This window comes from Misgurnus anguillicaudatus, unplaced genomic scaffold, assembly GCF_027580225.2.
Source record: "Misgurnus anguillicaudatus unplaced genomic scaffold, ASM2758022v2 HiC_scaffold_29, whole genome shotgun sequence".
In the NCBI taxonomy this organism is placed as follows: Eukaryota; Metazoa; Chordata; class Actinopteri; order Cypriniformes; family Cobitidae; genus Misgurnus; species Misgurnus anguillicaudatus.
In genome coordinates, this window is record NW_027395279.1 from 6,728,912 (window position 1) to 6,801,000 (window position 72,089).

The window sequence follows — 72,089 nt, forward strand, 5'->3', positions numbered from 1 at the left end:
TCTAGTTTGATAGAAGTACTGGGTACCCAATTATAGCACTTAAACAAGTCCGATTTTCACGATATGTCCACTTTAAGTTAAACATATGTCATGTAGGCCTGTTTATTTTATTATTATTATATTATTTTCACCATACAGAAGTGCTACATGTGACATATGAGTCATCCTATATTTTTTAAAGAGATTTATTTATAAAAAAGTGAATAACGCAAATCAAATTTATTTAGCTATATGAGACAGTCTACATTTTGGTAGGCTGATTTTGCAAGCTGCAGCTGTGATGAATGTTTCTTGGTAAGGTATAATATTTTACAGCTCTGTCAAGGGTTGCGTGCTGAACATGCTGTCATAGCTTGAAATGCAAATGTAGTCAGGGCTCAGAGAAAACATTAGTTTTGCTACTGCTCTTCTTTAGAGAGCAAAACAAAGTATGCAAAAATATTACCAGAAGCACCACAAAGACAAATCAGAAATCTTGACAGTAAAGGTCAGACTATTGTTAGTTTTAAGGTTTTCTTCTTTAAACTTAAAATTTAAAAGCATATGAAAATACTTGATAACAGCACATTATAGAATTAAATACACAAGAAAATCATCCAGTATATATAAGAACAAACCACTTTGCCTTTCAAAAACATCTGTAGTCGTCACATAATAAACAAAACAAACTATATTCTAAAGCAAGTGCAAAAAGTATTAAATATAAGCGCAAATAAATACAATAAATGGTCATTATTATATACTGTTATTATTGTATTGACCTTGTTACTGTATTCTTTATCCGCTTCTCTGTTGATGGTGAAAAGGTCTGTAATAGTCATGCAAAGATGCAGCAACATTTACATGAGTTGTCCCAGATAGCAACATTTCTGTGGCACAGATCCGGCTTACATCTGACACTTTCATCTGGCCCACTTTTGGCATGGAGTGATGGTACTTGAGCGGTCCACCGATGTTTGTCTTAATATGTAGGTGACTGGGATATTAAGGCTGAGCAATCTGTGCTTTTGGTCATTGTCTGTTCCTGTTAGAAGATGATCTCCAGTAAATTTGTAAAAAGTTTTGATGTGTTTATAAAGAGTGTTTAGCAGGTAAAGTATTCATATGTTTTTTTTTTTTAGTTTGGCAAGTCAGTAAATACAATCTTTTATTATAGTATCTTAATTAACAATTGGAACATTTGGTACAAATATTTACATATTGTCACGGTAGGAAAATCCATTGTTTTCCTCCGTGTCATGTTTGTGTGTGTGTGTTGCTCACTTACCCTGCCATGTGCTCGTTAGAGCAATCCCTTTCACCTGTGTGTTGATTGTCTCGCTCCAGCTGTCCATCATTACATCATCTCCATATATACTCATCTGACTTTCTGTTCCCTGCCAGATTCTATTGTTTGCTCAGTCTCCGTGTTGCTTGGTTGTTCCCTGTGCTTTGGATTACGTGTTTCAGTTTGGATGTGTATTGTCGTCGTCGTCTTCGTGTGGATGTTCCGTGTCAGTCTGGATTTCACCACTGCTCACCACTCCACCAACGTCGCACTCAAAGCACCAACTTCCACCGTAGTCATCGTCACCATTGCCATCAACAACACCGGACTGGATTACTTCCGCATTGACATTGAATTCTCTCTCTTTGTTTATATTTAATAAACATTGTTCTATTTTACACCTGCGCTTGCTTCCGTCTCTTACAAGTCATTACAGAAGAATCTGGCCAACATGGAAGCAGCAGGTGATCAGCCGATCTCTGCGTTGGAGGAGTTTCTCCAGCGATCTCTGGCTCGTATGGATCATCAGGATCAAACCATCAAAGGTATGCGGAAGGCCGTCCAGGTAATGGTGGCGAAGGTTTCCGAGCTCTCTCAGCGATCTCCGGACATCACGCCTCCCACTGCGCCACCCATGCCGCCCGCACCATCTTCACCTCCAGGGGGTAGTTTCATCCAGGAACCGAGACTGCCTATCCCGGAGAAATACGCCGGTGAGCCAAACTATTGCCGTACTTTTCTCTCTCATTGCTCTTTACACTTCGCCCAACAGCCCCGGTCCTTCTTCCTCGAGGAGACGAAGGTGGCGTTTACGCTCTCGCTCCTCAAAGGCAAGGCTGCCCTCTGGGGGACGGCGGTATGGGAAAACAAGGACAGCTGTTGTTCCTCGTTCGCCTCGCTCGCAGAGGAGATAAAGAGGGTTTTCGACCGCTCCGTCGCCGGGAGGGAGGCCGCCCGTCTCCTCACGGATCTCCAGCAGGGGGGAGCGGTCGGTCTCGGACTATGCCATCGAGTTCCGTACCCTGGCGGCGGAGTGCAGGTGGAACGAGGAAGCGCAGTGGGATCATTTCCTGCATGGGTTGGCGGATCGGATCCATCGAGAGATCATCACGGCGGAATTACCGAAGTCGCTCAACGGGTTGGTGGATTTGGCGATCCGGGTTGACGCACGCCTTTCCACCGCTGCCAAAAGGAAGACTCAAGGTCCGTCCCTACGTCAAGCGGAGTTCACGGACCCGTCCAACGAAGTTTCCGCCGGTGGTCTCTCAGATCCGGAACCCATGCAGGTGGGTCGAGCTCGGTTACCCCGGGAGGAGAGGAAGCGGCGGAGATCCCGGGGTCTTTGCATGTACTGTGGCGAGTCGGGTCACCAATGCCAGAGGTGCCCGGTAAAAGACCAAGCCCGATAGTAAAACAGAGGCTACTATCGGGCAGGATCTCCGCACAGAAGTCCTCTACTACATCCACTCTCCTTCCGGTGAGACTACGGTGGTCCACTATGTCGCACTCAGGGCACGCACTTCTGGATTCGGGGGCGGAGGGCAACTTCATCGACAGCTCACTAGCACGTAAGCTCAAGTTACCTTTCACTTCACTCACCCACCAGATTGCGCCCTTCGCCCTCAATGGACATCAGTTACCCACTATCAAGTACACCACGGCACCTATCACACTCATCACTTCCGGAAACCACACAGAGACTATTTCATTTTTTATTACTGACACTGCTCTCTCCCCCATAGTTCTTGGACATCCTTGGCTTCATCTCCATAATCCCAGGATCGACTGGAAATTGGGTTCCGTTATCAGCTGGAGCGAGGAGTGTCATAAGTCCTGTCTTGTCTCTGCTTGTGTTTCTGTGTCTGAGTCTGTGTTTCAGGGGAAAGCAGTGGATTTGTCTACCGTGCCCGCGGAGTACCACGACCTGAAGGAGGTGTTCAGTAAGTCGCGGGCTGATTCTCTTCCTCCTCATCGTCCCTATGACTGTGCGATAGACTTATTGCCAGGTACGTTTCCGCCTAAGGGCAAGTTATACTCTCTGTCCGTTCCGGAGATGGAGGCCATGGAGAAATATATTTCTGATTCTCTGGCAACGGGGTTCATTCGCCCTTCCTCATCTCCAGCGGGGGCGGGGTTCTTTTTTGTGGGGAAGAAGGACGGATCTTTGCGACCTTGTATTGACTACCGAGGGTTAAACAACATCACGGTAAAGAATACTTATCCTTTGCCGTTGATGTCTTCAGCCTTCGAGAGGTTGCAGGGAGCGTCCGTTTTCACTAAATTGGACTTACGTAATGCATATCATTTGGTTCGCATCAGGAAGGGGGATGAATGGAAGACTGCGTTTAACACCCCTCGTGGCCATTTTGAGTACTGCGTGATGCCTTTCGGTCTCACGAACTCGCCGGCAGTCTTCCAAGCACTCGTTAATGACGTGTTGCGAGACATGGTAGACCAGTTCATATATTCATATATCAACTAGCCGCACCTCTGACCGCTTTGACCTCCCCTGGTTTGACGTTCAGGTGGTCAGACGCAGCTGAGGCTGCGTTTGCCAAACTGAAAAGCTGCTTTGTTTCAGCTCCCATTCTCATTACCCCTGATCGTTCACGTCAATTCATAGTGGAGGTCGACGCGTCAGAGGTGGGGGTAGGAGCAGTGTTGTCCCAGCGCGCATCCTCAGACGGAAAGGTTCATCCTTGCGCGTATTATTCCCATCGTTTATCTCCTGCGGAAGTTAACTATGACATTGGCAATCGAGAGTTGTTGGCGGTCAAGCTAGCACTGGAAGAATGGCGTCACTGGCTTGAGGGGTCGGGTGTACCTTTCATTGTATGGACGGACCATAAGAATCTCGAATACATTAGAACTGCCAAAAGACTTAACTCCAGGCAGGCTCGGTGGGCATTGTTTTTCGGACGTTTCGATTTTACACTTTCTTACCGGCCGGGTTCCAAAAACATCAAACCCGATGCTTTATCCCGTCTTTTTGAGCGTTCCGATCGTACTGCTACTCCCGAGCCCATTTTACCGGAGAAAATCATTATCTCCGCGCTCAGATGGGAGGTCGAATCGAAGGTTTTGACAGCCTTAGAAGGGGTAACGCCTCCGGCTCGCTGCCCACCGAACCGTTTATTTGTGCCGGAAGGGTTACGGTCAGACGTCCTCCAGTGGGGTCATGGTTCCAGTGTTGCTTGTCACCCAGGGGTTAGTAGAACTAGGTTTCTAGTCAAGCAACGATTTTGGTGGCCTGGTATGGCTCGTGACGTCCACGACTTCGTCTTGGCTTGTTCGGTTTGTGCCGTTGGTAAGACTTCCAATCGTCCTCCAGATGGGTTACTTTTACCGCTGTCTGTCCCTTCGAGACCCTGGTCCCACATTTCGCTAGATTTTATTACCGCCCTCCCACCCTCTAAGGGTAATACGGTGATTTTGACCGTAGTGGACCGGTTCTCGAAGGCGACCCATTTCATTCCCTTGCCCAAATTACCATCAGCCAAGGAAACAGCGGTAGCTGTCATTGACCACGTCTTCCGAATACATGGCCTCCCGACAGACGTGGTCTCTGACAGGGGTCCCCAGTTTGTGTCCAAATTTTGGAGGGAGTTCTGCAAATTGCTAGGGGCGACTGTTAGTCTTTCATCCGGGTTTCATCCCCAGAGCAACGGTCAAACCGAGCGAGCCAATCAGGACGTCGAAAGGGTGTTGCGATGTCTGGTTTCCAAGAATCCTTCATCCTGGTGTCAGCAACTCTCAATTGTGGAGTACGCACACAATTCTCTGCCGGTGTCATCTACGGGCATGTCTCCATTTAAGTGTAGTTTAGGGTACCAACCACCTAATTTTGTCAGTACTGAATCCGAGGTGTCGGTTCCCTCCGCAAACGCACTAGTCCAGAGGTGCCACCGCACCTGGACCAGAGCTCGCAGAGCTCTGCTCTAGGCAAGGTCACGCACCAAGGCCAAGGCCGATCGCCACCGGTCGAAGCCTCCCCGATACGTCGTCGGTCAAAGAGTGTGGCTTTCAACCCAGAATATTCCGATGCGTTCCGTCTCGAATAAGCTTGCTCCCAAATTTATTGGCCCGTTTTCTGTTACCAAAATCATTAATCCGGTAACAGTGCGTCTTAGCCTTCCTCCTGCGTACAGGAGGGTTCACCCCGTCTTTCACGTTTCCAAAATTAAACCGGTGATTTTTTCCCGTCTTAATCCGCCTGCCCCGGTTCCCCCTCCGCCTCGTATCGTTAATGGGGAGACCACATATTCGGTTAACCGTATTCTGGACTCCAGACGGAGGGGACGCGGATTTCAGTACTTGGTGGATTGGGAAGGTTACGGTCCGGAGGAGAGAAGGTGGGTTCCTGCTCGGGACATACTGGATCACCGCCTTATTGATGAATTCAATCAGCAGGTAAAGCAGGCTGGGAACGCCGAGGGGCGTTCCTAGGGGAGGGGGTACTGTCACGGTAGGAAAATCCATTGTTTTCCTCCGTGTCATGTTTGTGTGTGTGTGTTGCTCACTTACCCTGCCATGTGCTCGTTAGAGCAATCCCTTTCACCTGTGTGTTGATTGTCTCGCTCCAGCTGTCCATCATTACATCATCTCCATATATACTCATCTGACTTTCTGTTCCCTGCCAGATTCTATTGTTTGCTCAGTCTCCGTGTTGCTTGGTTGTTCCCTGTGCTTTGGATTACGTGTTTCAGTTTGGATGTGTATTGTCGTCGTCGTCTTCGTGTGGATGTTCCGTGTCAGTCTGGATTTCACCACTGCTCACCACTCCACCAACGTCGCACTCAAAGCACCAACTTCCACCGTAGTCATCGTCACCATTGCCATCAACAACACCGGACTGGATTACTTCCGCATTGACATTGAATTCTCTCTCTTTGTTTATATTTAATAAACATTGTTCTACCATAAAGACTCAGAAGGCAAGTGAACGTTTGAATGACATTTATTCCATGTTGACTTAAAAGACAGAAATTCAAATCAATCTCAAAATTAAATAGATGCTTAAGTCTCGTATAGATTCTTTTGGCATATGCCCCGCCTTTCGTCCGGTTCTAGCTGTAGTCCGGCAGATCCTGCCTGATGTTGAAGGCAGGGGCGGAGCCTACCCCCGGACAAAAGAACAGGGAACAACCTGGTGGTGGTGGGGAGGATGGAGGCGAACTTCAGCTACGACACCTACGGGCAGCAGGAGAGAGTGTTAGTTCAGCGTTTAAATAGTCGGCATTGAGCTGTGATTGGTAAGCCGATTTTATGAATGAATGACGTGGTATTAGAGTCTTCCTGGTAGAACTTACGCTGACGCTTTCATTTCTACCATAAAGACTCAGAAGGCAAGTGAACGTTTGAATGACATTTATTCCATGTTGACTTAAAAGACAGAAATTCAAATCAATCTCAAAATTAAATAGATGCTTAAGTCTCGTATAGATTCTTTTGGCATATGCCCCGCCTTTCGTCCGGTTCTAGCTGTAGTCCGGCAGATCCTGCCTGATGTTGAAGGCAGGGGCGGAGCCTACCCCCAAAAGTGAAGTAGATCGACTGGCTTGATTGCTAGGGAATCAAAGAGATGTCAAACCTGAAACAAGAAAAATGTTAAGAAGGAATCAGACTTCTTAAGCTATAAACGCTATTTATTGGAACCCCCCCAAAAATAAAGCCACGATAGGCATAGGCATTCCATTTAATGTCTGATTTACACGAAGGGAAAAGGATAAGAATTACAATATGCTTCGTCGTAAAATGCCACGGTAGGCTATACGTGGATAGGTAGCCCCGACAGGCGATATGTAAAGCCACGATAGGCCACAGCGATCGATAGCCCCGATAGGCGATATGAAAAGCCACGATAGGCTACGTCGATCAATAGCCCCGATAGGCGATATGTAAAGCCACGATAGGCTACGTCGATCAATAGCCCCGATAGGCGATATGTAAAGCCACGATAGGCTACGTCGATCAATAGCCCCGATAGGCGATATGTAAAGCCCCGATAGGCTACGTCGATCAATAGCCCCGATAGGCGATATGTAAAGCCACGATAGGCTACGTCGATCAATAGCCCCGATAGGCGATATGTAAAGCCACGATAGGCTACGTCGATCAATAGCCCCGATGAGCGATATGTAAAGCCACGATAGGCTACGTCGATCAATAGCCCCGATAGGCGATATGTAAAGCCACGGTAGGCTACGTCGATCAATAGCCCCGATAGGCGATATGTAAAGCCACGATAGGCTACATCGAAGCTGCAGAGATACGTAAAAAGCATGTAAGAATTTAGACGAGTAACCACCTTCAGTTTGCCCTGAAGAAAGACCAGACTTCTAGAGTAAGAACGCTATTTATTAGACCCCCTAGGCTAAATAAACCTTGTTAAGCAAAGGAATAAATCATGAAGGTAACATTATTTGAGAGCCACGATAGGCAGGATAAAACCACAATTGAAATGTAGTCATAAGAAGGAAGCATAATTATCATAAAGCTGTGTTGCAGTCATAGTTCAATAATAGACTTATGATATGAAAGCCACTATAGGCTGCATTGATTGAAAGCCCCGATAGGCATATGTGAAACCACTAGGCTGCGTTGAAGGGGCTACGTTAAAAGAGAGGGCATAAAATGTAAGAAACTCGTAAGACAGGTTAAACCACCGCTAATTTTAAATCATGATTAAATTAACCATTACAGTTGAAAGATAAAAAGGCGTGAGCAATGATAGTCAAAATTAGCCACGATAGGCAACTATACTTGATGACGGATTTCTTTTATTAAGAAAATAATAAGAGCCGTCACTATGGCTGAGTTTAAATTTAGAGAGGTCGATGTGAAATTTTAGACGTATAACACCACCACCAGTATCTGCCGTAATAGACATACCTTGTATGCGCGTGAGAGGGTCTGCTGAGCAGTCAGTAATACTGAGTCGGACCTGATATAGGTCTCATAAGCCGTTGAGTTCCACCTGCTGAGCGTTTTGATGGTCGAGTCTGGAATGCCGCATTCAGCTGCTGTAGTAGCAGCTCCAATTCGAAATGAGTGCCCGGTATATAATTTAGGGGAGAGATCGCACAATGCCAAAACTGAAGCTAGATGAGATGAAAACCAATGCTTTGTCATAGGAAGACCATTAGGAAGGATGAATAGGGGGAAGTTATGAGGGGTGCGTGGTCGGGCTTTGAGATATTGAATCATAGATGTAAAGGGACAATAAGGGTTATCAATTTTTGAAATGTAAATTGACACACCTGATCCTGATGTATCTGTTTTTGAGTGTTTAATAAATAAAGCAAAAAAGGTGGGTGAAAAACATAAATCTGAAAATGACAAACCCTTAGCTGGATTAAAACGTTGTGTGTGGCAGGCGAGTTCGCCTAAACGCATAAAACCATAGAAAGCTGTTAAAAACACAGTTTCTAAAAGGGTATTGGTATAAGCAGAGAATGGACCGTTACGTACGGAAGAAACTAATCTGTGTAACAAGTCGAGTGTGATGGGGAGGCGTTTGTCGGGAATCTTAGGAATACTTTTCTCTATGCCTTTTAATAGAAGCCGGATCGAGGGCGTAGAAAAAAGACTTGGAAAGTCAGGATTAAAATATCGTGCGTGGAATTGGATGCCAGCCAGCAATTTACGTATAGTTGCGATTTTAAGATCGCGTGACTCATGGCAACTGACTATGAACGTGCATACAGTTGAAATTAAAATGGGGAATAATGGGATATGAAACGAGAAACAAAAGGTCGTAAACCAAGACCACGCGGAACTGTATGCTTTGCGAGTAGATGGCGCTACTCCTTGTGTAATATAAAATCTGGCAGAATTAAGCAGATGGTTATAGTGGGAACCTAATCCAGGATGATTTCGTGCAGTGTCGGGCATGGTGTTGGAATCTCGTTTGCTGCTGGGCAAAGCCGCCTGAAAGCCTGTAAACGAAAGCGAGAGAGAGCATCAGCAATGGCATTTGATTTTCCTGGGATATGTTCGGCTTTAATTGTGAAATTATTGATGACGAATTGCCATGTTACACGTCTAAGAATAGACATTATAGCCTGGCAATGTGATCGACCTTTGTTAATGATTTCGACAGTGGCTACATTATCGCAGTACATTGTAATGCGTTTACGTGACCAGGCTGGACCCCAGAGGACGCTGGCTACGGCGATAGGATATAACTCGTAACACGCAATCGACGGAGCTGTAACAGTTAAGTGAGAGAATGCAGCAGGCCATTTCTCTGAAAACCATTCCCCCTGAAAGTATCCCCCAAAACCAATAGAAGGGGCTGCATCGGTGTAAAGCTCTAGTTCGGCGGATGATTCGGAATTGTCATTATAGAAGAAGGAAACACCATTCCAGTTCTTAAGCAAATGTGACCAAAACCTGAGGTCTGAAGCACACCCTTCGTCTAAAGTTATTGTGTCCGTCAAATTAACTACTGAGTGAGCCAAGGTCAGCAATCGAGAAATAAAGGAGCGACCTTGAGGGATAATTCTCATTGCGAAATTTAGATGTCCCAGGAGAGACAGCATGTCGTGTTTAGAAACGGTTCGACGCTCGAGAAAAGATTCGATGAACGACCTAATTCTGACGAGTTTCTCGATAGGGAGTGAAGCTTGCATCTTTATCGAATCGAGAATGATGCCGAGGAATTCAATCGAGGTAGACGGACCCATTGTTTTCTCATTTGACAGGGGAATGCCTAATTCACAAAATAAGTGCTTTAAGATATCGAGCACAGAGCGACGTGAAGAAGGGAAGTCTATTAGCAGAAAGTCGTCTAGAAGGTGTAGCACGAAGGGGAGATTGCAAACGTTCAACAGAATCCAACACAGAGCTTCCGACAGGCAATTAAAAATGTGCGGGCTACTCCTACAGCCGAAAGTGAGTCTCACTGCGAAATAGAATTTTGATTCCCATTTAATGCCGAAAAGAGGCCAATCAGAAGGGTGAATAGGCATTATTTTGAAAGCATCTGTAATGTCTGCTTTTGCTAGGCATGCACCAAGTCCCGCTATTTTAATGAGATGAATGGCGTTATCGACTGAGGCGTAGTAAAGCGAGAAAGGTTCTAAGGGAATGCATTCGTTGACACTTGCGAAAGTGTTAGAATGCGGTGACGACATGTCGAAAATCAGGCGTTTTTTCCCGGAATATTTACGTGTAGCTATGCCGATAGAGTTAACACGGAAGGGTGAAAAAGGAGGAGAGCTGAAAGGGCCGATAAGGTAACCTTTATTCAGTTCTTTGGCCACGAGACACGAAACTACATCAGGTTCAGTTAAGGCAGACTGCAAATTATTAGCTACATAAGAAGTGGACATCGGGTACAGGACACCAACCCTGAAACCTTGAGAAAGCCCAGTAATTAAATAGTCTACGAACGAAGGATCAGGGTGAGATGAGAGGTAACTTGAGAGTGTTGTAATGTTAATTGGAGTAGAAAGGTGATCGTTCAGAATCTTTTGTGAGACGGCGCTTGTCCTCTTGTCGCAGGCCTGAAGCGTCGTGGGCAGACAGATTTTGGATGCGGGTCCTTGCAAGAGCTGCAAACATGGGAAAATTTACATTTTGAATAAGTACATACAGATTCATTAAAATTATTACAGACAGGAATGCCATTAAATTCAATAATGGGACGGCCCTTTACGTCTATTGGTACGTGTGCAGAGTCAGCACCATGGACAGCGGGCGCAGCTCGTGCAGTCAGTGTCTTAGGGCAGAAAGGTGCAGAGTGACCGTGCGAGCTGCACACTGCGCAAGCCAGAGTTTTCTGACCGCCGAAATGGCGAACCAAAAGTTCAGAGTCAGTAATGGACCAGTCCAGTTTGGTGTTGAAGAGTGTAACGAACGAAGCGGCTTTGGCTGAAAATGATTTATGATATTCATAAAACAAAGTGCCCCCATATCTTAAGTTAAGATCTGCCAGCATTGCCAGGTAAATGTCTAATTCTTCTCTGCGTTCTGGAAAAACCTGACACATGATATCTCTATAAGTGCCGAAAGCCGTGACGAATTCACAGAACGAGAGGTTGCGATGCAGTCTGGGATCTGAAGTTTTGAGATAGACTGCCACGTCGCCACAGTCAACCATTTGCCGATCTACTGCTGGTGACGGGAGCAGCAAGGCAGCCAGATTGATGTTCTTACCGTTAATTATGTCAGATCTCATTTTTTGAGACACTGTAACGGCGGCGGGTGGAACAAAAGGCCTTCCGAAACTTTGAGCGGCAACCGCCGTAGAGAGTGTAAAATGAGGCGTGACGGATGGCAAGGGGACAGACTGAAATGGAATTTGAGTCGTAGATGGAGGGAATGCCGGAGTTACTGAGGACGTGGAGGGTCCCGTGGGAAGATCAGGAAAACTAGGCGGAGCAGAGAGAGCCCGAGACCCGGTGGACGTTGAAGGTAAGGATGTTCCGGGCTGCGTGGCGAGAACTGCCTCGAACGCTCCCATTCTGTTTTGTAGGTTTTTTACATTTTCAGTAAGACCTTGAATAGCTTTTAAAAGCTGTGAGTTAGAGCCTCTTGAGTCATGGCTGGGCGATAGCGTTGATGTGGAGGATTTAGATTTTTTGGCTGGAGGAGAAGAAGATTTAGCAGTGCGTTTCTTAGCTGCTGGTTTGGGATGAGCTTGAGTAGTATTAGCCGCTGGAGAAGAATCCGTTGGTTCGGCAGGGGGGTTGCCTATAGTGTTGGAAGCCAGGAGAACGAGGTCTGTGCGTGAAAGGTCGCTTCTTGCATGAATACCGAAATCCTCTAGAGTGTGAATAATTTTGTCCGAGGGCCAATGGTTCCAAGGACATACTCGTGCTTGGATACGAGAGCTCCGGCGTGGTGATGCCGAAGGGGATGGCGGAACTGTATTGTCGTCCGAATCAGATATCTCGAAATCAACGAGCGTTTTTTGAGACATATTTGAGCTACACGAAAGCGATAGATGAAGGCGAACTTCAGCTACGACACCTACGGGCAGCAGGAGAGAGTGTTAGTTCAGCGTTTAAATAGTCGGCATTGAGCTGTGATTGGTAAGCCGATTTTATGAATGAATGACGTGGTATTAGAGTCTTCCTGGTAGAACTTACGCTGACGCTTTCATTTCTATTTTACACCTGCGCTTGCTTCCGTCTCTTACAAGTCATTACACATATGAAGTGTACTTTGTGAAAGGGCACTGCCCAAGGAAGAGCTTTTGTACATTTTCCCTACATTTTACTATGATCTACTTTTTTTTTTGGTAAGACTTTTTTACCTTTAAAAAATGTTGTGAAAATTTGAAATCTAGTATATTTCAATAATGTATTTCCTATCACAAATTAAATTCAGTAGATGTTATCAAAATATTGAAGCAAAAAAACAGTCATTATTAGGGCTCAACAAAATAATTTAGTAGATAAAAAAGATTTTATAAGATATCAAATTAATTAAACTGCACATTTTAAAGTGGCTTTTATTTTGGCCAGCCTAAGGCATACCTGTGCAATAATGATGCTGTCTAGTTAACATCTTGATATGCCACAAAAATGTTGTGTTTATATTTTTGCTCAGTGTGTGTATTATACGTGTTATTTTTTAATCTTACGTATTTAAAAAAAAAAAATTCTAAAAACTGGAATATATTGATTTAAAATGTCAAGCAATATTAAGGATATCTACTGTATTAGAAATAATCTGTTAGTTAAATACTTATTTTTGATGTAGGATACATTTTACACAAAATAGCTGTTCAATTTAATGATTTATTTTGGTTTGTCCAACTAAGAAAATCACTTAGGTGACATTAAGAGTTTTAATTAAGTTACTTTAATCTTTTATTTTGGTGATAATTACATAATTTCATTCATATATTTTTTTTACATTGTAATGTGATACTAATTCACATCACTAGCTCTGTTTCTTATTCCACGGGCTGGTGCTTTAGTCTGACTGGTTTAGAAATTAGTTATTTAAAAAAATGATTGTCCTGTCATCAATTATTTTTCATATCTGTTCTCATATAAGCAACTTATTATTTAAAGGTGTTTTATCATTTGAGGCCTAATATGTTGTTAAATAGAAATAAAGGAAAGGAAAGTTCAAAAAATGTCATTTAAGGTAATGGACACCTGACAAAATTTTATTTTGAGAAAAAGAAATGTGAACATGACATAAATATCCACACTTTGCAACACAAACCGTTTTATAAAAGTTGCTGAGTAAAAGCATCTAAAATTGATAATAATAACGTTTGGCTTTATTTAGTCATGAAACTTTATCACTGAGCTTGTTTTCCTTTTTTCATTTATTTTTTTTAAGTTAGCATACATTTGCATACATTACTGACTAACAAATGTAAAGCTGGTCTTCAAATATAATGTGTGTTTTAGGAGAGTGTTGACTGACTCGCCCATCACAGAAGAGATGAAGATTGTCGTGTTTGCTCTTCTCCTGTCAGCTCAATGTGAGCTCACAACAGCTCTGAAAAGACAACACTTTCATTTTAGTAATGCCACAACATGGACAAAAGCGCAAAGTCACTGCAAAGACAACTATGATTACCTGTCCAGTCTTGATCGCGAGGAGGAAATTACAGCGTTAAGCACAAGAGCAGAAAGTTGGGTTGGCCTGCAACAGATCTCTACAAACAACTGGGAGTGGAGTGATGGAGGCAACAGCAGTTTTATCATCTGGGCAGATGGAGAACCAAATAATTTAGACCTCTGTGCTACAGTGAAAAATGGCCAAATGAATGACAAGAAATGTACGGATTTACACGCTTACTTCTGCTATAAGTGGGACAGTGAACTGATTGTGGTTAAAGAGAATAAGAGCTGGGAGGACGCGTTACAATACTGCAGGACTCATCACACTGATCTGGCCAGTCTGCCAACAGATTTACATCTCATCCAAGCACAACAAGCCACTGCTGAGACATCAAGTGTGTGGACAGGTCTACGGTTCATGGCAGGCTCATGGTTCTGGTTAAGTGGGGTGAATCTGGGATACGTTAGTGCCCATCTGCCAGCCTGTCCTGCTAAATACACTTACTGTGGATCTTTAAACCTAAAAACTCAGCGCTGGGAGAACAGAAACTGTATGGAGAAACTTAACTTTGTCTGCTATTAAAGAGGACGGTGAGTATCAAAGATTATAGATTGATGCTATATGTTATGTTATGATCTTATACTCTGTGTGGATATTCAGTGTTTGCTATACAGTGATTGACTGTTTAATGATTGCATGATGTTATTCAATACTGATATTCTTGTCAAATATGTTAATCTTCTACTAGTTTATAATAATAACATTTTAAAGTTTTTTTCTCTTTTTTTCCAAAGGATTTAAGAATATCAAGAGAAATCTGACAACTTAAGGAATTATGTTTTATGTCTAGGTAGCCACTAACTCTATTCAAAATAAAAATACATAAATTATATAATATCAACATATATTTTTATTTCACTTGCCACACCAAGAAAAAGGCATTTGAAAAAAAATGTTGTTTGCATTTCTTATCTCCTTATGTCACCAGTAACCTCACTCAATGTATATTTTTTCAACACATCCCATCATTTTTTTAAATATCGGCCTCTACCAAAAGGTTGATATGTCACTTAAAGAAAAATTCACATACTATGGAAATCAGAAAATATGAACTATAATACTAGTTTTTTTAAACATAAATCAAAATAAAATAGTATATATAATAAAATAGTTTTGTAAATTAAATCTTCTTTATTTATTGAAGTATAAAATATTAAAATATTTTAGGTTTTCATTTTAATACATGAAATAAAATATATATATATATATTTAATCTTACTTATTTTTTAAGATAATGTTACACACATGAAATATTAATTTGAAATGAGCATTTCTACAAACTTGAATATATTGATTAAAATGTCAAGCAATACTAAGGATATCTAATGTATTAGAAAAAAAAGCTGTTACTTAAATACTTATTTATAATAAGCAGGCTAAAGCATGCACATCAATTTAAATTGGGTGCTCGACTAAAAAAACTTAGTAGTATAGTAATGCAAAGTCGGCAACACCAAAGCTCCAAAAGTATCAAAAATATTTATTGTTTAAAAACAGTGCATGGCATCAGGTTACGTTTCGAGCACGCAGGCTCTTCATCAGACAAAAATATATAATTAATATAATCTATTAATATAATCTATTAATTATATGAATATAATAAAATACTTTAAAAAATCTACTTGAAGAGTTTCGTTGCAAAACGAGATAACCACCGTTTTGTTAATTGTTCAGAAATCTTGTTTTTTGGTTGTGCATTCCTATTAATTTCAATGCAACTGCAGTTTTGATTTAAACCTTCACAACTTAACAAATACAGCTAAGTAGCACCATAAAACAAAATAATAACATGATAACATAATAATAAACATGTTTTGACAAAAATGTAAAAAAATGGATTTATCTCGTTTTGCAACGAAACTCTTAACTTTATTTATTGAAGTATAAAATATCAAAATATTTCAGGTTTTCATTTTAATACATGAAATAAATGAAATAAAATATCTAAAATATATTTTCTTGTTTTTTTAACAATAATTTTAAAGTGACTAAAAGTAACAAAAACCTAAAATAAAAGAAGGCAAAATATAGTAATACAATGGCATTTTACGCTTTTATGATTCATGAAACAAACTGTCAAGTATGGTAGTGCAACAGGATTTTTTTTCTTTCCTTTTTTTAGATGAATGAAAATTTCTGTGTAAACCAGCAATGCTGTGTAGAGTAAGCCGACATTAGAAACAATCCTTCAAACAATATATAACATCATTTAAGAAGTAATTTATAATTAATTTATAATGATTTCTATAAATTAATTATATGAATTCATTATATTTATTTCAAAAAATATCCAGAAGTGGCAAAAACATATAATTTTTATCTCAATTATCTCAATATATTCAACAAGAAATAACAATAGCTGTGTCATATTCATAGAATGATCAGAAATGTATATTTCTCAGCAAATAGTACATTCTGATTGCAGAAATGGATGATCTGAAAACATTACATTAGCTTTTCTACATTTACCATAAAGTGACAAATCAATCGTTTGGTTGAGCACGTTTTTGAAAAGTTATTTAAAAATTTTTTTTTTTAATTTTTTTCATGGCACCAAGTTACATAATTTTGATTACAGTGTAATATGTCAAAAATATATGCTTACCATGCAAAATTTCAACAAGAACAGTTCACATGGCAGGAGGGATTTCTTTCTCTCAGACATTCATCTAAGAAGTTGTGTTGTGACAAGTGCTGTTGATTGACACACTGACATCTAGTGGATTTTTTTGGCATAACATAGCTCAACCAAATAGTAAAGATGTCTCGATCAGCTTGAGTTAATTTAGGTACTCCTCTCAATAAAATATAAGGACTCAAAATGTGCCCGCAACCATTTGGTCGAGCAGGCAGTTAAAGGGGTAAGAAATTAAGTCAACTTGTTTTTCTTTTTAAGCTATGTTTTTTATGTTGTTTTCTTTTTAAGTTATTTTTACATTACAAGTCAAATGTTTAAAAATGAGTGTTGAAATAACTTGTATAATTAAGTTCATGATGCATTTTTTACTGTAGGCCAAATTAGCAAAACATCAATAAGTGTCAACTATTTACACAGTAGTAGTGCATGTGTGATGAATTGAACTGAATATAAATTTATTGTTAATGAATATAAAAAACATGATCAATTTGTTTTTATTATTGTGCTTTTATTTAGCAAGCTAGTTTGATTTATGCCTGTGTAAGGGGTGATGCATACAATACTGTATATATTGTGTGTGTTTACGGGGACTGGGGTATAATGACATGTTTATTAGGCTATAAACCTGGTTTATGGTTAAAAATGCTTGAAAAAAAATTAAAAAATTATAGAAAAGGCATATTTTACAGACAAAAGAAAGACAGAGAGTTAATAAAATTTAAAAGAGCAATGACATCTGAAGAGGATTTGACTGCAGCTATGAACTGTAACAGACTGATGATGACAGGAGCTCTGGAACAGATAATGCTTCTTAACCTGTGTCTCTCAATCATAGAAATATAGCTTATTACACCTTTATTTTAAAGTATTTTTACTGTAAGCCTTTCTTTTTAAACCAAAAAAAGCCTCTGTCACAATTATACTTTAAAAAAAAATAAACATTCCTAGATCACAGTTTAGATTGGTCGGGCCTGGTTGAGTAAAAAAAATTAAATGGCAGCCAAGAAAGCAGCTGAAGCTCAAATTTTCTGTAAATAAAGTAATATTATAAAACGGCCCGTTCTGGTTCTTCATTCTGATTGGTTGAAATGCGTTCTAAGCCATGATAAATTACCCCGGTAACCCCACGGTTCAGACCGCATTACAGAAGTATCACTGCGCCACTGTTGCTACATATTGATTTATGAAAATAAACACCACAGTCTTTAATCATTTTTAATTTTTTTCTACATTTGCACAATTATTGCGATATCTATATAAATGTCAATAAATATTGTTGAGTCATTTCGTCAATAAAGAGAAAACGTTCTCTGAGTTGTTTATATCTTAAATTGATATTTTCGCAATATCCACTAGATGACAATCTTACCCAACTTTAACACTGATGCATTCACTCAACACTAAAATCACTGTGTGTAAGTTTTGATGGCTCTGAATCTGATCTCTTACAAAAGTTCTTCACAAAAATGGAATTATCTCCGCTTTTATCTGAACATTTGAGAGGTGATAAGAGAACAAATGAAGGTAGGATGACACTTTTTTTTGAAAGCGGATCTGTTCTTTCATTTTATGTTTATTTAAAGAAGCTAATTTTTCTAGAAGGCATTAAACTAAAACTGAGTGGCAACTTTTTTTAAAACACTGACGGGGAAAGAGTCAAGCATGCTTCCAAGCATATTTGATCATGACTTCAACAGTGTCAGGATATAAATGTTAATGTATAAATTAGATAAATGTTGATTTATGAAAATAAACACCACAGTCTAAAATCATATTTTCATTGTGTCTTTGCTGCGTCTGTGTTGGTTGGGAACTGCGCTCTGTTTCAGCCACACTTGATTCTGAGGAACTACTTTGTTTGGCAGAAGAGTAATATTTGTTCAAATATAAATAAAAACTTATTTGTGTTTTATTTTATGAAATCCTGCTATGCATATGAAGTAACCATTTTATAAAAGCAATAACCCCCGCGAAGCAGTGGGTTACCAGTGCATTTTATAACAGCTAAGGGGCGTTGTTAGGCACGACACGAAGCTGGTAGCGCAATGCTTCGCGGGGCTTATTGCTTTATTTTACACCTTTTGATTGCATTTCTAGCAAGAAATTAATATTGCAGTTTTCAAATATAAAATTAGTTATCACAAAGGCGCTCTCTGTTTTTATTTCAATCAAATTCAATTACGCTGCCTATGAAGGCTGTCTGAACGTGTTTCGCGGATTCATGCCACAGAAGTCGCTGCTTAATGAGGCAGTGAGGCAACAAGTCAGCTTACCTTGGGTTTCAGACACAGCTTATAAAAGGCATGCATCTCGCAGCGATCACTGGTGAACAATTATGCTCAGATTTAGTTAATCTCAAACCAGCCTCATATGAGTAATCCATTTAAATGTGCTTTACATTGCATGTGGTCCTATGTGATTTCATTTTCTGTATAGGTACAGTATACATGATGATGACAAATTCCCTCTTCCTGACTGATAAGCAGCAGAGAAATCATGACTTTATGAAATTTTATAAACAGTTGCAAAAGTGTTTTTTAAAAGTGCATTCACTAGCTCACATTAAAAATACCCTGGTTTACTTTAGTATTTACTATAGTAAATACTAGTAAATTATAATATATTGAAAATTTGTTAATGTTTACTGCAGTGTTCTGTGTTAACTAAAGTGAATTGATCATATGTGGTAAACACTGTATTATACTTTAACATTCACTATGGTAAAGTTAAAAAACACAATCGTATCTACACATTTTACTACAGTTTTACTATAGTAAATACCAGAGGTGGGAGTAAGTCACACATGTGCAAGTCACAAGTAAGTCTCAAGTCTTAACCTTCAAGTCTCAAGCAAGTCCAAGTCATTTTTTGTGAGAGTCAAGTCAAGTCAAGTCACTGCTTTATGTCAAGCAATTCAAGTCAAGTCGTAGCTTGAGTCAAGCAAGTCACTGACAAGTCATACAGATGTTTGATGATTTAACTAAATGCATATCTAAAGTTAAATCTACAGTAGTTATGGACTATGAGCGTTTTATTTGCAACAAAAAAATATTAAAAGGTGCGCGCCTGCAACGACTGTATACTGTCTGAATATTCTAAAATAAGCAATAAAAACCTTTATTAAATAAAAGTGTGCATTTATCAGAAAACATATTTTTCTTGTCACTTTTTTAGTATTATAAGTTATGTTTTATGTTAATATTATTCTGTTTATGCTGCGTATATATCTCAGGTTGATTAATTTCATATACTGTTGAATAGTTTAATCTACATCAACGTGTCATATTTTTTTTTAAATAAATTGATATTTTTCTGATTCCATATTTATTTTATTAAGTCAGAAATGTCTCCGCTGTGTCCTGCTGACAGGCGCAGTGGGCGCATGCAGCAGGTGACGCCAATTATGGGTCATCTGAAGGTTAGACTGTCTCATTTCAGTTCTCTTCTCTTCGCGAACTTCTGAGGCTGCCACCTTGAAAGACCGAGTGCTCACCTTTCAAGGTCTAATGCTTAGAAGGTCGCAGCCCTTGATTTGGGACACAGCTACTGTTACACATGCGTTTTCTCTTTTAGCGGTTTACTTTCTCTTAAGACCTAAATGGCCATATTTATGAGGATACTTGCAAAGGCAGGAATTTTGATGCATATGTGTATATAGGGCCAATAAGCGGCAAAAAATACTCACAAGCTTAATGAGCAGCGGATGCGCAACTTGCACGCTCCTCTCACACAGAAACAGCATGCGCATTATTTAGCACTGTTGCTTGTGTTTGTTCATCACGGCCTGAGGCTGCGGTGCTTAAATATGTGAACAAATGTTACGTTTTTGTGACCATGCATATGCGCGCTCTCCCTCTGTTTGCCTGCTGCGTCACGTGGTTAGATTACGCTCTTGCGTGCATTCAAAAACAAACAAAAAAAAGTTATTTCGAGTCATTTAACTCAAGTCCGAGTCAAGTCTCGAGTCATGAATGTCAAGTCAAAGTCAAGTCGAATCTTTTTTTAATATTTGTCAAGCAAGTCTCAAGTCTCAAATTTGCGACTTAAGTCTGACTCGAGTCAAGTCATATGACTTGAGTCCCCCATCTCTGGCATTTACTACTCTCACTGCTTCTGCTAACAATGCCTAGTCTGTCTAGCATTCCTTTCCCTTCCAGTTTTAGCATTACTGACAAGCTATCTACTCTTCTCCCCTCTCTGTACCTGACTGCACCCAACACATTTTCCCCCAGCTATATTCTTTTTCAATTCCTCCATTTATTACAGCATATGAGATGTAGGCCTATGGCTGTGTGTGAGGTGTGTATCTTTGTGAGTTAGAGTGAATGTGTTAAACTACTACATTTATTTTTACTGGTTTTAACTGGTTTTTGGACATTCTATTATACTTGCTGTTTTTATTCTTATGTTTATTCTCTTATTATCTTAACTGTTAAAAAGCCCTTCTAGGGACAGGTGTTGCGAATTAGCCATGGCTATAAACACTGTGATACAGGCATCGGATTGTTCTTGATGTAATAATCTATGTTTTTTGTATCTGTCCCTATTAAAAAAACAAAACAAATAAAAATAAATAAACACCCACATTTCCTGGCATACTATCTTGTAACTCGCCACCACATGTTTTTCCACTGTTTTTTTTTTTAGTTTTGGAACCCTATATTTTTGCTCTTCACTATTACATGCTATCATCAAGGTGCATCTTGTAGCACTTTAGCAAACATTATTTCGCCCACCTGCTTCCTCAATTCATATGTCAGAACCATTGGGTTTATGCCTGACATTTTTACCTCCCCTTTGAACTTTACTATTACCTAACTACTTTTTTACTTTTTCTTGTTTCTATCTTCATCTTCTTCCTTCCCTACTGAAAAATCCAGCTAAGACCAGCATAAGTTGGTGAGCTGGTTTTAGATGGTCTCCAGCTTGGTTTTAGCTGGTTTTGCTGGTGTAGGAAGCTGGTTTTGCTGGTGTAGCAAGCTGGTCTAGCTGTGTTTTGGTCACTTTTTAAGCTGGTCTAGCTGGACTTAGCTGGTCAGGCTGGAAGACCAGCTGGCCCACCAGCATAACCAGCTTTGTCAGGCTGGGAGGACCAGTGTAAACCACCTTAAACCAGCTTAAACCAGCTACCAGCTTATGCTGGTCTTAGCTGGATTTTTCAGTAGGATTATTAGGTACCAAACTACTATGCAATTTGTTTCCATTACCTTTTTTCCTCTTCTGATTTCCTTTCTACCTGTGTCCATCCTGTCTCCATATCATCTTCCTCCTTCCCCATTTTTTCCCTTCTAAACAACTCTAATCCATGTCCACTTTGCCTTCTTGTATTTGACCTTACTATGCACGTCTGTTTCCAGTGTGCTTCGTCCAAAAGCAGACCCTAGGATAGAGCTGCATGCGAAGGATTTACTTCTTTTTGTTTTATGGCTGTTAAGGTGCTTTGCCACTTATTGCTTAGTATTGATTGCTATTAACTCCACTGTATACACTGCCAAGTGATCTGATGTTCTTCTACTGACAGATACTTTTAAAGATGAAACAGTAAGGGCCCTATTTTAACGATCTAAGCGCATTGTCTAAAGCGCAAAGCGCAACGTCTAAATGGGCGTGTCCGAATCCACTTTTGCTAATTTAACGACGGGAAAAATGGTTTGTGGGGTTGGTCCTATTGTAATGGGAGTATTTTGGGCGTAACGTGCAGTAAACCAATGAGAGTCTCAGCTTTCATCCCCTTTAAAAGCAAGTTGCGCTGGCGCTATGTCTAATCCCTATTTAGATGACGAACTTTGTAAACTGAAAAACTAAGCGGAGGAAGAAAATCCCCAGTTTAAGATTAATGTTAAATAATTGTGTTGTTTTTCACTTGTATTGGAATTGTTATTTTTTTATTAAAACCTTTAAAACCCGTTTTCTTTTAGTCATGGAAGTAAAAAAGCAGGCTTGTAATTGCTTTAAATGTATGGCTATCCAATAACATCAAAACATAATTTACAAGTATGTAAGATAAGGTTTGTACTCTAAAAATACTTTATTTGTAACAAACAGGAGATAAAGAATTTACAAACGGCTCTCCTCACGTTTCAGCACTTTGGACAGCGTTTTTTTTAGCAAAGAGTTTTTTTTAAGCATTACTTAAAATGTTTCTCATCTCACCATATCCGCAGGTACAGAGTCATCATATACAGTAAATCCGTGAGGTAGCATTAAAAAAAAAAACATTTTAAAACAGATGCATTTGTTTAAAGCAAAGCATTTATTTACTTACCAGGCTGCAGGTGAAGCAGCTCTTTGCGCCTTCTAACGTCTCATAATTACTTCTCATTTATGTCCAAGAGACTCAATAATAATCTTTTACATTCAATCCTTTAATCTTTCATATTTAAAAGCATTTTTGTGCTGCTGCGCATTCATGTATTTTGTGATAAGCAAACCCGCGTTGTCCTCCCGTTTTTAGGCGCATTTTACTAATGCGCTCTTTAAATAACATAAAACACATTGCGCCATTGACTTTAGACTTTAGAGCAGGTTTTTGTTGGTCAATGGCGTAGTCTATTTTAGTTGCCTCAAAATAGCAACGCGCCAACAATGCGCCTGAACACGCCTCGTTTTCAGACCAGAACGTCCATGGGCGCAAAAGGGGGCGCGAATGCATTTGCTATTTAAACAACGCGGCGCTAAACGTGAAAATTAGGGTGGAAACTAGCGAAAAACACTTGCGTCGTGCATTGCGCTGCATTGCGCCGGGTGTAAGATAGAGCCCTAAATGTATATGCTGTTCTTCATGTGGGATCCTTGGACCATTACTGCAACATAATTCTGGTATACGGTTTGAATCCAATCTTCTACCACCACTGAAAACCCACCACTTTGAATAAATTACAATTTTTTTATTTTACTATTACTATTTCCGAACCAAGAAGCAATTGCAACAATGTAACAATTTAATCCTTGTTTTAAAGCAAACAGTATACAGGTCTGAAAAAGTTAAAGGAACAGTATGTAGGATTGTGGCCAAAACTGATATTGCAATCACAAAACTTGTGGCTAAAACTGGTACTGCAATCACACAACTGGTGGCCAATACACAAAACGACAACATAAACATCAGTTGAGGGCTGCAACTCCACTTTTTAAATGACAATATCCTGGCCATACCACTGTTGTGAGTGATATAAGTATTTGAAATGAAAATGATTTCTTAATGTCTAGTGACATATCAGGGCCATTTTATGATTCATTGATATAAATTTCTTACATACTGTTACTTTAAGACTGATGGAGCAACATTGAGATAAACTACATTTAAACATGTTATGGACATTTAAACAATGACAGCAAAGTGGGAAATATCTTTTAGTGCATTTAGCAGAATAAGTACAATTGGCATACAATATTAATTTACCATAACAGAAAAGATTAACTGAAGACTTATGACAAAAAAAGCATTATTCTTTTTTTAAAGATCTGATTATTTGGGCATTTATCAGACATTTTAATCCAAAGCAACTTACAAACAAGGTTAAGATAACAACCAAGCGATTTATCTTTGAGGCAGTAAAATGAGAATTGCTAAACAATAAAGTATTAACAATTGTGAGTCATGTGAGAAAAGATTGTATTGGACTATAAAGGGATCTTTTATTAAAAACAGTTATTAAAATTACTTTACACCCTGTTATATGAAATAATTACCATACAGCAACCACATAGACAATCACAGTAGTCCTGTATTCAAATAATTGGCAAAACAATTCTAATCTCTTTTTGCCCTGAATTCTCTAATCTTTCTGTATGTTAACACTCCAGCTGCTCCGATTGCACTTACACCTCCGACAACTACAGCTACTGGTGCTATGACAACCAATGTTACTACAAGACCTAGACCTCCTGCTACTGCAATTGCTATTTCTTGTCCAGTTAATAATGCAGCTTTAATTTTTTCAATGTCTATCTTTCCGTTTATAATTTTTTTAAGCTTCTCATTTGTGAAATGATTCCATTCATTGCGCTCTGCCATGTTTTCTATCTTTTCCAGCAGCTCTGAGATCTGTTTCTGATTTTCTCTGTCCTGGTTGTTGATTGAGTGATATCTGCCACCACAGCTGTTAACCAGTGCCTGTAGATCTGAACTCTCACTGATATATTCATCTAATGTTTTACCCCACAGCTTATCTACATGAGTGAACAATATGACAGTGAAGTGTACAACATCTTCTCCAATCATCTCCTGAATCAATCTTGCTGCTTGTTTCTCCTTCTCTGTGATTCTCGCACCCACTCTGATGACCAGCAGAAACACATGAGGACCAGGAGCACACATGTAGATACAATTCTGAATCTCAGACTTCAACTTTTTTGTTGTGTCAAATAATCCTGGAGTGTCAATTATTGTTATGGTCTTTCCATCCACCATTGTTGTATGTTTCTTACAGGTTTTATTTGCTGAATTTGATGAATTGCAATCTTCTCCCACAAAGATTTTTTTTGTTGCAGTTTTTCCTGATCCAGTTTGACCCACCAGCACAATCCTTGGTTTCGCTGACCCTGTTAGAATCAGAACTATCCCATAAGTGTATTTCATTACAATATGAAATGAAAATTATCCAGTTAAAAAGAAAGACTGATCCAGAGAAAATCTCCAGAGCTAAACTTGAATAGCTTGTTTGTCTTACTGCTGTTTATATCATGGTATTATGATGTTTTAAAGACCAAACCATGTCAAAAGTAAAAAATATAACAAGACAGTTTACTTACAGAACTTCTCTGCCTCTATCTTCCTTTGAGCCTCCTCAAACATTACTTTGGTGTAATGCCTCCCTCCATTCTTCACCACCATCTCCTCAATCATCTCCAACAGTTGCATGACTTGAGAGCGGTTCTTCATGTTCTTATTGTTGAATGAATGATATCTGCCTAATCTGTCAATTAATGCTTGTAGATCTGAACTCTCTCTGATATAATTATCTAATGATGTACGCTTCAGACGATCTACATGAGTGAACAGAATAATGGTGTAACGTGCAGCATCTTCACCAAAGTTCTTCTGAATCCATTTCACTGTTTTCTCCTTCTTGGATTTGTCACTGAGTTTGATGACCAGGAGAAACACAAAAGGAGAAGACACACCAACAAGCCTCTCTATTTCAGCCCTTATGTTTACTGATGTATTAACCCTGAACCCAAGAACCCTTCTCTTAGCAGCAATTAACATTGGCCAAATAAATCCCGTGGATTCTCCAGAGTTAAACAGCTCTGGAGTGTCAATAATTTCTAGTTTTTTTCCATTTACTATTTCTTTATGTTTCTCACAGGTTTTAGTTGGTGAATTTTTTGAATTACACTCTTGTCTAAGAATGTTTTTTCTTGTAGCAGTTTTTCCTGATCCACTTTTTCCCAGCAGGAAAAATTTGGGTTTTGCTGACCCTGCAATCAGAATTTGAAAGGAAAACCAGAATTAAAAAATAACTAAATTATCATATAAAAATCATGCAGACTATACTGTAAAAAAAAATGTTGATTCAACTTGAAGTAAGTACCAGGGGCCATATATTACAGAAACGTTTAGGTCTTAACTTAAGTTGTGATATGTTAAATTAGGACATTTTGCAAATTCATATTACAGAAGCAAATCTTAAGTTGATTCAGTATTCTCATCTTATCTCAACAAATCTTATCTAATATCTAGTAAGGAAACTTAAATCGCGCAATCATGTTCAGCTACTCTTAGGTCTGTTACCATGCAACCAATAATGCGTGAGCGGCTGCTGTACAGTAAACATAGTAATTGTCCTTTTTATTTCAATGGGGCAAAAAAAAGAAATGTTATTAATTTCATTGTAATCATAGTCTGTGCTTTTTATTAATGTTTTAGCATTGCTTAAAGGCGGAGTCCACGATGTTTGAAAAACGCGTTGGAAAAGGAGACGGGCCGACTACCAAAACACACTTATAGCCAATCAAATCAAATCAAATGCCGGGTTGCGTATGTGTGGGGCGGGTCTATCAACAGAAGGTCCAGATTCTATTGGGGTAGGCGCGTGTTTGTTTAGGTGATTTCAAATATCAACATTGGCTTTCAAACATCATGGACTCCGCCTTTAAGCAAAGTTAAGACAGTTTTTAGGATTTTTTGACAAGTTAGGATGCGTCTCAAAATTCTCCTTCCCTATCTGCCGTTAAAGGGGTCATATTATGAGATTTTAGGATGTAAACTAAATCTTTGGTGTCCCCAGAGTGCGTAATTGAAGTTCTAGCTCAAAATACCTCACTGATAATTAATTACAGCATGTTAAAATTGCCACATTGTAGGCCTGAGCAAAAGTGTGCCGTTTTTGGGTGTGTCATTTAAAATGCAAATGAGCTGATGAAATACAAACACTGATCACAATGATGGTGGTTTGTTGCAATTGAAACTCAGTTGTGCTGTGAATTATTTTCTTTCTTTCTCTCTGTACTAAATGGCTGTGCTGTGGTTGGATAGTGCAGATTAAGGGGGCGGTATTATCCCCTTTTGACATCACTATAGGAGCCAAATTACAATGATCTATTTTTTAACATGCTTGCAGAAGTCACTGGGTTGATCTTTTTCACATTTTTTAGGTTGATAGAAGCACTAGGAACTAGTGTTGTAGTCAAGACCACCTAAACCGAGACCAAGTCATGACCAAGACCAAGACAGGCCGAGACCGAGACAAGACCAAGACTTTAAAGGGTCGAGACAGAGTCAAGACCAATCCAGGCCCAGACCAAGTCAAGACCAAGACCATTGCAAGTCACTGCATTATAACACTTATGATAAAATGTGGAATATACATATGATTAGGCACTTCTTGTCTGTGTGTGTGTGTGTGTGTGTGTGTGTGTGTGTGTGTGTGTGTGTGTGTGTGTGTGTGTGTGTGTGTGTGTGTGTGTGTGTGTGTGTGTGTGTGTGTGTGTGTGTGTGTGTGTGTGTGTGTGTGTGTGTGTGTGTGCGTGCGTGTGTGTGTGTATGCCATCAGAGAAGTTGATAAATCAAAGGCATTGCAGATATGTGGGAATTTGTCTTAGTCTATAAGCAAATAAAAGTGACCAAACACTAAAGAGCTGAAATCAACTTAACCATTTATTCTGAACTGTCTTTCCATGGCTTGCCATCCACTTAACACAATGCAGTTTGTTTTTAGTAATAAAATTAGAAAAAATGTCATCGGGAGAAACTTAAACAATGCTCAAACAATGCCAACATCATATGCCAAACCTGAATAAACTGCATAAAATTAATGATAAAAAATAAATTTGTGATGTGCCATCTGTTGTGGTCTTGACCGGTCTTGAAATAAAATTCTGAGTCCTCTTTGTCTGAGACCGAGACGAGACCGAGTAAAAATGCGGTCGATTCCAAGACGAGACCAAGACCTTTAAAAAGTGGTCTTGAGACCGAGACCGGTCTCGAGAACTACAACACTACTAGGGACACAATTATATCACTAAAACATGGAAATTACCAACAGAAAGAAAAGATCTTAAAGATCTTTGGCAGCATGACTCACGAAAGGCGGGTGTACACGGTGCGATTTTTGCTGTCGTAGGGGCTCGCATGCGATTTTTTTTCTCGGGAGCAAATGGTTCATGCTCGTATGGTTGCGGCTCGCGCCGTGTGAGAGGAATTACGAGCCGAGCCGAGCAGGTTACGAGCACCTCACGACCTCCTGATAATTTTTAAAGGAACAGTATGTAGGATTGCGGCCAAAACTGGTATTGCAATAACAAAACTTGTGGCTAAAACTGGTACTGCAATCACACAACTGGTGGCCAATACACAAAATGACAACATATACATCAGTTGAGGGCTGCAACTCCACTTTTTAAATGACAATATCCTGGCCATACCACTGTTGTCAGTGATATAAGTATTTGAAATTAAAATGATTTCTTAATGTCTAGTGACATATCAGGGTCATTTTATGATTAATTGATATAAATTTCTTACATACTGTTCCTTTAAACATGTCAAAAAAGTTCGGGAGATGTTGGTATAAATTTGTAGTGTTGGTGCAGGTGAACGAGACGATCTGGCAAAGCACTTGAAGTTGACCAATCAGAATGTACAAAACACAGAAAAAGAAAGACAAATGTGGCACTGCTACTTCAAATCTGGACGACAACTCTATAGCTGGCTATGTTTCGCGCACACACACACTTCGGTGACCGGACATCATGACAAATACCTGTCATACCTGTTTTAGTGATGTCCGACCACAGCTTTGGATGTGTGCGGAAACAGGAGAGGGTGCAGTTGTTTTAGGCTATACCGCTGTTCTGATAATAGGCTATAAGTGCTACCACAATAATGCATTAAACAAGGGCTACTTTTTGATATTAAAACTTTTTTGTTTTACTTGTTGATTTTTCTTTACTTGTTAATATGTTTTATCATTATTTACAATGTAAACATAAAATAAGCCAACTAAAATATGTAATAAATAAATATAAAAATGATTAGACTCCGTGCAGAGACCACTGGTTTAAACAGTACAGGATGTACAAAGAATGTCGCAATTTTTGTGTAATCCAAGCTGTGCCAAAGTCGCTGTAGTACAGTTTCATAAATGAATGGGTATTAAAAGGGCTATCGCGACAGAAAATAAAAAGCAACGGAATGTCCATGTTTAATGGGCTATAAGATATGCATTTATTGAGAGAGCACATAAACATGATGATCATATGCGGAGACAACGTTTTCCACCTTATTATGGAGCTTCTGCTTTAATAAGTGAGCTTGTTCTGTATTTTTTACCCACATATATACATATATATATTTTACATATTTTCGCCCAAAGGAACACATGATATAGCCCATGAAAGTTGTTATGGTAGTCTTAGCTTGTTCTGAAATGATGAGAACATTTAAATGACTAAAAATGTATGATATCTCTGAAACTTTATTTAAATAATGATTAATTTGTTTTCATACTATATTTGTATTGCTATGTATTAATTTACATAGGCCTACTGTGAAAATGCCCTATATTAATATCCAATGCCTTCTGTATGGCATTTATTTTGTGCAGTTACAGGAGCACAAATGATGCGGGCTCACTTTTACTTCAAGACACAGCATTGACAGAGGGTCCGTACATTTGGACTTTAAGGAATAGTCTATCCATTTTCCATATTAAACTATGTTCAGAGGTGGGTAGAGTACACAAAATCTGTACTCAAGTAAAAGTACAAGTACTTATGCAAAAATGTACTCAAGTAAAAGTAAAAGTATCAATCTAATTATTAACTTGAGTAAGAGTAAAAAAGTATTTAGTTACTCGTTACTTCTGATCTGATAGAGAAGTAGCGCAAAAGCACTGAATTTCAGACTACTTGGAGGGTTTTCACAAACTTCTCCCTAAAAGTCTCATTGTTCTGCTTATATACAAGTAAAGCAGCCTATCTCAGTCCTGCAATGGATACATTATCATCACATAACGGGCCCTATCTTGCACCCAGCGCAATTGACTTTGTCAGTGACGCATGTATCATTCGTATTTTGCACCGGCGCACAGCGGGTTTTTCCCTCCACAGACGCACGTCGGCAAACTAGGGAATGAACTTGCGCTCCCTGGGCGGTTCAGCGCAAAAAAGGAGGCGTGTTCCGGCGCAAACCATCCCTGATGCTATTTTGCAGTTTCAAAAAACAATTGCGCCACTGACCAAAAAAAAACTAGTCTAAAGTCAGTGGCGCGTTGCGCGTGGTTCATCATGCTATTTTAAGGACCCATGCTTGACCATAATGTATAGCGTGCACAACGCGCACACACTTTGCTTATCTAATCTACACAAATGCAACAGCTATTTTTGCAAACCATGAATTGTTACAATAAAAAATATTAACACATAAGGGAAATCATAGTGGTGAGCATTGTGGTGATAGTTTTTATTGATTGTGTGGCTGCGTTAAAAAATTCTCATGCAAATAACGATTAAAATATTTTCATAAGTTTGTTGTGTGGCTGTATTACGTTTATTTTATGTAAATAATAATAAAAATGTTTTCATAAGAACCTTAATGTATATGAACTTGATTTGTAAGTGTACTTTGGGGTGGACCTTGCTTGCGTTTCTTGGGTCCGATTTCAAAGCCCCCAAACCCTTTCAGCGGTGAGGGTGGACGCAGCGATGTCCTCTGCTGGCGTCAGGTCATGTGTAGAGGCAGATCCACCTCCCGTTACACGGCGTGCCCGATTTATGCTGGCAAGCTTGGGATTCCCCGTCTCCTGACATCATTGTAGCCCTTGGCGCAACGATAGGGATGCCAGCTGATGAGAAAATTGTGGCTATATTTCCTCTCACGCCTGTTTAACCGACGCTGATTTGGGCGGGTTTCTCCTATCCCCATACAAAACAACTTCTCTGTCTTTGACTGCTCTTACAAGAACGTGGGTGTCCTCGGCTGTGAACCGCTCCTGGCATGCGCCTGGTAAATCCGTCATTATAATAGCAACCCACCATGGAACTTGCGCCCTTGCGTTTAAAGGGAATGTTGGATAGCGTTCTGATTGGTTTATTTGACGTTACGCCCAAACCACCCCTATGAATAATGAACCTACTTCAGACCAACCCCTTATTGATTTGCGCCTCGCGCAAGAGTCATTTCTCCCACCGGGAAAATAGCAACAGCGCCCAAGATCCGCCAACAAAGTCACTTGCGCTTTGCGCAATTGCGTTTCAGATCGTTAAAATAGGGCCCAACGTGTCATTTGAGAAAAAATCTCAAACACACAGATGTTTTTCTGACGGTTAACTCTGTATTTATTTTCATGTTCACAACACAAACTTGTCAGCATCTTCCTTTAAACATGCAAACAGTAAACAAAAAAGAACGTGTGTGTCTGTTTGTTATCATGTTTTTATATGAATAGGTTATTTTCATTGCCATTAAAGTGCAATTACTGAACATAAACAGAAGCCTTATAGAAATGATCATTTTAGAATTTCATATGGAACTTATCTGTTTGTGCAAATCAACTCTACATTTATTATAATATATAATACATGTTTCTTTAAAAACAAACTTAATTATTTTATTTTTATTTATTCATTCTTTAGGAAGGATTTAAATAAAATACAATCCCGTTTTTATTTGAATGTATTTTCTACACATTAGTGAGGTGTCCGGATTTGTGTATACATGCAAGACGTCATTACATTATGCTGTTCAGTTTGTTTAGTTGTGGGAAAATAATATGGAAATGTGCAGATGTGAACGTGCTTGTTTGTATGGTTTGTAAGACAATTTCCTGAATAAAGATAGCACCTCCCCAAAGGACACTGCATGGGGGCAAAGTGAGTGCTCGGGAAAGCAACTCTCTACGATTCACAGTGGACTTCCCACTGAGACACATTTGGGTTTCAAAGACACACCTTTAGGGTGTCATACATTTGTATCCTCATTCTCTCAAAGCAAACTGTATATGAAATGCCACATTCTACATGCACAAAGAATTTAAAACTGATCTTATTTGTTTTATATTGAAATATCTCATTGCAAGTGGTTACAATGGTCTCACTCATATAACAACAGAATTCAATGTTAAAGTATATGTGAAACTTCATTCATTGTTGATAGACACCTCCTATCCTAAGCATAAACCAATCACCCACTGTATACAAATTAAGGACAGCCCTAAGTTTTACAACAACCAATCAGTACCAAATTCCTATATGCTTTGTTCTCTGGTTATTTAAGGAGATGTGTAGAAGATTTGGGCGGGACTTTCTATATCTAGAAATGTACTCCCATGATGCTGTATCTTTGATACAGCATCATGTTTCTTTTTATTTTATTTTGAGGAATCTGCAACCAGATCTTCATCTCCTTACCAGGTATGCAATGGTTTTTCGTTTTATTGTTTTGTATTTGAATTGGATATATTAATTGGCTTTGAATTATGTTTTTCCTACCTGGTTAATAAATTGTTACATTTGCATTTATTCTGCCTTACTCTGAATTATTGACTACAAGTAAATTGATGTATCCTTTGTTACCGCAAATCTACGATCAGGATTAAGTAGGCGTATTGTCTGCCATTTTGTATTTTGGTTATCTGGTCTGACGAACCACTTACTCTTAATAGGGTTAAGTTTGGTGTATCGTCTGCCTTTTACTATTTTGGTCTGACGAACCATTTACTACTAATAGGGTTAAGTTTGGCGTATCGTCTGCCTTTTACTATGTTGGTCTGACGAACCACTTACTCTTTATCAATAGAGTAAAGTTTGGCGCATCGTCTGCCTTTGGTCTGAAGAACCACTGTATTTTAACTACAGGGTTAAGCATCGACGAATCGACTGCCTTTAATTATAAGGTCTGACGAACTTCTTAACTCTTGATTAGTTGTATGGTCGAGTTTGTGATCGTGAACCTGCAGCAGCTGATGCAAGGATTCTAAGCGACAATTGAGATCCACTTGAACGAGTCAATATAACGATGAGTTAAATAGAATGATCAAACGTTTATCCAAATTCTATATTTATATCAATTTGATTCATATTACAATACGTTTTATATCTTTGGAGTCAGGTGTAAAGTTGCGTAACGTTAATATGTCTTTATAAGCGCCGGAAAAGACCGAACGCATTATAATACTCGGCCATGCCATTTGGATTCCGTCGTTGGGCCAAACGGATGGATGGGGCCATATTTGTTCCCCTTACAGGTTTAACTTACACTAGGTTTTGTCATCGCTTGCACAAGAGTGCATATGGCATATGGCAAAAAACTCGGACAGTGTGTGAAATGACCATTAATAGTGTACAAATAGACAATACTGTGACACTTACTTCAGGTTGGATCTTGAATTCCTGTACGCTGAGATGTCAGCTCGTTTATTGAACAAAGCATGCATCGCATTATGAAACTATTCTTTTTGACCTCTTGGAGTGAAAACATAGACCGAACTTGAAGCCACGCATGATCTGCCTCCGATATATCTCGCAGAATGCACACGCGCCCTCATCTGCTTCTCCTATCATTTACGTGCGGTCGCGCGCGCTAAAGGGTGACGCAGCCTGTTTCGCGAAACTTTCGAACACGCCCTATAAACTTAAAAAAATATATATTCATTAATTATTACCATTTGACAGTAGCGCAGTAACTCCGCCGAATGTAGCGAAGTAAAAGTACAGTTTTTTCACTAGAAATGTACTTGAGTAAGAGTAAAAAGTCCCCATTCTTAAATTTACTCTAAAAGTACTAGTTACCCAAAAAATGTACTCAAGTAAATGTAACGTAGTAAATGTAATTCATTACTACCCACCTCTGACTATGTTCCCTTTCAGTCGGTCACTGCGACGTCACGTCGTGACCGACGTATTGGGAACACGCCTCGCGGGACCAATCTACTTCGAGAACTACTAACAAGCCAGTGAAATTGGCATGCAGATATTTGCATCTGACGGCGCCGCCCCGCTGCTCGGGTATTTAAACAAGGATCAGGTGCAATATCATTAGCTCTTTCGCTTCAAAAGCATCCCATGATTTTAAACACCATCCAAAATGGCCGCCTGTGTCTAGTGTGTGTGTGTATGTGTTGTCCTCTGCTTTTTCAGTCTTAAAAGTTTTAAAAGTTTTTTAAAGGATATCAAAGACTATTTAAGGCTTACGTTGGATTACTGGGATTTTCTACAAATCTATTACAAATCCATTGTCAAAATGAGAGTATATCTTCCATTTGTTTACCTATTTGGCTGCTTGATGCTGTGGATCCCTATGGACGGCGTGCTTGACGCCATTGAGGGGGGAGATACATGTGCATCGTGCCTATGGATTATTCCGAGCGGTGGGTCTTCCCCGGAGCTGGTTGGTGGAGATCCTGTCATGAGGCTATGGATGCTGGAAAGGTGCCTTGTTGGTCGAGCGCCTTTTATCCTGAGGGGTGAATTGAGAGGTTTGCGGTGTTTGTGGGCGCGTGGAAATGGAAAACTGTCTCCTTATGCAACGTCGATCTGCAGAGACGGTACAACAGCGGCTGGTTCAGCACGGAAGAGCTGGTTGGTCTTTCTTTTGCTATTAATATCGGGCAATATTCATCCTAATCCAGGGCCAGAACCGTTGCAGCTTCAAACCCCTGCTGATTTTAAGTCCAGAAATGGTTTGCGTCTTTTTCACCTCAATGTGTGCAGTTTGGTAAACAAAATGGATCAAATAAGAATATGGGCTGATTCAACGAACTCGGACATTATTGTTTTATCAGAGACATGGCTAAATAAATCAACTTCAAATACTATGATACATATTGAAGGGTATAATGTTTTTAGATCGGATCGAACAAAAAAAGGTGGTGGAGTAGCAATTTATATTAAGTCTAAGATAAATTGCACTTGTATATTATCCATCAGTAAACCAAAATGTTTTGAACTTTTAGCAATTAAACTACTTTTTTCAAATGGTCCTGATATCATCGTTGTGGGATGTTATCGCCCCCCTTCGGCTTCAAGTGAAGCTATTACTTCACTTACGGACTTTCTTCATAACTGGACAAAATCTGAGCTGATTTTGCTCGGGGATTTAAACTGGGATTGGTTATCACAGATGTCTGATCCACTCAAGAATATTTGTGACTCCTTTTGTCTGGATCAATTGATAAAGTCACCCACCCGGTTAAATCATAAAGACCCAGTAAAATCTACGCTACTGGATGTTATTTTAACTAATGCTCCTCATAGATTTTCAGCAGTAGGAATTTTTTGTAATGATATTAGTGATCATTGTGCGATAGTGGGTATAAGAAATTGCAAGACTCCAAAGAGTAAACCACGTTTTATTTTGAAGCGACAATTAAAAAATTTTAATGATCAAGCTTTTTTGAAAGACATTTATAATAGTGATCTATATGTTGTTTCACATATACCTGATGTTGATATAGCATGGGAATATTTTAGGCGCACTTTTTTGCCTATGTGATAAACATGCACCTTTTAAAAGATTTAGAGTAAGAAGTAGAGATAATCCTTGGTTTAATGAGTCACTATTTTCTCTTATCAAAAAAAGAGATAACGCATGGGCTAAAGCAAAGAAAACAAATAATAATATGGACTGGGTAAATTATAAGACAATAAGAAATAATTGTACAAAATTGGTAAAAAAATCTAAATGTGACTATTATATAAATATGATGAATGAAAATTTGAACAATCCGGCTAATTTCTGGAAGTTAACTCGATCACTGTGAGGTAAAAAAAACCTCCAACAGTTTACCGGAATATTTAAAAATAAATGAGAGTATAATCCAAGACAAAGAGAATATTGTAAAAGCTTTTAATACTCATTTTATCTCTGCTGACTTAAGTACAGATACTAGTCATTTAAAGGAAAATAATATAAAAGATACAGTGGAAAACACTTCGTGTAGCTCGCAGCCATTCACGTTTATTCCTATTTTAGCTACTCAAGTCTATAAAGCCTTATCAACTTTGGATTGTAAGAAGTCAGCGGGATCTGATAAAATAGAGCCTTACTTTTTAAAAATTGCTGCAGATCTTATAACAGAGCCCATCACTTCGATTTTGAACTTAAGTTTAAAATCAGGTGTTATTCCCCATGCATGGAAATCGGCTATGGTGCTACCCTTGTTAAAAGGGGGTGATCCATATAATATGAATAATTACCGTCCAATTTCAAGGTTGTCAGTGAGGGCTAAAGTATTTGAATCTTTTGTAAATGATCAAGTAAAACAGTTTATAACTGAAAATAAAATTTTAAATGAATTTCATTCTGGCTTTAGATCAGGTCATAGCACTATAACAGCAGCTATGCTGGTCACTGATGATATTATTAAAGGATTGGATAGTAAACAGCACTGTGCAGCCTTATTTGTAGATCTTGCTAAAGCATTTGACTCCGTTAATCATAAACTACTGTTGCAGAGACTTACTTGTGTGGGTTTTAGTGAAATGGTTTTAAATTTGTTTAAAAATTATTTATCTGAAAGAACTCAGTGTGTTTCAGCTGAAAATATTATATCAGCAGAACAAACTATTATAAAAGGTGTACCACAGGGTTCCATTTTAGCACCAATCCTATTTTCTATTTATATAAATGATATTGATTGTGGGATAACCAAAGCTAAAATTCATCTATATGCTGATGATACAATCATTTAGTAGCACATTCTTTGAGCCAAGCCATAGAGGTCCTGCAAGATTCATTTCATTCTTTGCAATGGTCATTGTTAAGTTTGAACTTGGTATTAAATACTAAAAAAACAAATTATATGATTTTTGCCCATGATTCAATTAAAACAGATAGTCAGATTTTAACTTTAGAAGGGGACTGCATAGAAAGAGTAAACTGTTATAAATACTTAGGCATTTGGCTAGATGAAAAATTAGGTTTTAATGTACATATAGAAAATCTTTTAAAAAAACTTAGGCCAAAATTGGGTTTCCTTTTTCGTTTAAAGAAATGTTTTCCTTTTGAAGCAAGAAAGAAAATAATTCAAAGTTGTTTTCTTTCTGTATTAGATTACGGTGATGTGATGTATATGCATGCAAATTCATCTTATTTAAAAAAGCTAGATTGTGTATACCATGCTGCCTTACGCTTTGTGACAAGTGCCTCTTCACGCACTCATCATTGTATTTTATATGAACTGGTGGGTTGGACTTCTTTGTTTCAAAGGAGAAAAATACACATGTTGATGTTTATTGCTAAGGCATTGTTAGGCATATTGCTAATTTATATCTGTCGTCTTTTATCATATTACACCTGTAAATATAGTACAAGATCTGCTGATAAACTGCTTTTAAATGTTCCTAGAGTACGGTCAGAGTTTGGTAAAACTGCCTTTTCTTCATATGCTCCCGGCCTATGGAATGAACTGCAGAGTTTAATAAAAATAGAAACACTCCCCACTTTAAATGCTTTTAAAAAGCTCTTATTGATTAATTTAAAGGAAACATGTCTATGTTTTGCTAAGTAGGTTTTTGAGTTTCAAATGATTCTATGTTGTGAACTTTTGTGTGAAACTTTGTGTGAAACTTTGTGTGCTGCCATTTTGGCCAGGACTCCCTGGAAGAAGAGATTTTATATCTCAATGGAATTTTCCTGGTAAAATAAAGGATAAATAAAAAAAATTAAAAAAAGCTGGCAGTAATCTGCTCACGAGAAGCTACACTCTCAGCTCTTTTGAGAACTCTGCGTGCTTTATTAGGTTGGGCTAAGGCTAAGGCATTTCCGTTGCGGAGCCCCGTTAAAGGTGCAGTGGCAAAACTCCGGAAATCTTATCTCCATATATACGGTGCTGAATCGGTTAGCTGGTTTGTCCAGTGACGCTCAGCACCCCCATCCACAGCCAGAGGTGCCGTAAGAGACGGGTGGCGGGTGTTCTACGCGTTCTCGTCCTCTTTCGGTCCTCACAAGGATTCTATGTCTGTCACAGCATCGGAGAGGGGGTCGTCTATTCGGTCGCCGACTCTGACCCACTCCCGCCTTCGGGTTGGGTAGGGGCTCTCGTGCTCGACCCCGAGTGGCGGCCATGTACGCTCGGGAACGCGGAGACGGTCTGTGTGGAGCGGATAACTCCTCCCCCACCCGCACCGTCCCGCCTAGATGATTGGCACTTCGGGACTGCAAGAACAGCCCCAACCTTCTGTGCCTTTCTTCCTGGGGTGCATGTTGGTTGACACGGTTGTGGAAATCGCGTTTTCCTCCCGGAACCGACCGTTCAGCCATCACCTCTCACCTCTCCTGACGGCGGGGCCGCTAAGGGTTATGCTGCTCCAAGAGACCAGCCACCCTCCCCTCACAGACCCACGGGCTTGTGAGAGGCGGCCTCTGCCGTGTGCGCCATGGCGTTGATGCAGGTCCGCCAGGCTAAGGCACTGAAGGATCTGCACAGGCGAGGTGACGGTCCGGCAGTTAAAGGATCCTGTGTGGCTCTGACCTGGCGCTACGAGCGACTAGGTTCACCCCACAGCCCGCTGGACGTGCTATGTCCACCCCGGTGGTCCAGGAATGCCATCTCTTGTTGTGTCTTGCGGGCATTAGGTCGTTAATAATCGTCTCCTAATGTTCCATTTTAGACCAGCCATTTCGGCGATGCGGCTGAGAGTGTCCAACAATGATCGGCCGCTTTAGATCAGACTGAGGCATCGTGCCACGTCGGAGCCTAGCTGCCCCCTCCGTTACATCAGTATATTGGTCTGCTTTTCGCCGAGGGCGTCCTGCTACAGCTTTTTCGTTCCTTCATCCCGGCAGCTCTAAGGAACCTGTCGTAAGCAGTTCACCCGCCCACTCAGCTCGCTACAGAGGTTGAAAATGAAACCTAGCGGCTCTGAGTCGGGCGACCTGAAGATGGAGAGGATTGCTCTTCAGGAGATGGTGAAAACATCACCCCCCCCCGGAGGGCCGGGTGGGGAATCTGGTTTTGTTTTGTTGTTTTGCCGGCTTAAGTCGGCACCCACTAAACCTCAAAGAGCGAATTCCTCTTCTTTCTCCAGGTCTCCGGAGGCATGTAGGAGTTTCGGACGGGCTCAAAAACCCTACGTTCTACTCTTCCTCATTCACCAGCGGATGTGTCGAGCGGGACATCTACAAAGGAGCCCCCTTTGCTTAGCATCCATCAGCGGTCTTGGGTGAGTGTTTCATTACACACAACATCTCACAATGCGGCCAAAGAGCACACATCGTTGAGTTCCCCATATCGTGCCGTTAATTTCCTCTCCCTCAGTATCTGGGGGCTACCTTCCAAATATTCAGGCATTTGCTTCACCACGGTGAAGGCTGCCAAGGCGCACGTACTGTGTGCAGAGATTGCTGTCCTATTGGCAAAGGCCGCGATTGAGCCAGTCCCTCCAGCTGAGATAAAGTCGGGGCTTTACAGCCTTAACTTCATTGTACCCAAGAAAAGCGGCAGGTTGCGTCCGATCCTAGATCTGCACGTACTGAATCGAGAATTCACATTCACAGCATGCTGTTCAAAATGTTTACGCAGAGGAGCATATTTTAATGCATCCGCCCACTGGATTGGTTTGTAGCCTTCAACCTGAAGGACGCGTACTCTCATGTCTCCATACTCCCCCGACACAGGCCGTTTCTCCGTTTTGTGTTCGAGGGAAGGGCATATCAGTACAAAGTCTCACCGTTTGGGCTTTCTCTCTCTCCCCGTGTCTTCACGAAAGTTACGGAGGGCGCACTGCAGCACTGAGAGAGAGCGGTGTTTGCGTTTTAGCATTGGCTCATAATAGCTAAGTTTCTTCAGATGCTGTGCACACATATAGATCTTGTACTTAAACACCTCGCTAGTCTCGGTCTTCAGGTCAACTGGGAAAAGAGTAAACTTTGCCCCATGCAGAGGATCTCTTATCTCGGAATGGAACGGGATTTGGTCGATTTAACAGCACGTCTCATAGAAGTGCGTGTTCAGTCAATTCTGATTTGCCTCAACATTTAAAGGCAAGGTTGCGGTTCCACTGAAATAATTTCAGAAACTTCTGGGGCATATGGCAGCAGCTGCGGCTGTGACACCGCTCGGGCTGCTCCATATGAGACGGCTTCAGTGTTGGCTTCACGACCGAGTCCCGAGGAGAGCGTGGCTCACCGGCTTTCACTGTATTATAATTACATCAAGATGCCGTCTCACTTTCACCCAGTGGTCAGACCCAGCGTTTCTCAGGGTGCGGGTGCCACTGAGTCAGGTCTCCAGGCATGCTATTGTTGGCACAGATGCCTTTACAACGGGGTGGGGAGCCACGTACGGCGGGCTCGTCGCTTCGGGGTTCTGGTCGACAACCCAGCGACATTGGCACATAAATTGCCTCGAGCTGTGCACTGTATATCTTGCGCTCGTCGGTTTCATCAACGTGACTCGATGCGCACCAACAACACTGTGGCTGTAGCGTATATCTATTGCCAAGGAAGTCTGCGCTTTCGTCACCTGTCGCATCTTGCCCGTCATCTCCTCCTCTGGAGTCAGAAGACGTGCTCTCACGAGCAGCGCGCCCCGGCGAGTGGCAACTCCACCCCCGGTCGGTTCAGCTGATTTGGAAACTTTTCGACAGAGCGCAGTTACATCTGTTTGCTTCTCCAGAGACAACCCATTGTCGCCTGTTTTATTCATTATCCGAGGGAACATTCAGCGTGGATGCACTGGCACACAGCTGGCCGCGGGGTTTCCCCCCAGTAAGCTTTATTGCGCAGACACTGTGCAAAGTCAGGGAGGACGAGGAGCGCATTCTATTAGTTGCGCCATACTGGACAACTAGGAATTGGTTTTACAGAGTTCACTCTCCTAGCGACAGCCCCTCCCTGGCGGATTCCCTGGCACATTATGTCACTCGCACCCCGATCTGTGGAACCTCCATGTGTGGTCTCTGGACGGGGTGCTGAGGTTCTAGGTGATTTACCACACTCGGTATCTAACACCATCTCTGCAGCGCGAGCGCCGTCTACGAGACAGACGTACTCACTAAAATGAAGACATCCGAGAATGCTCAATCAGACTCATGCTTATTTATCTCCTTTGCTTGGACAGAAGGCTGTCTCCCTCTACCATTAAAGTAGATATCGCTGCGATATCCGTGCACCACGCTCCGATAAACAGTAGGACAGTGGCTCAGCACGACCTGGTTGATAAGTTTTTAAGAGGCGCATGAAGGCTGCATCCTTCTTGTCCTCCCTCTATTCCTGGGACCTGTCCGTGGTGCTGAAAGCTTTACAGAACGCCCCCTTTGAGCCTCTGCATTCTGTGAGTATAAAGGTTCTAACTTTGAAAATTTTAACACTCCTTGCTTTGTCTTCGGTAAAGAGGATAGGGGATCTTAATGCATTTTCGGTCAACGATTCGTGCATACAGTTCGGGCCCGCTGAATCCAGCGTAACACTGAGACCCTGGCCCGGCTACGTGCCCAAAGTTCCCACTACTCCATTCAGAGACCAAGTGGTGAACTTGCAAGGGCTGCCCCCGGAGGAGGCAGACCCAGCTATGGCTTTATTATGTCCGGTGCGTGCGCTACGTGTGTATGTACTCGGACGCAAAGCTTTAGAACCTCGGAACAGCTCTTTGTTTGTTACGGTGGTCAGCAGAAGGGAATGCTGTCACCAAGCAGAGGATGTCCCATTGGATTGTGGACACTATTACCTTTGCGTACGAAAAGCAGGGTATTCCTTGCCCGTTTAATCTGCGTCCACATTCTACGAAAAGTGTAGCATCATCTTGGGCATTGGCTCGTGGTTCCTCGCTAACAGACATCTGCAGAGCTGCTGGCTGGGCGACACCTAACACGTTCACTAGGTTTACAGTGTTCGTGTTGAGCCGGTATCCTCTCTGGTTCTTTATTCCAATCAAAAAAGACCACTAGAGACCGGCTCGTGTCGGCTTGCAGCCTCTATTTTGGTATTTTGGAAGGCCTTTATAGCAAAAACGTCGCAAAATAGCGTTTTTCACTCCTCCACTGCCTTGACAGCTGATGTTGCGGAGCTTCTGCTGTAAGACTCTCACTAGATGTTTCCATGTGAACCTGGGTTAGGTTAGGCACCCGCATTGCGCCCCCTGTGGGTCTCTATGCGTGTATTTCCGTGGACATTCTTACCAGATTCCCCCTAGCAGAGCACGCTCCGCGTTCCCCTAGTATGAAATACTACTAAGAGGGTTTTCACGTTATGCTTTAAGCTCTCATGATGTCACCCATGTGGTAGACCCCCTAGAGGGTAGTTCTGCAGCGTTCTAGTCCCGCCTGATGAGTTCGCTTCCCAGTTCGCCTAGTCACTGTCGTGGGTTAAGGAACAGGTAGTGACTGGCATTCTGCAGTAAGCCTTAGCATCCGCCCCCTTCGTGGAGGCCGGAGGGCTTTTGCAGGCACTGGAAGGGTTCAGCTTCTGTGGCGTTCTGGTAGGGTTTCCCAATAAGTCGGTCACGACGTGATGTTGTTGTGACCAACTGAAAGGGAACGTCTCGGTTACGTATGTAACCCTCGTTCCCTGAAGGAAGGGAACAGAGACGTCACGTCCCGTCGCCACAGTTCTGTTCCATTGCTGAATTAGGCCGTGCACTGTTGCCAGCTTTCTCAGCGAAAAATCAAGCTAATGATATTGCACCTGATCCTCGTTTAAATACCCGAGCGGCGGGGCGGCGCCGTCAGATGCAAATATCTGCATGCCAAGTTCATTGGCGTGTTAGTAGTTCTCGAAGTAGATTGGTCCCGCGAGGCGCGTTCCCAATACGTCGGTCACGACGTGACGTCTCCGTTCCCTTCCTTCAGGGAACGAGGGTTACATACGTACAAGAGACGTTATTACCTTAACTAAGAAGAGTTGATACATCCCTCTATCATCTTAGTGCGTCCAGTAAGTGCTGTGGCGCGGCGACACTTTGATAGCCTTTAGCTTAGCCCCATTCATTCAATGGTACCAAACAGAGATAAAGTTAGAAGTGACCAAACACATCAAAATTTTTCCTATTTAAGATGAGTAGTTATACGAGCAAGTTTGGTGGCACAAAATAAAACGTAGCGCTTTTCTAAGCGGATCTGTAATCTGTCACTTGTAACTTTATCTCTGTTTGTTACCATTGAATGAATAGGGCTAAGCTAAATGCTATCAAAGTGTCGCCGCGCGCCACAGCGCTTACGTGCACACACTAAGATGATAGAGGTATGTATCAACTCTTCTTAGTTAAGGTAATAACATAGTTTAATATGGAAAATGGATAGACTATTCCTTTAACAAGCCTAGACAATGTGCTTTATATTAAATTAAATGATTTTCGTTTTACAAATTTATATCTGGCTGTAGATGTATTGTCTTAATAATTTAATTATAAAAGGAAAGACGTGTAACGTTAGCTTACCTTGCGTTTTACCTCATTGCTCCTCATTTTGCATTTACAAATAAATAAACAGGCCCACTGAATTTGTTTTTTGAACGGTCATATTTATAAAAAAGCAACAATATATGTAGCATCAATAATAGCAATATAGATATTTACTTGGCACTACAAACATGATATATTAAGACGGTAAAACCGCACATGCGCTAGCACGAAAATCACTGCCAGAGAAATTCCTTCACCGCCACAGCTCTAGACCTATATTGCAATTTCGGAATGCATAAACAGAAATACAAAAGAACAGAAATTCCAGGCTGTTTTCTGCACTTAAGCCAATATCTTTACCCTATTCTTTTTGTTTTATTTTTTGTACATTCTGCCACAACGAAAGGTAGCCTACTTCATCCTCAAAGATGCGAAAATGCTTATGTCAGAATTCGTCAAGTCGTACAGTAAAATCTTGTCGTGTGTGACTGCGTCCGAATAATTTTCGCATAAACTCACTAGTATCATGTGCGAGAGCTCACGACGTTCAGACCCTCAGAATTTGCACCGTGCACGCCCAGCTTTAGACTGCATTCACTAAGATTAAATATTTGTTCAGACATGACAGTCTGCAATGGATTGTTGTTCTGTCACGCAACAAAGCTGTTTGCTGCTGAAAACAGATCTATCTATCTATCTATCTATCTATCTATCTATCTATCTATCTATCTATCTATCTATCTATCTATCTATCTATCTATCTATCTATCTATCTATCTATCTATCTATCTATCTATCTATCTATCTATCTATCTATCTATCTATCTATCTTTCTAGGTGGCCTTTCAGACACTATTTTACAACAATGCAAAACTACCTAGTTTGTTGTTGAGGCAAGGATGCTTAAATTAGGCCGGCTGTATTTAGTTTACTGGTTTATAAAATTAGAACCGACAGGAGGGTAGGACGTGCTTCAGAGAAAATGAGCATAACCTATACAGTAGTATATCTTGGAGTTATAATGTTATAAAGCTTGGTAAAAACAGAATGAAACATGTTCACAAACACATACTTACAGAACATCACTTTCAGAATCTTCTTTTGAGCCTCCTGAAACATCTCATTGGTGTAATGTTCTCCTCCATTCTCATTCACCATCTTCTCAATCTTCTTCAGCAGTTCTATGACCTGAGAGCGGTTCTCCATGTCCTCATTGTTGAATGCGTGATATCTGCCTCCACATTTATTAATAAGTGCCTGGATATCGTTACTTGCTCTGATGAATTCATTTAATGATTTACGCTTCACCTGATCAGCATGAGTGAACAGAATAATGGTGTAACATGCAGCACCTTCACCAAAGTTCTCCTGAATCCATTTCACTGCTCTTATTTCCTCATCTGTGACTCTCACATCCAATCTGATGACCAGCAGAAACACATGAGGACCAGGCGCAGACATGTAGACACACTTCTTTATTTCAGACCTCAGATCCTCTTCAGTTATCAATTTGTCAAATATTCCTGGAGTGTCAATCACTGAAAGCTTCTTTTCATCCACCATCATTTCTTCTTTCTGACAGGTTTTAGTGATTCCGATTAGAGAGATTTCATTTCTGAATGCTGCTTTGGCCAGTATTGTGTTTCCTGTTGCACTTTTTCCTGCTCCCGTTTTGCCCAGCAGCACAATCTTGCGTTCAGAATCAGATGAATCCACTGAGATAGAAGAAAACATCTTGGTTTCATCATCTTTTAAAAGTAACTATACCTAATAAGACTGCATGTGTTATGATCAAACTAACTGCATTCTGATTACAGTAGGTCAGATTAATATGTACATGTTGTGCATGTAGTCCTGGCCTGTGTCCTGCTTTGAGCCTTCAAGCTCTGATATCCGTGAGATCGATTGTGGGATCTCCAACGAATGTCCCCAGCTTCTGTTGTTCTGACTAAAATAAAATTTTAATTAAGGTTCACATTACAAACCATTTACAAACATTACAGTACATAACATCAGATCTACATTTACATTTACAAATTTGCCTTAAGCAGTATGATGCGCCTGGAAGAAAAGTCAGAAAAAAAGATAATGTATATTCAAATAGATAAGGTTTATGTTTGACTTCCATTATTAATGAAATGGCATTTCTTGTGCATATATGCGCTTCGGCAGCATGACTCACTAAGACTGCATTCACAAAGATTAAATATTTGTTCAGACATGACAGTCTGCAGTTGTTCTGTCCGTTAGGGGAGGGGTCACTCAGGGCTTTGCAGCAGCGGCCCCGGCCCCATCTAATTCTCTTAAGCAGTTTAATTTTACCTACACTGTAAAACATTTCTGTAGAAATTACAGTATTACCCCCCACAGTATTATGCAATCTCATTCATTTCAATGGAAACCGGGGACTTCCGGCGGCACGAGCGAAAGTGACCGTTGGCGACCGTATGGGCGTGTCCAGCGACGTGAGAAAGTTTAACTTTATGCAAATGTCGGGCGAATTTCGGGAGCGACTACCAATGAGAACGAAGCAGTGGAGTACACGTCATCCTTCTCTCGTCAGTTACTGGCATAGATGATACCAGAGATGGGCATAAATACATGGAAATGTATTTCAAATACAAATACAAAATACTGTGTCGAAAAATGTATTTAAATACAAATACAAAATACTGTGAGGAAAAATTTATTTAAATACAAATACAGTATTTTGTATTTTGAAAATACACAAAATACATGTGAAATTGGTGATTCTGTGCAAGTATCCCTATTAGGCTGAAATCTATCTGGGTCTATTTCTGAATGCCAAAAAGCATTTAGATGTGTGCAACTGCTTAAAAACGTTTTTTTATTTTTTTTTATTTTAGGTACCTCTTGCTTTCCCCTGCCCTGTAAAAAATAAAAAACTAGAAAAAAAAACTTGGTAACACTTTGCTTGAAGGGGTGTGCGTGGGGCTGACATGACGCATTCGTGATCGTGGCATGACATGTGTCGTGGGCGTGGGGAAGATTTTGTGCACGTTTGTGACGGCTGCCGTTGGGTGTCGTTTGCTCAATTGTGTGGTTTTTGGTGCGGGGATGACATTGTTTGAGATGTCTTTGTTATGACAACTTGACACATAAACCAATACAACACAACTTGTTATAAATTATAAACAATAATTATCAAACTTAAGAAACTACCTAGCTTTGTGGGTTAACAATGCATTAAACCATGATTTAAATGTCAGAAAGTGTTAATACTATGTCAAATATTATTAATACCCATCAAATAAACATTATGAACTGAAGAATATTCATGATGCTCTTGTAAAACTATTTAACAGAGTATTAACACTTAATGAAATTTTAATGACAAATTATATTTGTATCACTGGTAAAAAGTGGTCAGTTATGTTGTCTTGGTTAGTGTCAAGATGTCATGGCAAGTTATGATGTATGGGTTAAAGCAACACTATGTAGTTTCCATGTTAAAAATGACTTACAGCTCCCCCATGTTGTTGAAAGTGCAACAGTGCCTGGTATCAGACACTCTTCTGCAGGCAGGGGGAGGGGCGGGGCTGTGTGCTCTACCCTCCACCGCCACTTTCAGAGTGTGCTTGTAGCAGCTAGGAGGCTGCTCAGGTTGCAGCAACAGTACAATTTGTCCAGTTAAAAGTTGTTCTATCACTGAAATAATTTTAGAGACATTATTTAAATGTAAAAAACTACATAGTGTTGCTTTAATGTCAATTTGTAATAACAGGGACATCTCAAACGGTGTCATCTTTGCAGTGGAAATGGCATGGTTGAGCGGATGGCACTTGGTGACAGTTGTCGTGGACGTCCATGGGGTCTCCTTCATGTTCGTGGCGCGTGTCATGTTGTGGTTATGGATGTGTCGTGTCGGCCTTGTGAACACCCCTTCAAGTAAAGTGATGTTTTATGAAAAAGTTTTTATGATGTTTTTATGTGTCGTCAAAATGACCCACAACCTAATCAGTTTATATGTTAAAGGAATAGTCTACTCATTTTCAATATTAAAATATGTTATTACCTTAACTAAGAATTGTTGATACATCCCTCTATCATCTGTGTGCGTGCACGTAAGCGCTGGAGCGCGCTGCGACACTTCGATAGCATTTAGCTTAGCCCCATTCATTCAATGGTACCATTCAGAGATAAGTTAGAAGTGACCAAACACATCAACGTATTTCCTATTTAAGACGAGTAGTTATACGAGCAAGTTTGGTGGTACAAAATGGAACGTGGCGCTTTTCTGGGCGGATTTGGAGGAGGAACTGTGTTTTATGGCGTGGTGGCGCTTTTGGGAGTACTTCGACTCGGCGCAGTAACACCCTCCCTTTACCATTATGAGAGGGAGAAGGGGAGCGGACTTTTCAGGCGGGTCGAGGTACTCCCAAAGGTGCTGTTGCGCCATACAGTGTGGTTCCTCTTTTGAATCCGCTTGGAAAAGCGCTACGTTTTGTTTTCAGTCGTGCAATGTGCAAGTGCAACTGTAGCGTGCAACTGCCTGCCAACGTGCAAGTGTGAATTTGAATTTCCTTTTGCGACAGTTATAACACAAATCACATCACACCCAATAATTCAATCGCCTTTGCTTTATTTCCCACTCCAACATTTCAATTATTGCCCACTAAAAGCTGCACAGATATATTTGCTTACCTGAACTCTGTTGTCTGGTCTGAACTAGTTGATGCATGAAAACAGCACCCTGACTGGTTGACTGGCTCAAAGTATTTTGAGTATTTTAAAAATACAAAAATACTCATCTTAAATGTATTTAAATACAAATTACATTTCATTTTTTTCAAAGGCTTTAAAATACAAAATACTATTTTGTATTTCAAATACGTATTTTAAATACATGTATTTGAAATACTGCCCATCCCTGGATGATACTCATTTGTTTATGACAAGCAGATTTAGAAACGCCTCATTGAAAGAGACGGGCAACACACAGCGATAACATCGCTGGCTGTCTGAATGCGGCGTTACTGGCAGCTGGTTGCCAGTAACTTACTAAAGCAATAAGCCCCAAGAAGCAGTGGGTTACCACTGCATTTTACTTATACGGTTATTTCATATCCATAACGTTAGCGGGATTTTATAAAATAAGACACAAATAAGCTGTACTTATATTATTACAAATATTACTCTTCCGCCAAACAAAGTAGTTTCTCAGAATCAAGTGTGACTGAAACAGAGCGCAGTTCCCAACCAACACAGATTCAGCAAAGACACAATGAAAATATGGTTTAAGACTGTGGTGTTTATTTTATAAATCACCATTCATCTAATTTATACATTAACATTTATATCGTACAACTGTTGAAGTGATGATCAAATATGCTTGGAAGCATGCTTAAGGGGGCGTGCACACCAACGCTTTTACGCCCGCGGCCGGCGCATGTTTTCAATTGTTTCCAATGGAAGCTCTGCGTTTTTCAAATAAGCCAGCAGCTAGCGGGTTTTTTCCTCGCTGAAAACCGGTGCTCGGCGGTTTTCCGCGCTCGGCGCTGAGCGTCCAGAGTTGAAAGAGATTCAACTTTGGGAGAAAAGCTCCGCTCGTCAATGTCAGTTCTCACACGGCCGCCCAATCACAGTGGAGGAGGGGCGGGACATTACCACAGCAACCAACCGGCTCACAGCTGAAGTATCACAGCTACCTGAAGAAAGCTGAGTGCTCAGCTGAAGAAAGCTGGCACTCAGCTGAAAAACAGCTGGTATTCGGCGTCCTCAAGGCGTTTTCAGCCGCGTTTAAAAGTTTTGGTGTGTCCAGCCCCTAACTCTTTCCCTGTCACCTTTTTTTTAAGTTGCCTCCCAGTTTTAGTTTAATGCCTTTCAGAAAAATGATCTTCTTTAAATAAACATAAAATATCAAACGAAAGAACAGACCATCCGCTTTCAAAAAAAAAAAAAAAAAAAAAACGTTTCATCCTACCTTCATTTGTTCTCTTATCACCTCTCAAATTTTTTAGCTAAAAGCGGAGATAATTCCATTTTTGTGAATAACTTTTGTAAGAGATCAGATTCAGATTCAGCCTGATCAAAACACGCTGTTTTCAGTGTTGAGTGAATGCATCAGTGTTTAAGTTGGGTAAGATCGCCACCCAGTGGATAGCGGAAATATGAATTTGAGGTAGAAACACTCAGGGAGCGTTTTCTCTTTATTGATTAGATGACTCAACAATATTTATTAACATTTATCTGGATATCACCATTAATTGTGCAAATGTATACAAATTAAAAATATGATTAAAGAGTGTGGTGTTTATTTTCATAAATCAGTGGCGCAGTGATACTTCTGTAATGCGGTCTGAACCGTGGGTTTACCGGGGTATTTTATCACGGCTTAAAACGCTTCAACCAATCAGAATGAAGAACCAGAACTGCCCGTTTTAAAATGTAAATTTTACATTTATGTTATTTACTGGCAACAGTTTGTTTAAAGTTAAATAAACATGAAACATTTTCAGTCTTTATCTTCTACAGTAAGTTCCTGGCAACCAGTTGCATAATTACATAATTTTTTACAGTGTTTTGTTTATAAACTTGAAATTTAAGAGCCCTGGATGTTAAATGTTTTTGCTCAACAAATTATATAGTAATGGCTGGTTTCAAAACACTGTTTAAGGAAACATTTTTATGAATCAGTGTGTTGAATCAGGTGTTTGAAGCACCAAAGTTATGTGATTTTAGAAGTTTGGCGGGTTGACTCGTGATCTGAATCATGATTCGACATGCTGATTCATAACCACTCCGATGCTTTCTAATGTTTTTTTGCGCACCAAAAATATTCTCATCACTTTATAATATTATTATTAAACCACTGTACTCACATGAACTGTTTTAAATATCTTTTTAGTACATTAATCAGAGCCGATCCTGACCACCCTGGGGCCCTAAGCAAAATTCTGCTAAGGGGCCCTCCTACCTGACCCGGGCCGTGAGCCAGAGGTGGAAGTAACGAATTACAACTACTCACGTTACTGTAATTAAGTAGTTTTTTCGTGTACTTTTATGAGTACATTTTTAAGTCTGTAATTTTCTATGTACTTAAGTACAAATTAAGGTAAGTAATGTACTTCGCTACTTTGAAAATCACATTCGTTACAAAGTACTTGTAGAATTTGAATTAAATTAATATTCAAATCTTTGACAGCATTTGGATATCCAATAGAAATAATTGATCGTGGGCGGGTCAATAAAAACCCTTGTATTTGGACCGGAAAAAAGCCCGGTCTCGGGAGAGCTATTCAATTGATCCTTGCGCGTCCTTCACTGTGACGTTGTATTTAGTGTTTTAATGTGAAAGAACTTTGGCGTTATGGACGCTGAATTAATTAAAAATTCCGAAGAAATACCGGATGATGAGTGCCCATGGCCGCACCTGGGAGTTGTTCACAAACAGAGGAAGGAAAGGAGACAGCGTGCAAATGTAATGCAAACTTTGTTTGCCATCTGCAGTGATTTCGGCTTACAATACTTCAGCCTCTAATCTCAAAAAGCACATTATGGTAAGAAGACTTGTAACCATATTTATGTGATCGTTTTCGTTTTTAATGTTGGGTAGACCTCACCATAATGTGGCTGAAAACATCACTTGAAACATGAGCTTCAGTTACCTAGGTGACGAGCACATAGACGGTAAAAAAAGATTTAGCATTGTAAAATGGCGCTAGGGGTGGAACGGTACACAGAAGTCCCGGTTCGGTTCGTACCTCGGTTCAGGGGCCACGGTTCGATTCACTTTCGGTACAATGGAGGGAAAAGCAAAACAAAAATGAAGAAGGCATTTTTTTAGTACTTAAGATAATCTTAAAAACATAGGTGTCCTTATCAGTGTTATTTTGAGATGTCATGAATATGAACTGAAATGCATTTAACATACTATCTCGTATTTCAAAAATGTATACCACTTTAAGTAATCTTGTACTCATCTTTCATACAAATCTGGGTTAAAATGAATTACAAGTGTTACCTAAATACATTTTAAAATTACATTTTGGCCTTATTTCATATTAATGTACTAAAGAACAAAAAAATAGGCTTTTAGGATGAATTAATAGGTGTGTACGACTTCACGAGGCGCTGCAAGCAACGACAAGTGGATGACGTCAGAGTAACGCGAGAGCGATTTGAAATCAGCCTCCTCCGCAAGATTTCTCGCGGTACTCTGACGCTGATGGCGCTGCGTAAAGTTGAGCACACTTTAATAAAGCAGCTGAACTCGACAGAACTGCGCCTCGTCCATTAATTGTATATTAGCAGGACAATTTATCTCCTACTTCTCAGCATGAGAAATACAAAGTGTGGCATGTGAGCGTGTGAACTGACTGAAATGCGTGTTTGTCAAGGTGAATGCGTGAGACTTGAGAGCCCTGATTAGATGTATTTCCACTCACATTTCCAGTAACAACTGCTGAACAACGCCGACGCAAAGTCCTCGTCTTTTCCACCACTCTCTCGCCTGTACTATTGTAACTGAGTGGAAAACGTCTCGGTTACATATGTAACCCTCGTTCCCTGAAGGAAGGGAACGGAGACGTCACGTCGTGACCGACAAATTGGGAACCGCTTCGCGGGTGACCTATCTGCTTCGAGAAACCTTTAAAACGCCAATGAACTTGGCATGCAGATAATTGCATCTGCCAGCGCCGCCCTGCCGCACAGGTATTTAATGAGCGGCAGGTGCAGTTATCAAATCAGCTATTTTTTTGCTGAGAAAGCTGGACAGAAAGAAAAGTGTCCGGCCGATATCAGCAGTGGAACAGCAAACTGTGGCGACGGGACATGACGTCTCCGTTCCCTTCCTTCAGGGACCGAGGGTTACATATGTAACCGAGACGTTCCCTTTCAGTCGGTCACTACGACGTCACGCCGTGACCGACGAATTGGGAATCCCTACCAAAGCGCCACTGAAGCTGACCCTTCCAGTGCCTACGTAAACCCTCCGACTCTCCTCTTTTAGGGAACGGAAAAGGGGTTGAAGCAGAGGCCGGTCACTACTTGTTCCTTAACCCACGATAGTGACTAGGCGAACTGGGAAGCGAACTCGTCAGGCGGGACTAAGATCGCTGCGGAAAGAAAACCCTCTAGGGGTCTACCACTAAGGTGATGGATAAAAAGACATGAGGTCTAAAATATACACTCTCTTAGCAACACTAGAGAGGCGCGGAACGAACTCCGCTAAGGGAAACGTGGTAAATCAGAAACTTTCCACGGAGATACTCACATAGAAACCACTAGGGGGCGCAATGTGGGTGCTAACCTCACCCAGATTGTCAAGGGTACATCTAGTGAGAGGCTGGCAGCCGATGCTCCGCAACATCGGCCACCAAGCAGTGGAGGAGACAAAAAACTGTTTGCCTTAACTGCCTTCCATACTGGTGCGGTTGTGCAGCACCGAAAAGAAAGGCTCCAAGCCGACACAGGAGCCGTTCCTCGATGTTCTCACTGATCTGACGAGAGAACTCGAGAGGATACCGGCTCAACACGAACACTGTAGAATCTAGTGAATGTATTAAGTGTCGCCCAGCCAGCAGCTTTGTAGATGTCAGTTAGAGAGGAACCACGAGCCAATGCCCAAGATGATGCTACACTTCTCGTAGAATGTGCACGCAGATTAAACGGGCAAGAAATACCCTGCTTTTCATACGCAAGGGTAATAGTGTCCACAATCCAATGGGACATCCTCTGCTTGGTGACAGCATTCCCTTCTGCTGACCACTGTAACAAACAAAGAGCTGTTCTGAGGTTCTAAAGCTTTGCGTCCGAGTTACATACACACGTAGCGCACGCACCGGACATAATAAAGCCACGGCTGGGTCTGCCACCTCCGGGGGCAGCGCTTGCGAATTCACCACTTAGTCTCTGAATGGAGTAGTGGGAATTTTGGGCACGTAGCCGGGCCGGGGTCTCAATATTAAAATGAATTCAGCGGGCCCGAACTGTAGGCACGAATCGTTGACCGAAAATGCATGAAGATCCCCTATCCTTTTTATCGAAGCCAAAGCAAGGAGTGTTAAAAATTTTGAAAGTTACAAAGTCTACACTCACAGAATGCAGAGGCTCAAAGTGGATGTCCTGTATAAGCTTTCAGCACCACGGACAGGTCCCAAGGAGGAATAGAGGGAGGACGAAAAGGATGCAGCCTTCGTGCGCCTCTCAAAAACTTAACAACCAGGTCGTGCTGACCCACTGTCCGACTGTTTATCGGAGCGTGGTGCGCGGATATCGCAGTGATATCCATTTTAATGATATAGGGAGACAGCCTTCTGTCCAAGCAAAGGAGATAAATAAGCACGAGTCTGGTCGAGCATTTTCGGATGTCTTCTCGTGAGAAGCACACCAATCAACGAACAGATTCCATTTTAGCGAGTACGCCTGTCTCGTAGACGGCGCTCGCGCTGCAGAGATGGTGTTAGATACCGAGTGTGGTAAATCACCTAAAACCTCCGTGCCCCGTCCAGAGACCACACATGGGGGTTCCACAGATCGGGGCGCGAGTGCCATAATGTGCCAGGGAATCCGCCAGGGAGGGGCTGTCGCTAGGAGAGTGACTCTGTAAAACCAATTCCTAGTTGTCCGATACGGCGCAACTAATAGAATGCGCTCCTCGTCCTCCCTGACTTGCACAGTGTCTGCGCAATAAAGCTTACTGGGGGGGAAACCCCGCGGCCAGCTGTGTGCCAGTGCATTCACGCCGAGTGTTCCCTCGGATAATGAATAAAAAAGGCGACAATGGGTTATCTCTGAAACAGCAAACAGATCTAACTGCGCTCTGCCGAAACATTTCCAAATCAGCTGAACCGCGGGGGGGGGGGGGGGTCGCCACTCGCCAGGGCGCGCTGCTCGTGAGAGCGCGTCTGCCGCTGTGTTCAGCGACCCTGACATGTGAATGGCACGAAGAGACCTCAGATACTTCTGACTCCAGAAGAGGAGAGATGGGCGAGATGCGACAGGTAACGAGAGCGCAGACCGCCTTGGCGATAGATATACGCTACAGCCGCAGTGTTGTCGGTGCGCACTACATCTTAAGCATCGAATCACGTTGATGAAATGGACGAGCGCAAGATATACAGTGCACAGCTCGAGGCAATTTATGCTAATGTCACTGGAATGTCGACCAGACCCCCGAAGCGACGAGCCCGCCGTACGTGGCTCCCCACCCCGTGGTAGAGGCATCTTTGCCAACAATAGCATGCCTGGAGACCTATCTCAGTGGCATCCGCACCCTGAGAAACGCTGGGTCTGACCACGGGGTGAAAGTGTGACGGCATCTCGATGTAATTATAATACTGTGAAAGCCGGTGAGCCACGCTCTCCTCGGGACTCGGTCATAAAGCCAACACTGAAGCGGTCTCATATGGAGCAGCCCGAGCGGTGTCACGGCCGCATGCTGCTCCCATATGCCCCAGAAGTTTCTAAAATTAATTTCAGTGGAACCGCAACCCTGCCTTTAAATTTTGAGGCAAGCCAGAATTGACTGAACACGCGCTTCTATGAGACGTGTTGTTAAATCGACCAAACCCGTTACATTCCAAGAAAAGAGATCCTCTGCACGGGGCAAAGTTTACTCTTTCCCCAGTTGACCTGAAGACAGAGACGAGCGAGGTGTTTAAGTACACGATCTATGTGTGTGCACAGCATCTGACGAAACTGAGCTATTATGAGCCAATACGCCAAAACGCAAACACCGCTCTCTCTCTCAAGGGCTGCAGTGCGCCATCCGCAACTTTCATGAAGACACAGGGGGAGAGAGAGAGAGAGAGAGAGAGAGAGAGAAAGCCCGAACGGTGAGACTTTGTACTGATATGCCCTCCCCTCGAACACAACGCGGAGAAACGCCTGTGTCGGGGGAGTATGGAAACATGAAAGTACGCGTCCTTCAGGTTGAAGGCTGCGAACCAATCCTATGGGCGGATGCATTAAAATATGTTCCGTAAACATTTTGAACAGCATTCTGTGAATGTGAATTCTGTGAATTCTCGATTCAGTACGCTCAGATCTAGGATCGGACGCAACCCGCCACTCTTCTTGGGTACAATGAAGGGCTGTAAAGCCCCGAATTTATCTCGGCTGGAGGGACCGGCTCGATCGCGTCTTCGCCAATAGGACAGCAATCTCCGCACGCAGTACGTGCGCATCAACAGCCTTCACCGTGGTGAAGCGAATGCCTGAATATTTGGAAGGTAGGCGGGCAAATTGAATGCGTAACCGAGACGGATCATGCGTAAAAGCCAACGCGACCAGGCCCCCAGATACAGAGCGAGAGGAAATTAACGGCACAATATGTGTACCCATGGCGAGCGGAGACGGGGAACTCAACGACGCGTGCTCTTTGGCCGCATTGTGAGATGATGTGTGTAATGAAACACTCACCCGAAACCGCTCATGGATGCTGAGCAAAGGCTCCTTTGTAGACGTCCCGCTCGATACATCCGCTGGCGAATGAGGAAGAGGAGAACGTAGGGTTTTGAGCCCGTCCGAAACTCCTATATGCCTCCGGGGATCTGGAGAAAGAAGAGGAATTCGCTCTTTGAGGTTAGTGGGTGCCGATTGAAGTCGGCGGAACACAAAAACGAAACCAAGGATTCCCCACCCGGCCCTCCTCCGGGGTGGGGGGGAGAATGATGTTTTCACCATCTCCTGAAGAGCGATCCTCTCCATCTTCAGATTGCCCGACTCAGAGCCGCTAAGTTTCATTTTCCACCTCTGTAGCGGGCTGAGTGGGCGGGTGTACTGCTTACGACAGGTTCCTCAGAGCTGCCGGAATGAAGGAACAAAAAAGCCGTAGCAGGACGCCCTCGGCGAAAAGCAGACCAATATACTGATGTAACGGAGGGGGGCAGCTAGGCTCCGACGTGGCATGATGCCTCAGTCTGCTCTAAAGCGGCCGATCATTGTTGGACACTCTCAGCCGCGTCGCCGAAATGGCTGGTCTAAAATGGAACATTAGGACGATTACTAACAACCTACTTAATGCCCGCAAGACGCAACCAGAGATGGCGTTCCTGGACCACCGGGGATGGGCATAGCACGTCCGGGGGCCTGTGGGGTGAACCCAGTCGCTCGTAGCGCTAGGTCAGAGCCACACAGGATTCTTTAGTTGCCGGACCGTGACCTCGCCTGTGCAGATCCTTCAGTGCCTTAGCCTGGCGGACCTGCATCACGCCATGGCGCGCACGGCAGAGGCCGCCTCTCACAAGCCTGTGGGTCTGTGAGGGGAGGGAGGCTGGTCTCTTGGAGCAGCATAACCCTTAGCGGCCCCGCCGTCAGGAGAGGTGAGAGGTGATAGCTGAACGGTCGGTTCCGGGAGGAAAACGAGTTTTCCACGACCGTGTCAACCAACATGCACCCCGGGAAGAAAGGCACAGAAGGTTGGGGCTGTCTTCGCAGTCCTGAAGTGCCAATCATCTAGGCGGGACGGTGGGGTGGGGGAGGAGCTCTCCGCTCCACACAGACAGTCTCCGCGCTCCCGAGCGTACATGGCCGCCACTCGGGGTCGAGCACGAGAGCCCCTACCCAACCCGAAGGCGGGAGTGGGTCCGAGTCGGCGACCGAATAGACGACCCCCTCTCCGATGCTGTGACAGACATAGAATCCTCGTGAGGACTGAAAGAGGACGAGAGCGCGTAGAACACGCGCCACCCGTCTCTCACGGCACCTCTGGCTGTGGATGGGGGTGCTGAGAGTCACTGGACGCACGATTTCCGGAGTTTTGCCACCGCACCTTTAACGGGGCTCTGCAACGAAAAAAAAAAGGGGGTGACGTTCCCGGAGGTACGAAACCCGTCTCCGCCATCCAAGAGGTTCATGCTCTCTTAGGAGTATGAACCCTCCACGATCGCAGCCTCAGCATGCACTCTTGCGCACGAGAGAAAACGATCGTGGCCACCCGGGGACCCATACATTTGCCGCATCCAGAAACACGGACGGAAAGACATCTTTAAAAAGACGCTCCCGTCTCAGTGCAAGTGAAATGCTGTCTTTAAAAAGACGCAGAACACCGCAATACTCTTTTAATGTGCTGATGTTGATGAAGCACACAGGGGAACGGCTACGCACACACTCAACTAAGAGTGAGAAAAAGTCAAAAAATTAAAAAGAGAGGTGGAACACCCGCGAGCCTCCGCTGAAATGCCTTTGCCCAACCAAATCGAACACGCAGAGTTCTCCAAAGAGCAGAAAGTAGCTTCTCGTGAGCAGTCAGTCTGCCAGCTTTCGAAGCTAAAAAGCTGATTTGATAACTGCACCTGCCGCTCATTAAATACCTGTGCGGCGGGGCGGCGCCGGCAGATGCAATTATCTGCATGCCAAGTTCATTGGCGTTTTAAAGGTTTCTCGAAGCAGATAGGTCACCCGCGAAGCGGTTCCCAATTCGTCGGTCACGATGTGACGTCGTAGTGACCGACTGAAAGGGAACTGAAGTTTTGCCAAACTTGCGATTTTAAAGAGGCTGGCAGAGCGTCTAACTCTTGTGGAACACCACTTGCCATCCTCGCTATCGCTGCTCACTAACTGACTGGACCGACGTGACGTCGACCTTACAAAAAACTGCAGAGTGCCAGAATGTAGACGGGCTCTGATAGAGCGCATACATAGGCGGAGCTCGGCTGCATCGGCGTCAATCAGAGCTTCAGAGCTAAAGCGGGGCAACAGATTAGCTGTCCATAAAGAACCCGCGGATCTAACAGTAGTTCCGCATTACATTAATTATTTTGCACGCAAGGTTTTTTTTATTTTCATACCGTGTATTCTCCGTTTAAATTCATGCACCGAACCGTGACCCCCGTACCGATTCGGTTCGAAACGAATACATGTACCGTTCCACCCCTAAATGGCGCTCAAAGTTAAATTTCATGTCATTGTCAACATTGTATTATTCATATTGAATCAGTGTTTTAAGCTTATAATAAAAAACAGTCTATTAAGGACTCTTTTATCAAATTCGTCTGTTGCCGTGTCCTACTGGCGTAGCAGTGTAAATTACACATATGTCAGTGCTAAATGCTGATAACTTTTGAAATATAAGTAGGGTACTTTTTCAAAGCTTTCTTGTCCAATAATATTTTTTAACTCTTTTCCCCGCCATTGACGAGTTATCTTGTCAATTAAGAAAAAAACATTTGCATAAAAAACGTGTTTCTGAAGAATTTATGTTAATGTGCAATACCGCGATTGTCCACTAGATAGCGGACTTGCCCCATTTATGGATAATCTGAAGCCAAAACGTTATTTACTAATTTTATGTTTGATATTCGTTCTGAATCTGGTCTCTAACTAAATTCCTTCACAAAAATGCAATTGTTTCAGCTTTTTGCTAAAAAAAAAAAAATGTGTATTTGTAAAGAAAAATACCAATATTTAAGAGTTTATAAGCAGGGAAAAAAATACAGGGAGTGCAGAATTATTAGGCAAGTTGTATTTTTGAGTATTTCTTTTGTTATTGTACAACTACAATGCTCTTGGTCAATTCAAAATGTTAACAAACCCTCAAACCTGAACATTTAAGTAGTAAAAGTGAAATTTTGGCTTTCTTAAGAGAATATTTCTATGTACATCATTATTAGGCAACTATTAGTGTGCAGAATTATTAGGCAACTAAATGAAAAACAAAGATTTTACCATCTCACTTGTTTTTTTTCAACTGTTAAAGTGAGAATAATAAACAAACTCTACATTTACAAAAATTTTTTATAAAACAATAAAAAATAAAAAAAATATATAGACTCAGTGACCAATATAGCCACCCTTCTTTTCGATAACAGTCACAAGCCTTCCATTCACGGATTCAGTCAGTTTCTTGATCTGGTCTGAACCAACATTTTGTGCAGACGCAACCACAGCCTCCCAGACACTGTTCAGAGAGGTGTACTGTTTACCTTCACTGTAAATGTCCTGCTTAAGAAGGGATCAAAAGGTCTCAATAGGGTTTAAGTCAGGTGAAGAAGGGGGCCATGTCATTAGTTTTTCATCTTTAAGGCCTTTACTGGCCAGTCATGCAGTGGAGTACTTTGATGTATGTGTTGGAGCGTTGTCTTACAAAATAATCAGTCTTCTTGAAAGATGCAAACTTTTTCCTGTACCACTGCTTGAAGAAAGTGTCTTCTACATTACAGGCAGACAGGCACAGACAGGTATTATTAAACATGAGCTTATTGGACCTTTTTGGGTTGAAAATGGAAATAAAAAACAACTCTCAGACTTACTGCCAATTTTTAGAAGACACTTTCTTCAAGCAGTGGTACAGGAAAAAATCTGCATCTTTCAATAAGACTTTTTTATGCAAGACAACGCTTCAGCACATGCATCAAAGTACTCAACTGAGTGGCTGGCCAGTAAAGGCCTTAAAGGAGAAAAACTAATGCCATGGCCCCCTTCTTCACCTGACTTAAACCCTATTGAGACCTTTTGATCCCTTCTTAAGCAGGACATTTACAGTGAAGTTAAACCGTACACCTCTCTGAACAGTGTCTGGGAGGCTGTGGTTGCATCTGCACAAAATGTTGGTTCAGATCAGATCAAGAAACTGACTGAATCCGTGAATGGAAGGCTTGTGACTGTTATTGAAAAGAAGGGTGGCTATATTGGTCACTGAGTCTATATATTTTTTTATTTTTTATTGTTTTATTAATTTTTTTTGTAAATGTAGAGTTTGTTTATTATTCTCACTTTAACAGTTGAAAAAAAAAACAAGTGAGATGGTAAAATCTTTGTTTTTCATTTAGTTGCCTAATAATTCTGCACACTAATAGTTGCCTAATAATGATGTACATAGAAATATTCTCTTAAGAAAGCCAAAATTTCACTTTTACTACTTAAATGTTCATGTTTGAGGGTTTGTTAACATTTTGAATTGACCAAGAGCACTGTAGTTGTACAATAACAAAAGTAATCCTCAAAAATACAACTTGCCTAATAATTCTGCACTCCCTGTAGGATGAAACGGTTTTTCTTTTTTTTATTATTTGTTTGAAAGTAGAGGGTCTGTTCTTTCATTTGATATATTTGTATGTTTATATATTTTTAGAAGAAAATTTTCCTGGAAGGCATTTTGTAAAACTTTTGTGAAAATCATAAAAAATGCTGCACTGTAAAAAATAAATTGTTGGCTCAATGAATTATTTTTTAGTAACTAGTTCCACAGAAATTTTACGTTCACTCAATTTCTGACTCCAAATTGTTACCTGGATTGATGTTTTTTAGTTGGCCCAAACTTGACTCAAATATAAAAAAGTATGTTTGCTCAACTAGCTTTATAGTTCATTCAACTAAAATGTTTTAATCAGTTAAATCTTTAAAAACTTACAGCAAAGACTCTGTCAATTAAAATTTAAGTATTTACTCAATGTTGTATGTGTTATTTCAATTAATATTTATTATTTGTGAATTTTTAAGAAACTTTTTTAAATTATTTATCAAATAATTTATGCTGGTGTTGTTAACAAATAATTAACTTCAGTCACATAAAAACAAAAGCTTTATTCACTTATCATACAGACTGAACATACAGAATTAAGTCTTCTCTAAATAGAGGGCATAAAACAGTCCAAAAGGCACTCCAAAGTCAGTCAGAACATCTGCAGGGCCATTTAGGAGACTTTCTTCAGCCGTCTGGTCTGCCTCTCCACATCACCGCTCTGGTTTAATAAACAGAGGAATATAAACACACACACATACATAAATAACATGTTTAATATAATAAAGCTTGACGGTGAAAGATTTTATACCCTAAAATTGCCAGATTTCCCTCAGACATCATACGTAATTGAATTAAACACTATTGGGCGGTTTTCACGGACAGGACTTATCACTGACTAAAATACTGACATCTCTTCAGAGGTGGGTAGTAACGAATTACATTTACTTCGTTACATTTACTTGAGTACATTTTTCGGGTAACTAGTACTTTTAGAGTAAATTTAAGGATGGGTACTTTTACTCTTACTCAAGTACATTTCTAGTGAAAAAACTGTACTTTTACTTCGCTACATTCGGCGGCGTTACTGCGCTACTGTCAAATGGTAATAATTAATGAATATATATATTTTTTTAAAGTTTATAGGGCGTGTTCGAAAGTTGCGCGAAAAAGGCTGCGTCACCCTTTAGCGCGCGACCGCGAGGTCACCCTTTTAGCGCGCGCGACCGCGCGGCCGCGTAGGGGATAGGAGAAGCAGATGAGGGCGAGTTATCGGAGGCAGATCATGCGTGGGGGCTTCAAGTTCGGTCTATGTTTTCACTCCAAGAGGTCAAAAAGAATAGTTTCATAATGTGATGCGTGCTTTGTTCAATAAACGAGCTGACATCTCAGCGAACAGGAATTCAAGATCCAGCCTGAAGTAAGTGTCACAGTGTTGTCTATTTGAACAGTATTAATGGTCATTTCACACACTGTCGGAGTTTTTTTGCCATATGCACTCTTGTGCAAGCGATTACAAATCCTAATGTAAGTTAAACCATACAAACAGCACGTTCACATCTGCCAATTCCATATCATTTCCCACAACTAAACAAACTTAACCGCATAATGTAATGACTGCATTTATACACAAATCCGGACACCTCACTAATGTGTAGAAAATACATTCAAATAAAAACGGGATTGTATTTTATTTAAATCCTTCCTTAAGAATGAATGAATAAAAATAAAAGAATAAAGATTGATTTGAAAGAAACATGTATTATAAATTATAATAAATGTAGAGATGATTTGCAAAAACAGATACTGTAAGTTCCATATGAAATTCTAAAATGATCATTTTTATTAAGCTCCTGTTTATGTTCAGTAATTGCACTTTAATGGCAATGAAAATAACCTATTCATATAAAAACATGATAACAAACAGACACACACGTTCTTATTTGTTTACTGTTTGCATGTTTAAAGGCAGACGCTGACAAGTTTGTGTTGTGAACATGAAAATAAATACAGAGTTAACTGTCAGAAAAACATCTGTGTGTGTGTGTGTTTGAGATTTTTTCTCAAACGACACATTATGTGATGTTAATGTACCCATTGCAGGACTGAGATAGGCTGCTTACTTGTATATAAGCAGAACAATGAGACTCTTAAGGAGAGGTTTGTGAAAACCCTCCAAGAAGTCTGAAATTCAGTGCTTTTGCGCTACTTCTCTATCAGATCAGAAGTAATGAGTAACTAACTACTTGAGTAGTTTTTTCATCTAATACTTTTTTACTCTTACTCAAGTAAATAATTAGATTGATACTTTACTTTTACTTGAGTACATTTTTGTATAAGTACTTGTACTTTTACTTGAGTACAGATTTTGGGTACTCTACCCACCTCTGCATCTCTTAACATATGAGTGCTATTGTTTTGTCTCAAAATGCATGCCAGTATTGTATTTTATAAGGTTTGTTTGTAAAAATGTCCTAATTATAATTAAGACGGAGTCCTAAACCCTGTCCGGTATTATCTTAACTAAAATAGCTCCACTTTAACTCGGACACATAACATAACACACACTTTAACTCGGACACATAACATAACACACCTTTATATAACTTATATGTTTACAAAAACGTCGAGTATTTGCGTCTTTGCCAATTAATATAGTCTAAAATTAACATTTATTTACAAACACTTACCTGACGTGACCTTGAGGAAACGGCTGATGACTTGTGTGTCGTTGTGGGAAACAGTGAGTGATTCCAGCTGTTACATGCGGAATGATCTCAGATGAAATGACCTGTGATCCAGATCCTTCCGAGTTAAGACATTTTAAATTAAAAACTCATGCACATACTGTACATACACACGCGAGCGCGCGCACACACGGGTACACACACGGGTATATTTAGAAGTTTTATTTAAGATTGTTATGATATTGGGACTATTTCTCCACCCGCTCCTTCAGCTCTGAAGTTCAAATTCGCATGCAGTCCGGTTATAACAAATGTAAAAGATATGAAACATCACTCAACAGCGATATCAATTAAGTGCAATCCTAAAATATGATTTAAAACATAACCCTTTCATTGTTAAGTATGAGAAATTAAAATGAATTAAATCACGTTTAAACGCCACAGAGATACCAGAGCCAGCAGTCGATTTCTGATGCGCTTGCCGAGGCGAGGCTGCGCTGGGCGGGGTGTGAGCGCTTAAAAGTGTCTGTGATTTTCTGGAGCTCATATGGAGCTCATCTCCGTCCGAAAGTGTCCGAGCACATTTTTAAATAGACGCTATCTATATTAACTGACCACATATTTAAACTTTAAGCACATACATTCACGCATGAACAACTCTTACAATTACATTTTGTGACCAAATAACAGTAATATTATGAGCATTTTATTGTCAGGAAACATAGCTGTCATAAGTCCACATATTTACCTGATTTGTCTTAATTAGTTCAGTCAACACTAGCCATTCTGAATGTTGACTGGATTTGAAAATAACCATTAATTTAATATTTTAAACACAGATTTATCTAGACTTAAAATAATATGTCTTCTCAACTAGCTCAAACAAAAAAATTGGTTTAACACATATATTTTTGCCCGTCCAACATTTCATTAGTTGGATTTTTTTATAGTGTGGTGGGCAACTTTTCGAAAAATGGCTGGCGGGGAATGAGTTAATGTAAAAAAATCTGTTTTTAAATAAAATAACCCAACAAGCTTATTTATGTTGCATCATAATTCATTAATAATAATAACATTAGACCATTTTTATAACTTGATAAAAATTATATGAAGAAACAATATGAAATAATATAGCTGCTGTTAAAATCATTTAACATTCTTTAAACAGACAAAATTCCTGTACTATGTGTTTATTCGTATAAAACACAAATTGCCTGTTTTTAATCTATTCATATTTCTGATTTCATTCAATGGATTTAATGTTTATTCAATAAATATCACCGGCTAAAAAGTAATTTGTACTTGAGTAGTTTTTAAGAGGGGTAATTTGTACTTTTACTTAAGTACATTTTTAACACCAGTACTTTTACTTGTAATTGAGTATTATTTTAGCAACTACTTGTACTTGTACTTGAGTACAAATTTTCAGTACTCTTTCCACCTCTGCCGTGAGCCATGACCCGTGAGCTTTGCCACACATTCACACTTGACACCCCACTGCTCTCGCTACATACAAAATATGGTTACTACTAAATCACACTCTTAATATTTATATTTTAAGTAGTGAAAACTGAATTCTTGATATCAAAAATCCATATCATGGGAATGTATAAAAGCTAAAATGGCTTGCCCTACCGTATAACTTTATAGTATGCATAAGAGCAATACCTGATCCCTGATGGTTATTATTTACTGAGGGATGTGCATTCATTTTGACATGGCTGGCATTATACCCATTCCAATGTAAATCCATTGGTTTCCATATTGCATTAATGTTGTCATTTAGGAGTGTTATCCAGTGTTGGCAACGTTACTTTAAAAAAGTAATTAGTTATAGTTACTAATTACTTCTCAAAAATAGTAACTGAGTTAGTAACTGCGTTACATCATTATAAAAGTAACTAATTACCAAGCAAAGTAACTATTGCGTTACTTAAAAAAAGTTCAAATATTTCAAATAACTTGGATGCCCTCAATATTAAATTTGTTGAATGAATTAGACCAGGGGTCTTCAACGTTTTTTGGGTCGGGGACCCCTTAGATAAGAGAGGCATGGAGCAGGGACTCCCTGATACTAAATGTGTAAAACTGATATGTAAGTAATCAGTAAGGTACGAGAGGCTGCCTTTTCGTATAGGCACAGCGCAAAGTGGAGTAAAGTACAACTATTGACCAATCAGAATCAAGGACTGGAACTGTTTTATAAATAGAAACAAACCATATTATCACACAGCTATACTATATTAAGGCAGTACATTAGCACTATTATGCTGTTGTTGTACATGCATAATTTTTTTTGTTAAAGTAGATTTAGTTTTTATATGAATATAATAATAATAATAATAATAATAATAATAAAAATAATAATATAATATAATATTATTTTAAGGTATTTGCAGTGTAATAGATTTTCATTTTACTGTGAATTTACCTGAACCTGGGCTTTCAGTTTATAAAGATGACTGATCATGGTGAATGGCACAAAGAGACTCTCTAGAGAGGTTGTGCTACTTTATAATTCAGAGGTTTGTTGCCTTTCTCGTGTATCGTCATTGTCACGAGTTAGAGTAATGCAGGTTTATTTTCTGCATAGCTTCATATCAGACTCAGGAGAAATCATGCATTGAGTCCGCGCGCATCTCTTTGGGGCAACTTTTTGAGATGCGGATTTCAACCTGACTATGAATCTTGCACAAAGCAACATCACGGTGCGAGTTTCCTACATTCTTAAATGCGAGGGATAGTATTGTCAAAGTTTATAATGCAGACGCGGTGTGGTGTCATTTGCCTGTTGAGTTAGCTCTCTAAATCTGAACCACGTGAACCAGCCGTCCAAGTTCAGAAATATAACTTAGATGAGACAATGTTGCACTGATTCTAAATTAACTTTCTGAAAGAAAGACACATATGCCTATAAGATTTACCTGTTTTATGATGCCTTTTCTGTCGCTACTGCTGCTTCCTGAGTGTACATTAATAATCTTCAGATATTTTATTTTGGTCCGCTTGCTAAACTGAACACGCGCCTTCGCGGCCACGCACATGCACATTTTAAAGGGGACATGTAACGTTTTTGGTACATATATTTTACGTTTTTAGCAAAAAATAGCTTGTGGTCAAACATCATTTGGCGGACCCCCTGCAGTTACGTTGCGGACCCCCGGTTGACCCCCTAATTTTGTCACTTACAACCATGTAAGGTTTTGACACCCATGGTTTACTGTAGTAAAACCATGGTTTTGCTGATATAGCAATCACTACACCAAAAAACCATGGTTACTTCAATTTTACCACAAAAACAGGGTAAATTTTTTAAGGGGTGGCAGCATGTGATAATGTGGGGTGCTTTATTAGATCAGAATTACAGACGAGAAGAGGCTCTTTCTTACTCTGCATAAGTTGCACATTACATAAACATTATTGCGTTTCACCTCAACGATGAAAAAGTAGTGCTTATTATATTGTGTTTGCGACTGCTACCTTTGAGTTTGTTGTACTTGTCATTGCGCTGTCGTTTCGGGTGTGTGAGACTCACGGACTGCAGCGCGAGGACCGGGCTGCCTGTCAGTGTCTAGCAACAGTACCCGCTGCTCGTTGAGGAGAGAGAGCGATACATGCTCTCGCGTCAGTCTCCAATCACGCCAGAAAAGATTGCTACGGTAGATTTGTCCTAGTCGCTTCTTGTAAATAAAGTCGATAAAATGGGGTTTAGAAAGTTGCTAAACACTGCTCTGCATTTTGCCTCTCTACCTGCCTCTGGTTGGCTAACGATGGAAATTAAGCCAAATTAACATCGGTTATGTGGTTGTCCCACCCCCTCTATCACACACACACACCAATCATCATCAGTTATGTGTCTCTCAGCCCCCAACACACACACACACTAGAGACAAACATTGCCTGTCTGGATGAGAGAACCTACTCTGGTGAAAATTGCTTTAGTGAGATTAATTATAGTAACACGCAGCATTTATTGTCAGTAACGGTCAGTGTTGGGGTAGTTACTCAAAAAATTTAATTAGTTACTAGTTACTTCTTTAAATTGTAATGAGATTACATTACTAGTTACTGCATTTGAAAAGTAACTTCACTACTTATGTCTTTTACTTTACTTTTTAATTTACCACATAGATGCATGTGTCACAGGTCGGAGCGGACCCGAGATAGCTAAAGGGTCACGCCCCTTCCTAGTTTCCACCTCGAGGAGGTTCCCAAAGCCACCCCAATGACCAGACAAACAGAGTATACTAAGTTTAAAACACAACTTTATTAAATATTTAAAAAGCAAGGGGGGAAAGGGAAGGGCAGTTTAAAACAAACTTCTTCTTCTCGTCTCCAGGACTATTTCGAGTGTGGAGAGGGGGCTAGGACTCCTTTCCAGGGCTTCCTTTAATCCGTGGCGCCCTCCGCTTCTCCTGGAGGCAGAACAGGGAGAACACAATTAGTGGCTTGGTCCAGTACTTTTCCACTACCTGCCTAATACTCTCGCCTCTCTCTCTCGCCCTTAGGTTCTCTCTGGTGGAGTTCACTGGACACTTCCCGGCCAGCAAGGACGAGGCAGTAAGGGGGGTCTTCCACGATCCACAGAGGTGAATTCTACTGCAAGGCGGGGACGATTTGCTTCCCCTCAGGATCGTGCTGGAAGCAGAGGTAAGTTAGCGACACAAAGGTAAGTATCACCCAGGACTGGGACTTGTCGTTTTCTCTTCAGAGTAATGCTGTAAGCAAGGGTAGGTTATACACCACAAAGTAAGTTGTTCACAAGACTGGGACTTTCCGTTCCTCTTCAGGGTAATGCTGTAAGCAAAGGTAGGTTATACACCACAAGGTAAGTTATGCACAAGACTGGGACTTTCCGTTCCTCTTCAGGGCAATTACTGGAGCAGAGGTAATGCATACACACCACAGAGGTAAGTTATTCACAAGACTGGGACTTTTCGTTCCGCTTCAGGGTAATGCTGTAAGCAAGGGTAAGTTATACACCACAAGGTAAGTTATTCACAAGACTGGGACTTTCCGTTCCTCTTCAGGGCAATTACTGGAGCAGAGGTAATGTACACACCACAGAGGTAAGTTATTCACAAGACTGGGACTTTTCGTTCCTCTTCAGGGTAATGCTGTAAGCAAAGGTAGGTTACACACCATAAAGGTAAATTACTCACAAGACTGGGGCTTTTCGTTCTCTTCAAGATCGTGCTGGAAGCAGAGGTACGTTATACACCACAAAGGTAAGTTACTCACAAGACTGGGGCTTTTCGTTCTCTTCAAGATCGTGCTGGGAACAGAAGTACGTTATACACCACAAAGGTAAATTGTTCACAAGGCTTAGCTCACCCAACGCTCCTCCGGGCAGTGGACTTTCACAGTGACGGCTGTGCACAGTGTACCTTCACCCTATCGGCCTCTAGGCGACAAGGGTACTTCACAGTCTACCTGGGCTACTTGGGTGTCGTGGGGACGTTGGGTCAGGCTGCGCGGAGCCGAACGCTTCCCTGGCTCCCCCTACTTTTCGGTTCCAGGGGTCCTGAGCTGGGGCGAACTCTCGACGAGGCTCCGCACACAGATGGTTCTTCTATGCAGATCTATTCGTAACAATGACCCTCGGTCCATACGGTGCACATCAATCACTACTCACTCTGATATACAGCTAGGCTTCACCACTGCCTGCCCTCGGGATCGGCGCGGGCTCTCGCTAGCACACAGGAAATCCTAATTGAGTTGCCTTCTCTCGTGTTGTTCAGGCCTCAACATGCTGTTACCTCCTCACGATTTGCACTGAGCCAGGGGTGGCTTCAGTCACTACAAGCACAGCATCACACAGCAAGCTTTAGTGTACACACACAATGAAAGTCACAACTCACCCACAGCACTCTGCACACACTTCACATGAATTAAGGACTTGGCCAGCTCGACCCAGACCCCTCGTGAGGCTGGTTGGGCGTTGTTCTTGTCACAGAGGGAAGTGGCACGTAGATATAGTCAACAGACCCCTATATGCTCCTAGTTACACTCTCGGCTCACCCACGTTTCTCTCATCAGTGGGGCCAGAACTCTGATGGTTAAACTCACAGCGTAGGTTAGGTGAATATACCCGCTAACAATTTCTCAGTGTGATGCATTCAGTTACTCACATGTGATGAGGATGCTTTACCGGCTGGTTTTCCCACTCGTGCTCCACTGTTAATACAGGGCTCACCCACGTTTCCTTCCACAGTGGGGCCGTATCTGTTCAACACACTCACAACACACGCCAGGTAACTCTTCTTCTGAATATTTCGTATCAATACATTAACTGCTACTCATGCTTCGTTGTTAACACACTGCCGGTCTTCTCTTCCTATCACAGCTCCTCCGTCGTCCTCGATTTTCAGAAGCGCCAGCTCTGGTGAGTAATCCTCAGAACATTTTCATATGTCAACACATCCATAAGTCAATATATATAATATCCTTGTATTCAGCCCAGTCAAAAGTAGATCGCCAAATATTCCCTTCACCCAGTCACCTTCAACCTCTTTCCCTCTATTGAGAGCGCAAACAGGCTTCCGTTGTCTTCCCCAAGGGATCGATGTGGACCAAACACACACGGGTCTGCACAGCAGAAACAAAGCACTTTTCAGTGTGGTGCTCCTTTAATTTCCACAGCTCCTTCCTTTTCGCCTCTTTCGGCTGCCGCACTCTTTCCTTTCGCTTTAAGCGGTCCGCGGATCAACGGCGCCCTTCGGCTACTCCAAGGACAGAGCGTGTGGTTTGGGCTGCCCTAGGCGTGAAGGGAGCTCACCCCCGAAAACCACTCTGCTCCTTTGTGCTTCTTTGGACCTTTTTATGTGTCTTGTCTTTACTCCCTCCTCCAATCATGGGTTGCCCCATTGATTTGCCACACCTGTTGCTCATTCACTCACAATTTACGTTGTCAGGGATACCAGGAAGTAAAATGGTGTTTTAAAATCGGGTCCGGGCGGAAACCACCTTCAGGCGGAACCTCTCTCCGCCACTTTTGGTTCCGCCCTACCATAGTCACCCGGTGACACATGGACATGGTTTAGGCGGGGTCGGCTGATGATGAGTGACTCCTTTAAATGACCGGTAAGCAGGATCTTTCGCCACAAGTTTTGTATTGCCATGTTGGCACTTGTTGTGTGGGCATAGTGTGCATTTCACACAAATATTTTTGTCCTTTCGAGCAATACGCTGAAAGTAATGTGATTATCGCCCCAGTGGCCGAAACCCTCCGTCTTCATTTCCCGCTCCCCTTTGCACCAGCAGCTACTTCAAATCAATCTCTATGGCAACGGGACACGTACAGGCACACGCATGCACGCGCCACTTAAACAGACAGAACTTTACACCCAGGCAAACACTGCTTGGGTAACGCAGGAAAGCGCGTTCCTATAGTCTAGTAAAGTAGTGTAGTTACCAATATTATTAGTGTAATGCGTTACTTTACTTCGTTACCCAAAAAAGTAATATAGTTACTGCAATCCGTTACTTTGTAACTCGTTACCCCCAACACTGGTAACGGTAACGGCGTTATAACGGGGGAAACAGTTTATTTGATTACTCATTACTGAAAAAATAATGCCGTTAGTAACGCCGTTTATTTCTAACGCCGTTATTACCATCACTGGTGTTATCACGCTATTTTTGTTATGGTCCGCAAACAGATGTTGCTGCTGGAAAGCGCGGGTGTCATTTCGTGCACGATTGCACGCGCATATGAAAGCATATTCACGTGCCGTGCGGTTATCCAGCTGCCGTTTATAAACACTGTTGCCCTTGGGTGTTTTTTCACGTGAATATTCAGATGCACTGGCAACACTACACAGCTAATTTAACAAGTCAGATAGATAGAGACAGAATCACATCAACTTAACTTTACTGTTTGCTCTTGCTGACATGACATCAAACTTGAAAAGAACACAAGTTTACCTGATTGCTGTTCTCGCTTTTAACTCTCTTTTTTTTCTTTTTTCATGGCCAGATGGATAGCTCCGCTTCATATTGTCATCTCAGTAAACAGTAACACGCGCTGTAAAATCAGGCAGGGGGAGGCGGGGCCTTACGTAATTTGCGGGGGCCCTACGCAGTCTGTGTAGTAAGCGTATAGGGTCGATCGGCTCTGAAATTAATGGATCTTGACAGAGGAAATGCAAGCCTCACTAAGCCATCAAATTTAATCAAAAATATCTTAATTTGTGTTCTGAAGATTAACGAAGGTCTTACGAGTGTGGAAAAACATGAGGGGGAGTAATAAATGACATTTGATTTTTGGGTGAACTAACCCTTTAAAATAATGTGTCATAAAGGGTATATATACAGAGGAGTGAGGAGCTGCACTAACGTTGTCTTGTTTGTGAAAACCTTTATTTTAGTTTTTTTCTGATATGCATATATAAAAACAAGTTTTTCCAAATTATGTTTCATATAAACAAGGTTTGGGAGGAGCTGATCAGTCAATGAACACGGCTGGCTCTCGATCATTAATCAATGAACACGGCTGGCTCTCAATCACTAATTAATGAACACAGCTGGCTCTCGATCATTAAGCAATGAACACAGCTGTTTATCAATCACTAATAAACACAACAAACTTAGTACCAGCTCTATAAATAATCAAGACTCCTTACCCTCATTCTCCGGAATTTTCGCAAACCCACCTCCACCCCTTCGCCTCACTACGTACATTTAGCTCAGCACCGGGGATAACCCGGGTCAGGGCACGCCCCAGGCCCGGGGCTCCTTCCCTGGTCAAGGGACGAACGTTCCAAACTCGGGGGGTATTTCCCGAGCTCGGAACCTTCGCCCCGGGACAGCACGCCACTCACGCATATAAGCAGTCCCACTTTACTGTAAGTGAGGCGAACTCGTAAAATAAAGTTTTACGCGAGCAAATTAAAGGGTTAGTGCACCAAAAAATTTAAAATCTGTAATTAATTACTTTTCGTTCCACACAAGGCAAAACCTTGGAATGACATGAGGGTAACTTTTTCCCCCTTTTCCTTTCTTTAGTTGTGTTTTATAAAGTTATAAATGTAAAGTGTAAAAGTGCTAATAGTCCTGTTCAAATTATTAATAAACTGCTTAATGAAGTAAAGCATGAACTACTGTTTTCTGTTCATTGAATAATTTTAACATTTTATTGAAGTTTATTACATATAAGTTTTGTATTTAGGGGTTTACTGTAAAATAAGGTAACCCA

At 41.1% G+C, this 72,089-nt stretch overlaps 2 protein-coding genes across 2 annotated transcripts; both read right to left on the reverse strand.

The window, feature by feature from the left end:
• Positions 1 to 8,321: 8,321 nt before the first annotated feature.
• On the reverse strand, positions 8,322 to 12,194 carry LOC141362757 (uncharacterized). Its single transcript, XM_073864974.1, has 2 exons — positions 10,941 to 12,194; positions 8,322 to 10,824 (listed from the first exon to the last, which is right to left on the reverse strand). The coding sequence occupies exons 1-2, from the start codon at positions 12,192 to 12,194 to the stop codon at positions 9,127 to 9,129; spliced, it is 2,952 nt and encodes a 983-aa protein (XP_073721075.1). The 3' UTR covers positions 8,322 to 9,126.
• Positions 12,195 to 24,252: 12,058 nt separating this feature from the next.
• LOC129443337 (GTPase IMAP family member 8-like) lies at positions 24,253 to 45,173 on the reverse strand. The gene is made up of 3 exons (XM_073865089.1): positions 44,356 to 45,173; positions 25,254 to 25,922; positions 24,253 to 25,043 (listed from the first exon to the last, which is right to left on the reverse strand). The coding sequence occupies exons 1-3, from the start codon at positions 45,011 to 45,013 to the stop codon at positions 24,253 to 24,255; spliced, it is 2,118 nt and encodes a 705-aa protein (XP_073721190.1). The 5' UTR covers positions 45,014 to 45,173.
• Positions 45,174 to 72,089: the final 26,916 nt, after the last annotated feature.

Bases quoted from the DNA above. Each gene is read 5' to 3' on its own strand.
- LOC129443337 (XM_073865089.1), bottom strand. From the start codon at position 45,013: ATGTTTTCTTCTATCTCAGTGGATTCATCTGATTCTGAACGCAAGATT. The intron at 25,923-44,355 runs GTAAGTATGTGT...TTCTGATTGCAG, and splicing joins GATTCTGAAAGTGATGTTCT to GGTCAGCAAAACCCAAATTT. The intron at 25,044-25,253 runs GTAAGTAAACTG...TGATTCTAACAG, and splicing joins GATAGAGGCAGAGAAGTTCT to GGTCAGCGAAACCAAGGATT.
- LOC141362757 (XM_073864974.1), bottom strand. From the start codon at position 12,194: ATGTCTCAAAAAACGCTCGTTGATTTCGAGATATCTGATTCGGACGAC. The intron at 10,825-10,940 runs GTACCAATAGAC...CCATGTTTGCAG, and splicing joins ATGGTGCTGACTCTGCACAC to CTCTTGCAAGGACCCGCATC.